Source organism: Euprymna scolopes, chromosome 15, assembly GCF_053919585.1.
Source record: "Euprymna scolopes isolate OS-2025 chromosome 15, ASM5391958v1, whole genome shotgun sequence".
NCBI classification, from domain to species: domain Eukaryota; kingdom Metazoa; phylum Mollusca; class Cephalopoda; order Sepiida; family Sepiolidae; genus Euprymna; species Euprymna scolopes.
The window spans coordinates 89,458,925-89,531,013 of NC_136496.1; the positions used below are offsets into that span (position 1 = coordinate 89,458,925).

Below are 72,089 nucleotides of genomic sequence, written 5' to 3' on the forward strand. Positions count from 1 at the left end.
GAAATAGCTTGTAATACAATTTTGTTTCAGTTACTATTTTCAAAATATAAAAAAAATTAATCTTCACTAGTTCGTTTTTGCATTGTATTGAAAATCCATTAAAAAAACAAAAAAAAGCAGTGAAACTTATCACACTGCACTAAGAATTAATTAAAAGTTCTTGAGAAAAAAAAACAAAAAAAAACGGAAAATTATTGCTGCACAGAGAATCTTGGGTTAGTATATTCAGTTTCAATGATGAACACACAGTTAGGATTGTAAAAAATAAAAAAAAAATGTTCAAAATGCATATTCTGCAATATTCAAGATAATCAAGTAAGTGATTGAAGGAAAAAAAAATTTAAAAACAAAAAATAAATAAATAAACATGTAAAACAATTGTAAAATTCATTAAAAATAACACAAAGCAAATAAAAATATTTTACAAATTTAATCCATTTTTAAAAAAGTAAATAAAAAATAAAACACATTTTGCCAAAAGATTTTTTTATATTTGCATATTTGATTCATGATTGAATTAACATCCGAATGAAACTGCAGCAGATTCCAATAAATACACGCAGATATTATTTAACAAAGTTTTTTATTATTATTTATTCGACCGCATTTCAAATGTCTATAATGACGAAAAGGTCATGTGTACTTTTCTTGTCATAAACTTGCATGTTAGAATAGGTGATTGCTTTTACTTCGGTTCCCTGGAAAGAGAAGAACATTATCGTCAAATTTCTTATATCTACAGAAAATTATTTTATCTTTAATATAAAAGTAACTATCTTTGTGAATTGAATCGGTGAAAATATCGTAGACGTGATCCAGTTTCAAAAAGACAAATGAAGAAAGAATGCTTGTTTATATTAGTGATCTTTTAACCCAACGTATTTCAGGTGAAAACATTATTACATCATATATACATACATATTAATTATTAATATATAAATAATATTAAAATCAATAGAAATTCTAAAAAAAAAATAATCCAGATGTGCTAGATGTATTTTTAACAAAAAAAAAAAATAAAAAAATAAATATCCACAATTACATTCCATTTAAAAATAGGAGACCTTTAAGTTAATTAAGGGAGATAAGTCAGTTTGTTATATAAAATTGATCCCACAACTGTTCCACATTAAAATATACCATAAAACTCAATAATTCAGTAACTTCTATTTTTACTTGTAATTTTTTTTTTTTTTACTGGATCATTTTTTGTAATTTTTGGAAATTTTTTCAACATAACGTGTAAGTATGTAATAATGTTTTCACCTGAAATGCGTTGGTTTAAAAGATCACCAATGTAAATAAGCACCAAAAAATAAAATAGAAAATTAAAAAAAAAAAAAAAATATCAAATTTAAAAATAAAACGAAACTGAAGTTATACACAAAAAAAAAAAATGGCAGCTTATTTTGTGATCTGACTGATTTTAGTTCTTATCCTTTGGTACTCTTGCATAATTTGACCCAAATTTTCGTGAATTCCCGTCAAGTATGGATTAGGCAAGACTATCGATCATCAGTGTCAGCCAAGCGTTGTTCAAATGTTGAAACCCTAACTCGACTTTTTATTTTATTTGTTTAATTTTTTTTTCTGTCATATTTTTAATAATTTTTAAGATAATATTAAAGGGGGGAAGGCTTTTTATTTTCTGATTAGTTATTTATTTTCTTTTTTGTAATTCATTTTCTAGGAGTTTGATTAGCCAATGAGAAAGCACTATCTAAATGGAAGCAGACAACATAAAAAAAAAACTGACAAATATATTTTCAAACTCGCCAAACAGAAAAATGACAGGCAAGGAAATAAACCTATGCATGTTAGAAAAAGAAATGTAAGCACCGGTGCAGACAATCTCATATTGTCAGAAGAAATTGCTGTCCCAAAAAATGAGGTGCAACAATTAAAAGATTGTGTGTTAAGGATGGTTTCTCCTGGAGATGTACAAATGGACAGTGCAGACAATGGATATCCTTGTGCACAGGATGTTTTTTTTTCTTTTTGTGCGAGCCAAGTTGGAGATTCCAACGATAGTAAAAATCATTTATTTATGGGTGTTCAAAATGGCAACCCTAAAAAATATTTCCTCTACCCCATCTCCTTCATCTTTGCCGTAAAACAGTCGACCGAAGTAAAAAAAATCGTAAGGAAATATCCTCAAGAAAGTTCTTCCGCCAGCAATTAACAACCAGAAAAAAAAGAAAAATCTTAAGTTTTCTTTGAAAAAAAAAAAAAAAAATGTTTTTAATTTTTGTGGACCCCCACCCCCCAAAAAAAACTTAACTGAACAAAAAGTGTTGAAAATAAAAAAAGAAAACAAAAAAAAACTTGTACTTACACCTAACAATTATATGGTTAAAATATTTTTTTTGGGAAAAAAAAAAAAAAAAAAAAACTTTCTGCTGATAAATTTTTTATCAAAAAAAAATAAATAAATAAATAAAACTTTCTGCTGATAAATTTTTTATCAAAAAAAAAAATAAATAAATAAATAAAAAAAAATAATTAAATATTAAAATAAAATAAACATATTTTCATTTTTCAAGGTAGGTTTGTTTTTTTTTATTTTTGATTATTTGCATTTTTTTTTTTTTCGGTTTATTTTGTTTTTTCATTAGTCTGTGTCTGTTATGACGTTTAGCTGACACCAATGACTGCCAGTCTCGCCCGATCCATCCTTGCCAAGAATTCACAAGAATTCAGGTCAAATTATACAAGAGTACCTTATCCTTTGATACAATCAAGTGCATCAACAGCATGTCGAGTATTTTCTAGATGAATTAACCCGGGACTATATAGATATGGAAGGCTCTACAGACTGGCTAAAAAAGGGATTCCTTCACTATAATAATAGTATTGTAATGGCTATCAAGATCAAGGCTTGATGACCAATGTTTTTAAGAAAATGAGTGATCTCAGCAATGATAACATTTACAGAGTGCGAGTCACATAGAAGTAAAGAGTGCGAGTCACCTGACATCCAGTCAAAGGTTCTACTTGAGGACAGCGACTATACAATGTAGTATATAAATATTTCCACAAGACGGTCTGTAAAAAAGTTGAATATCAAATGCAGCAGCAAAAGAACATATACCAGAAAGAAGATAATAATGAAACCTTGTTGCAAATTCTTGCATTGCTCCTCCAGTAATATAAGGAAAAGAGTGCTCGCGAATTTGGACACAGTGTATGGTAATGACTAGCTTCTTCCTTAACATCAAAACCTAGTTTGTCAACAGTTACTATTGATACAGCAATGGCCATCATGGTAGACTGTCAGCTGGAACGAGATACCAACATCAAACTCAGGAAAATTCTCAAACAACAAGAACACCACATTCTTTCACCCTGGATCCATTTTCCTCAGGAAAACCAAACTTGTATCTCTCCAAAGCCATAGTTATTACCTGATCCACACGAAAGTGTTCAGATGAAGTATGTGGAATCTGTGCAGATCACAGCGCAGAGGATCATGGAAACAACATCATAATGTCTGTCTGTTTTGTTCACTGTCACTGAATTCAGACTGTGGTGAAGCCAAATGGACCCAGAAGTTGCCCAACAGTGCCCTGACACATCGACCTTTAGTGCTGCAGTTGGGGAAGGAGTTGACAGAAACGCTCCAATCGCTTCAAGTGTTTGATGAGGACATCAACAGTATGAAAAATGATGGATTCATAAGCATGGTTGGGGAGAAGGCAGTGTCGATGAAAATGAATGTATCGTCACACATGATGGATATGAAGGCTGCAAATATGTATTTGGGTCTTGGTGGGGCATACTGTGACCTGTGCGACCACTCCAGAGCTGACTGTCACAATCCAGATGTTGTGCAAGCAGGCTTTTAAATCATGAGAACTGTCACTGATCTACATGCCCTGTTCAAGGAAGTGGTCAATGATGATAGTGTCGTCCTCAAACATCAAAACGACTACGATACACGGAAAGGTTTGACGAACAAGCCAATACCAAACCATGGAGTCATCTTGGTTCAGGTTCTTTATGCACTGCTTTGAACATTCGAACATTACATGAAGATCACAGTTCATCTGAAGGCAAAATGAATGTTTGAATGGATGGAATCTGATGCATCCTAATACGATCAATTTATTGTGGCTGCCAAAAAGGAGATAAAAAAAAAACGGAGGAGGTATTAGGGCTTCTCAGATTGTAAGTAAAGGAGGAACGTCACCAACTGGTAACATCGCCGTTGCATCTTGCATCATGGTGGCAGAGACATTGTCATTCAAATCTTACCTGACTGATATCAAGGTGTCATAACTAGGGCTGTGACAACAGCATATTCTTTTCATTGTTTTGACTTTTGAGTATATATCCGTTAATATCTTATACGTTTTTATACACACTGATGTGGTTCTCGGTTGATCGACTGTGTTGGATATATATTTGAGAGTCAAAACAATGAAAAGAATATTCTGTTGTCACAGCCCTAGTCATGATGCAGATTGGGTAATATCTCAATCATCCTGCAGTTGTTTTCATTGTCGGAGAACATCAAGGTCCAAGAAAGTTTGCACCACTCTTTACCTATTGTATTTAGAAAGTTTCCCTACTCGATCAAAGAAGAAATCACCTCAGCCAGTGGATGTGATGTGAATTAATGTTCCACTGACTTTACACAAACTACTCGCCCACCCTTGGGAACTCATCGAAATGAACAATGGTCATGGGTTGAAGTGATTTGACGAATCTGATTTGGATGCCAACAACAAAATTCTTTGCTCCATATGCTTCAAGTTCGCTCGCAAAACCTCTCAAGCTGACAATTTGGAAGACATGATAAATCAACTGTGGTTAGGTTCAGATGCTAAAGTGAACAACATCCAACTGCAAGTTCACCCATTCTGCAAACATTGCAGCGAGTATGGATTATATGGTCATTCTACACAGTACTGCAAGAAAGCCCACTCAGTTTCTGAGTTTCTGAGCAATGACGATGTTCTGTTTGAGAACCTATGTGGCCGAGGTGATGATATGATATTTTGTATGTTGTCTTAATAATTGAACATGGTTTATTTTATAAAGTCAGATAATAATGTTGATAAGAATTTGGAAATGAAGTTGCCAATTTTCAAGCTTGTGTGTTGGCACAATACTACATTACTTGTTTCTATCTGTCACCTACCTAGATTTTGTTTTGACCTTCGTCCTTAAAATCCAGAAATCTATCATTAATAAGTACATTGAACAAGTCATTTCTTTCTGTTATGTAATACTCTTCCAATGAGCCCTCAACCACTATCAGGGGATTATTTTTACCCGCGATATTGACTTATTTCCAATATTTCACTCTCCCAGCCCACTGTGGAGGGGATGGAGGGTGGGGGTCTATGTGATCATACTTGTCACTGAAATCACCATAATATCATATTTACTCCAGGAGTGGTCCTACTTAAGATTCCCAAATCTATTTTTTTTTTTTTTTTGTCACACTGTTGGTTCAATAAACACTTATTATTAATAGCGAGCTTCTCTTATTTTTGGATTGCCACCTGACCGATTATACAAATCTTTGACGAAGTTCTATCGACTCCAAAGTTTTGTGAAATTTTTTCAATACAGCATGGCTACAAAACGGCATAATCACGTTGAAACACTGGTTCTCGTTAGATCATCAAAGTTAAGTGACACGAGGCCTGGTCAGTATCAGATGGGTCACCATTTGAGAATGCTAGGTGCTGTATATCCCATGACAGGAACATACATGCGACTGGGAAACACTTGTGAATTTCATATTCCCTGTAAACTTCTTCCTTTGGAGGAAGCTGGAATAACTCGGCCAGAATTAGCACAGAATGATTGAATGGGCGATCAGCTGGAATACACGTGGTTATCATAGCATATGATCATAATTTCACCGTTAACCTTTTTAAAATCTTTTCTCTTTCAAAAAACTTGTATTTAAACTTAATTTGTACATATATAATACAGTAAAGTCTTCATTGCATTAATGGAGAAAGAATAATATAAAGAAAATATAAATGAACAAATTTAATTTCTTGTATAAAAATAGGTGTTACTTACTTGTGGATGTTTATCTAAATCAAACTCTTCTCCAAATCTGTAATAAGTAGATTAAATAAATATATAGACATTTGTGCGTATATATAAATATATAGACATTTGTGCATATATATAAATATATAGACATTTGTGCATATATATAAATATATAGACATTTGTGCATATATATAAATATATAGACATTTGTGCATATATATATATATGTGTGCTGGTGTAGAATAGTGATGTTTCAAACTTACGCATTTCAGGTAAAAACATTGTTATGTGTCATGTAGCACTTAGTGATCCAGTAGAAAAATAATTACAAGTAAATATAGAATTTATCAAGTTTATCTATAGAGTTTTATCATTTGTTTTTTTGGGTTTTTTTTTTACAAGGTGGTCACCACTTATCAAGGCCCGGAAGCCACTCAGGGATAAGGGTTATTGTAAGTACAGTACGTTAGTGTGAATATTTAAAGTGTCTACTTAATGGGACGGTTCATCAGGAATTTGTTTACATTAGACTTGAAGACGTCCAAGTTGTAGTCAGGACGGAAGAAGGCAGACGGAACAGAGTTCCATAGGTAGGTAAATTTTATTAAAAAGCATGGAACAATATTCATCATTAAAAAAAAAAAAGAAAAAAAAAAAAGAAAGAAAGAAATGAATTGGTTTGGTTGTTTTAGTTTTATATGGCAGACCAAGTCTTTTCAACAAATACTTACATATGCATATTATATATTCACTATGAAAACATTGGCTTGGGACTAATATTCATTCAATTTCTTTACACAAACACATGTTTACACTATGAACATTTACCAACATGAAAATAACTTTTATATTCTTATTTCTTGTATAAAAATGTTTTATCAAATTTCGTCTTTCTCAAATTTTTATTTATAAAAATGTTTAGGTTTTAGGCAGCATTTGCTGCCTGGTAACTCTATTATGTCAATGTTTTGGGGATTTAGCACATAAGCCAATAAATCAACAAAAAGGGGTCAAAAATTCGAATATATAACAAATTAATGTTACCAAAGGCAAGATAAGTTATTCTTCTACCTACCTGGATTTGAGGAGTTCACAAGATCTAGGGGAGGTAACTGCAATCAATCATTTTGACAATAATTCCAATTCGTCAGGAGCATAATTGTGGCTGTTTTGTTTTTTTTGTTGTTGTTAAAAATACTCACACTTCTGGATCATTATTCACAATGTTTGATAATTACACTAATTTCGACATCACAATAATATTTTCACCTAAAATGTGTTGGTTTAAAGCATCACTATTCTACACAAGCGCCTATATTCATGCTGACATATTTTTTTAAACAAATGTATTTATATTTCAACCCAGGAAATATCAAGACCAATGATACACAAATATATATGTTTACTCTTAGTCCGCAATCCGTAAACAGAAAAATAAAGATGAGATTTTGTTTGTTCTTTTCGTGTGATTACTTGGGCTATGACAAGAGCAAATTCTTTTCATTGCTTTGATTCTCGAGTATATATCCGACACAGTTAGACACAATCAACCGAGGATCACATCACTCTACATAAAAACATATAAGATATCAATGAATATATACCTGAGAATCAAAACAAGGAAAAGAATATGCTGGTGTCATAGCGCTAGTGATTACACATTAATAGGAAATTGATTAAAAAAGATAAAATAAATAAAATACATTATTCCCTTCAGTCAAAAGTAGTGTAACTTTTATTGCTTGGTGTTGAAGCAATTTCATAGAATTACTTCTGTCTTTAATTAGGTTTAGGAAACTTCTGAAAAAGCCTGATAATGAATAGCACACATTACAAGTGTGTATGTGTGTGTATCTATATACACACACACACACCAAAAACGTGTGTGTGTATATAAACACACACATATATATATATATATATATATAAAAAAATATGTATGCATATATATATATATACACCAAAAACATGTATATAAAGATAGATATGTACAAATATATATATCTATACTCCTATAAATTTGCTTTTTTGTGTGTGTACTGATATTCATATTAACAAGGCCGATAGCCATTAGTCGCGTGCTCTCGTGTAATGAATGCGTGAATGTAGGATTGACATGGAATTCTTAAAGATAAACTAAAATGACCAAAATATGGGCTGAAATGACTATAATAAATAAAAAGTAAATGACTTAGAATGACTTTAATGAACTTAAGGATGAATTGAATGATCTTAAGAATGACTTGAATGCTTAAAAAATGACTTGAATGGCTTTGAGACTGACTGGGTATAAAGTGGGTGATCATTTTACATAAAATTAATCCAGAAAAGTGATCCCTCACTTTATATCACAAAGTTACAAACATAAGTACAGCATATAGTAAGAAAAGATACTACACTTTGATCTTGGCCAAAAGGCCAAGAAAAGGGTATTTATTTGCTCCCCCACCTACTAGTATTTATTTATATATATATATATATATATATATATATACTAGCAGTTCAGCTCAGCTTTGCTTGGGCCCTATGTGCACATGTATATATCAAAAAGTCTGCATATGTAGCGTAATGCCTTTCTATGTAATAGGCTTCTTTAACTACGATAGAGAAAAGTTGGTAGAGACAGCAGAGGTCAAATTTTTTTTTTAACTTTGACCTTAATTTTGACCCCTTGACATTTATTGTTTGGGCTCAAATCAAATTAAAATGTTTGACCCATGTCCAAGTAACCTAGATCTAAAATTTCAAGTGTTTAGACCCAAAATTAGCAGAGGAATTTGGTAGAGTCTGCAAAGGTCAATTCTTTCAACTGTGACCTCTTGGCAGCAAAATTTTCGCTCAAAAACTGATTCAAAAGCTTGCTGCATGTTTGAGTACCCTTTATGTAAAATTTCAAATGTTTAGACCAAAAATTGGTTTAATAGTTTGCTAGAGATTGCAAAGGTCAAATCTTTTGAACTTTGACCCCTTAGCAAGCAATTTTTCGATTACACGGATTAAAAAGCTTGCCCATGTCTTATGTCTGTGATCTCGTAGAAACACAGAGGTCAATTTTTTTTAAAACTTTGACCCCAATTATGACCTCATAGCATTTATTGTTTTGGGCTGAAATCAAATTATAAAGTTAGATCCATGTCCAAGTAACCTATATCTAAAATTTCAAGTGTTTAGACCCAAAATTGGTAGAGGAGTTTGGTAGAGTTTTCAAAGGTCAAATCGTTGAACTTTCGAAAATATTGGCGAAAAAAGCGACCCCTCCCAGTAGAAAAGTGCCCAGTTGAGGGTGAAGAAATTAATGTTTTTAGCCAATTTTTCAGTATTTGTTGTCTGAAGGGTTGAGCTTCAAAATGATACTGATCTTGTGAAAATCCGTTGCCTCTGTCGAAAGTTTTAGGCAGTCAAACATACATACATTTATATACTGGTAACTGAAATTTTCCACCCAAACTGATTAAAAAGCTTGCCCTATCTCTAAATACCCTTTATGTAAAATTTCAAATGTTTAGACAAGAAACTGTCTGAGTAATTTGGGAGAGACTGCAGAGGTTAAATTTTTTTAAAACTTTGCCCCCTATTATGACCCCTTAAAATTTGTTTTGGGCTCAAATCAAGTTATTAAGTTAGATCCATGTCCAAGGAACCTATATCTAAAATTTCAATTGTTTATACCCAAAATTGGCAGAGGAGTTTGTTAGAGTTCTCAAAAGGTCAAATCGTTGAACTTTGACCCCTTAACAGCCAAATTTCTGGCCGAAAACTGATTACAAAGATTTTCCCAAATCTCAATAACCTGTATATCAAATTTTGAGTCTGTAGACTGAAAATTGACAGAGTTATTGCGTAGCGAAATGTAAACAGACAGACACTTTCATATATATATATATATATATATATATATATATACACACACACACACACACACACATACATAATATAAAACTTATTAAAAAGAAAACATTTCCTTAAGCCTACCACTAATCCTCATTTCAGATAGCAAAATCCTCATATCCCTTAACCCCCACAAAAAAAAAATTAAGAAACTAGAGTGATTCTATAAAATGACCATTTATTTTCCCTATATCCACAAATACAAAATCGCTTTTCTTAAAAAATAAAAGAATTTAAATATAATTGTGTGATTAAAATATATACGAAAAATCTTTAAGAGAAACAAATGTTGATTAAGTCAGCTTTAGCATAATTATATATTTTATATATAAAAAATAAAAGTGTTGCTTATACAGTATGAGGTACATATGAAAATTATATGCCACATAATAATTCCACGTATATACTTATGTCGCAGGCAAAAAATAAGTATCCTCGCCAAAAATTAAGAAATATTATATTTTAATTAATTAAAAATGAAAATCAGTTTTACCGTATCTTGCTGATCCGCTATTCATTATTACCTGGTTAAATGACAAACTGACGTATCTCCCCCTGCTAGTTCTGCTCATATCAATGGTAAATCGACAGATTACAATAAAACTGATTTTTATTTTAAATTCAAATTCTACTTGATAATTTATCCTAATTTTTGGTGCAAATACATATTTTTGAATGATTTTGGTAAGTATATCAAAGAGATTTCCTTTTAACTTTTTTCGAAACTGATTTTCACCTGTGTAATGCAATTTTCACCAGTGTCACAAACTTTTAAAAATTGAACTTACCCTTGAGCCCGAATAGTAAAGTTTATTTCATCAAATTGTAATATTTTCACTTTCTGTAAATAAAAACAAAACAAAGCAAAAATGAGAAATAATGAAAGCCAAACAGCATATCTTAGATAACAGACTTAAAATATCTACATCTTTAGCAGAGAATGGTCTACTTTCTCACTGTCTTCATCAGAAAATTCTATACAATGCAATAAAACCAATGCATCAGTCAATATTTCCCAGGTCTAAATTAATAAAACAACTTTTAGGAAAAATTCTACTTTATTTATCATAATGGTTGATCACCATAGAAGGAGGCTGATCCCAATACTTCTTTAACAATTTGATACCTTCTTTTTGAAAAACAATCAGTGTTTGTGTAGATTGGTGATCTTTTAAACCAATGCATTACAAGTGAAAACATTACATACTTACATGTTTGATCAAAATTAGTATAAATTTTTAAGATTGCAAAAATGATACACTGGAAAAATAATTACAAATAAAAATATAAAAATAGAATTTCTCAAATTATCGAGTATTATTGAATGTTTTAATATGGAAAAGTTGTGTAACCAATTCTATATGACAAACTGACTTATCTCCCTTGACTTAAATTAAGGGTCTGCCATTTTTAAACAAAATTGTTTTTTTTGTTAAAAATACATCTAGCACATCTTTCATTTTTCATAATTTTTAGAATTTATACTAATTTAGACATGACACGTAAATGCGTAATAATGTTTTCACCTGAAATGCGTTCATTTAAAAGATGACTAATCTATACAAGCACCAAACAATTTGTAATGGCCTCACAATAAGCCTCAGTTACTGATACCACTTCTTCATTTGAGCCAAATCTCTTTCCCCTGGAGGATTCTTTCGGAGTTTGTAAAGAACTAATAGTTACTGGGAAGAGATCTAGATAATAAGGTGAGTACGGAAACAATTTTTTCCGTTGTTGCAATTGACTTGTGACATGGTGGACTGCTTTGATGCAAAACGCGCTTTTTTCTTCTTTATTCGTGGCTCTTACCCCGTGAGGAAATTAATTTAACTCCTCTTCACTACCACCACCATAACAATGACCAACAACAAATCTCAACTCTAATATTGTTTTAGCTGTCAAAAATTCAACTGCCTGTCTTCTTCAATTCATCCTACTTAAAAAAGTTGTTCTAATTTGAAAATGAATGTTTCCTATAAAAAAAAGATCTAACCACAAAAAAGTCTTCCTTTGACTGAAAATTGAACGCGCAACATGCAAACCATTTCAAAATTGGTAATCATTAAATATTCTTCTTTATTGTTACAGTAGATAACATTTAATTCTCATTTATATTTTAAACCACAGAAGGGTTTCATTTTTTAGTGAGAAAGAGAGTTAACAAATTGCAATAATTAATCGGGGATCATGTGGGACCACGTGCACTCCCTCTCGACAACAAACACCAATCCCAATGATGTTTCCGTGGTCAAGTTCTCATTCATCTTCTTTTCTGGCTGTGCCATCATCTCTCACATTGGCAGCTGCTAAGAGAGCATGCACAGGTTCTCAAGTATATAAAAAAATAAACAACACAAAAGAAAGCATAGAAAACACATTCTATAAATGCTAGTTGGGATCTGGGTGCATTTGCGACACCATCACGGAAGTCCTCTAAGGACTCAAGTCCACATCTACATAGTCTTTGTCATTGGTTGCCATTAACTCATTATGGTCTGTTTCAAGTTACAATCTACCTTCAAGTGTGTCCAACTGGAAACATTAGTCAACCATCGCAAACCCAAGATGATCCGTAAATTGTCTAACTGCTGTAAACTGTCGCAAAACTCATTGCCATACCTAAAACTAATAGTAAACTAATTTTAAATATATTGACCCCCCATTGTCCAATCCTTTTGTCCCAAATCATTCCCACGTCTATTCAGCTTCCTTTGTATGCCTCGGTGAACAACTTCCTCTCCATTGTTCTGCTGATAAACTTATTTCCTCTTTTTAATTCCTAACATGGGGGGGGGGGACAATAGTATCACAATGAAAAGCAAAGAAAAACATTATTTTATCAGTGGCCTTCCTTCAAATGCAACAGTAATGTTATATAAGGTTTGTTATTAATAGTTGGTAATCAATAAACGGCATAATCATATTCACACACGGGTCCCCATTAGATCACCGAAGTTAAGCAATGCTGAACCTAGTCATAGTCATACTAAAATGGGTGACCATTTGGGAATTCCAAACATTATTACGCATTTACGTGTCATGTCTAAATTAGTATAAATTCTAAAAATTATGAAAAATGAAAGATGTGCTAGATGTATTTTTAACAAAAAAGCCAATGTGCTCCCCACTTATCTCAGCATTGTTTCCGGTCATCCTGCACTTCTCCTTGCCACGGACTCAAGCAGTGTCAATTCAGAAGAATTGTGCAACCCTTGCCTCATAATTAGAAGAACAGCTGCCCTTACAAGGGGTATCCATTGTACATCCAAAAATGCTGATATTTGCATCTTTGATCACTCTGGATGGCTTTCACCTGCTGTTGTCCACTCAGCTGACTACTGATTTGACTTTGGAGTAAACCGGTGCATCCATGTTTCATCCATTGTCACATAAATGCAAAAACTATTTAGTTGTGTTGAAACAGTTGCAAATGATGCTCTGAATCGTTGACATTGTTTTTGATTGACTGTAGGCAAACGTGGCACCCATTTTGAACATAGCGTTCTCATTGAACGCTTTCTAATATCTACAACTTCTTTGCCATCTCACATTTTCGATTTACGATCAGCCAAAACGAGTGGCATAGTGGATAAAGTAATTGGTAAAATTCAGTTGTAAATTTACACTCTTCTGCAGGTTGAAGGTTCAATCCTCAGTGTGAGCAACACTCTAAATACAACTGCAAATTACTTAGGATTTCTATCCAGTCATGGTTGACTGAATGAGAACATGCTACCCTATGAATAAAAAAGTTTCACTAAAACTTCTGTGCAGATACCCAAGTTAAACAAAAAGATTCCAGAGTTCAACAAGATACACTTGAAGAAGGTCAGAGGTTACATAAACCGAAACGTTGTGAAAATAACACTCAAGATGAGAACGATAATCCAAACAATACAAATAATATGAATAATCAATCCCCACCTCAAAAATGGAGAAACCTTTTGTTTTCATATTTGGGCAAACTGTGTGTTCAGTATCATTCGTGTCTGTATCATGACCATATTCGGTAACATCAGTTTTACATACTGGCATGTGTTAGACATCTTTAAGAAATTGACTTCCAAACTGACTTCTCTGGCCACATCTTTATTTCTCAAGTCTATTTTTATCACTTCCTTACATGTTTTACTTTGCCTTTCCCTGTAAGCTGAATCTGCTACCACAACTATTCTTCATCTAATCCAAGAACTCTCAATTATTCTTTCAATGTAACCATACCATCAAAGTCTCCTGTTCTCCACACATCTCTATATCATCAATATTTAACCTTCCTCTCAGGTTGTCAGAATTAAGCCTGTCTTTAAAACTTACATTACACATCTACGTGTGATTCTCATGATTTATCTCCATGCAACACATGTCCTCAACTCTCATTGGTCAGGTTTCACTTCCATACATCATCACACTACATACACATGCTTCAGACTTTTTTTCCTTGATTGACACTGGACATGCTCTGCTGGTTAGAAATGACCGAAGTTTCCCGGGCTTACTCCATCCATTCCTAACTCTTGCAATCACATTAGCACCTGCTCCACCCTGTGCTTCAATGGTATCACCAAGACAGAACTTTTCAACAACTTCAATAGCTTTGCCATCCAAATATATTTTTTGAGCATAGGCTGAACAAACTTCACTCGTTTGCTCCTAGTTTACACAAACCTCACCAGGCATTATCAAAAAAAGCTTTCTTCATATCCACAAAAGCAAAACCAGGTTCTTATTAAGGTACTGTCTTGTATTTGTTATAGGATAAATCTCTATATATAAAGTAGTAGCGTTTGTGTGTGGGTGTGTGTGTGTGTATACAACTTTCATACAGCCCAACTCGATCATGACCAAACCTGACATGATGATGATCCCCTACCTAGGGATGGTGCACATCATTTTTCAAGGTAAAAGGTCAAGGTCATAGTATACATATATATATATATATATATATATATATATATATACACACACACACTCCTACACCCCAAATCATTAGGCCAATCATGACCAAACCTGGCATGATGATGATCCCCCACCTAGGGATGGTGCACACTATTTTTCAAGGTTACGGTGAAGGTCATAGCCTATGTACATGTACTCTCCGACAGCTCACATCACTGAATTGATCATGACCAAACCTGACATGGGGATGGTGCACACTATTTTTCAAGGTCAAAGTCAAATGTTAAAATAGGGACTTCACTTTACAATCAGGTACTTGCTAAGCATACAGCAAAGTTCTGTGCAAAGTGCAAGTATCTTTGCTAGTATATAATAAAATCAAGCTGCATTTTATCCATTCTTATTTGATTTCTTATTTGTTGCTCAATTATTCTATTAATCATTTTCAGAATCTGATCCATCAACTTTAAACTTTTGTAATTACCAAGTGCTTCCCCTTTATTCTTCTAATAATCCACAATTGAGTGCTTGTTTTTTCATAATGAAATATAGTGCATATGAGCGCGTGGAAAGAATCAGTATGAGCAGCAACAAAGGATGGCTGGCTATGTTACAATAATAGAAACATTTGAAAATCAAAATATTGAATTTCAAGTAAAACCAATGGTATCTACTTAATCGTCATATCGCAGTAATGAACATATCCAAAAATTATGAAAAACAATAAGGTAGAAATCAATTATTAATGAAAACAGTTTTCAAAAACAATTAGCAAAAATAAGAGTTTTGCTAAATTGGCCTAAGACTTTCAAAGTTTTCAGAAAATATTTACCTTCCCTGTTACTATTTGAACTCTCCGGTTTCTTTTTATTTTCTATGAAAACTCAATTTTTGGTTAATTTCATTAATAATTAATTTTCTACCTTACCGTTTTTCAGTTTTTGGATATGTTCATTACTGCAAAATACAATCAAGTAGATATTGGTTTTACTTAAAATTTCAACATTTCAATTTTTGTTATCATGATGAAGAAGTGCCCACAATTGTACTAAGTGTCCAATCTTTCCAGTGAACCTCATTTTATGATCTAATTCATTGTCTTAATGCTTGTTCCACCTGCAGCCTTCCACACTTCTGCAACAATGCCATATCATTCATCATGTTACAGGTTCTTGTATCATTTCTTTCTTAATTCTCATAGCTGAGCCAGATACTGATTCAGCAACTTTTAGATTTTCAGTTCCATGAAACCTCAGTATTCAACAAGTTCTCATAATGGTATTTCCACATATCTCTTTTGTCTTGTTCATTTATTGCTAACACTTCATTGTCATTTTGAATGCACTTCTCTCCAACAATATCCATATTTGTTTTTGTGATCTGTTTACCTATACAAAATACTTCATTCCTGCCGTCACCATTTCGTAGAATATCTAGAAACCTGGCTTTTTTAGCCTCCTTTTTGACATTGTCTACTGCTCTTCTTGCTTGCCTCTTTATGTCCCAAGATAGACATCCTGAGTGGACTTTGAGTTTTCTTTTGACAGCCTCATAACTCTCGCTGTCTTCATTTTGTCCTTTAGTCCTCACATTCCATGAAGGACATTTCTGATAAAGAGGGAAGAATTGCTGTTTTAGGGTCAGAATCTACTCATCTGAAACATTGTTGGCTATTTTTTTTTTACGTTGAAGTAGTATTTTTTTTTTTAGCACTTTATAACAAGTGGTTCCATGTCTTGTCTGGAGTGATTGCTATGAAAAAAAAAAAATCATACTTCTGCTTTTCTTTGGTATTCTTCCATCCAACTAAATGTCTGATCTGTTACTTTCAACAATGTATCATTCAGCGTTTTGCACTGTTGTTCATTACTTTTGCTGTAATGGATATGATAGCCATAAACTCCCTCACGTGGTTAGTGGTCAATAAAACATTAACACAGACAGACACACTCAAATATTTACCTTGGTTTTTCTTTGGTCATTTGCAATTATTCGTAGCAGTTGTGCATTAACTGTTCTAGTTTCATACTTCTAGTAACTATTGTGCGACACTGTTCACTTCAGTGGATGCATACTTCAGATATATATAAACTCTCTCTTCAACAATAAACCAACTTGTTACTAATCTTCATCTCTAATAGTATTCCTTTTATCTCTAATCATTTCTTTGTTCTCGTAATTTCATCAAGTAACTATAATATTAACTTTACCGAATAGGCATGAAATGACGAAAAGAAACTTTAGAATTGAAAGAGACACAACAAAAGACAAGGATATATACAAGACACAATGAAAAAGAAAAGTTTTTAAGGTTCTTATCCAGAATTCAACCTAATTTAAAAAAAAAAAAAATCTGTATGTTATACATGCCAGCCACAGAACGAAAATTTCATATTCCAAAAGTCATGTAAATTGATCAAGTATTTTTTTTTTATATACAGAAAATCATTTTTTTATGAATTTTAGCCATTCATAATTTACAATGCTGATTTTAAAATCTCAGTCATTCAAATTTAGTTGTCTCCTTTTATTAAGCATGGCCGATCATAACAAAGTCTTGCTTCAACATAAAATTTGATTTTCTTAATTCAAAAAATAACAATCAATTTACATAATTTTTGGAATATGACATTCTCATTCCATGACATGCACAGACCTCAAAGATTTTTCTGTATTTTTAAAAAATATTTTTTAATTAGGTTGAATTCTGGACAAGAACTGCTTTTTAAATATGAACTTACCCTGGCTATGAAATAAGGTTCAGCAGAGAAAAGAAAAAGACACTCATCCAAAAAATGGAATAATAAAGACTCTAAATCATGACCTGAAATCGAAAAAAAGAAAAAAAAAAATAGTAACAATTATTGGCAAAAATAATAAGTTGTTTCTTATACTTTAAACGATAAAAAATAATCTGATCAGCATTTTCTTTCTCTAAAACAGATTTTGTCTTTTGAGCCTATAACATTGACAACATTCTATTATAATGCTTGAAAAAGACAGAAATAATGTCACATTTTTTTCAGGGTTGTATTTCTGTGTTTAAAAAAATGGAGACACATGGTTGATTGTTAGGATTGTTAGCATGAACAAGAATTTGATTATTCTCGGGTGCAAATCATCAACCAACAACGATATCCTTTTTTGGTTGTATTATATAACGGTTTGTTACCACCTAAATGCCTCTTTAGAATAATATTGTCACTGTAGGCACACCACAAGGGCTTTTATTTGTCCATTATTTCACTGAATTGATCTGACTTTGATTACACCTGTGTAACCTCTTCCTAAAAATGATCTTTCAATCATCATCTTTTAACTTATCTTCTTTTTGACAATTGATCAAGTGTGTTGCTTCTTCACAGCAAGGTTAATAATTTTTATTTAATTTGATACATTTGATAATTATTTCGTTGTTTCTTACATGTGTCTCCAAATTTCAGTTTCTTCGGAATATTTTAAAGAGATTGTGTGTTGGAGTGGTGAATTTCAATTTCTGTTGAAGAACACTTAAGAACATTTAAATTTTTGACATTTTTTATAATCAAAATCATGCAATAGATCTGGATCAAAATTAGAATAAGAATTCTAGGCATAAGGTTTAGTAGTATATTAATTTTAATCTGTGTCGGGGAGAGGGGGGGGGAATAACGTTATTGAAAATCTATTCTGCTTAGGGAATTCATTTTACCTATCCTGGGATGGATATTCTTCTAGTTTTAATTTTGGAGCAAATAGCATTAAAATAAAAACAGAAATATTTGTGTTATCTTCCTGAATATGAATGTTACTGATGTAATATATATATATATATATATATATATAAAGAAAAATTTTTTAAAGAACTTAAAAATTTTACATTTAAGTTTCTGCACACAATTTTTTTTTTTAATACTTTGTCAAGAGATTGCATGATTATTTATTTACTAGCAAAGTCGCCCGGGGCAAAAATATAACACTACTTCTATCTGTCTGTTCCTCCCCTTCTCATTTTACCCTTCCCCTCTCCAACCCCTTCTTTCTCCTCTACCTAACGCATTCATCTTTAGCTGAACATACACACATACAAATTTCCTTTATATAATAGATTCCTTGATGAATGAGCCAGTATTTTATTTTCAAATTAGTAACACTGAAAAATCAACCTTGATAAAAACTGGCTCAGTTGCCCCCCCCCTCAAAGAATTAATTTTTTTTTTTCTAAATTTTAGATATTATTCATCCAGAGCAACACAGATCAAAAATATACCAACTTTGTGGGTCTTTCTTTCGTATTTTTAAAAAATGTTTTTACTTTTAACTGGATAACACAGACAACTGCCCTTTATATAATAGATCATCATTAAATAATATATTTTTTAAATTCACAATAATGCTAATAACAAAACACAACATAGGATTTCTAGGTATGGTCCATTTTACAGAAAATTGTGTTGAAAGTTCATTAAAAAAATTATTTTAGAATTTAGAGTGGAGGATCAGTTTCAGAAATATTTAACATAAAGTATTCCTTATCTCCGAGCCATTCTAGCTTTTTAGGGCAGCTAACAAATTTTTTTTACTACTAACCTTAAGTCTAAACGGTAAGGTCACAAAACTATAGCTGAAAAAGTACCCCCTCCCTCTAAATAAAAAAAAAATAAAAAAAGTGGACTAAACTCCCATAGCAAATGTTTTTTTTTTAATTTAGTTAACTGTCCTGAAACACTAGACTGACTTGAAATTAGGAATCATTCTATATTAAATCTATAATATAAAGCTGAATGTGTGTGTGTGTGTGGTCACGAATAGGCTCCTATATGGGTGACTATTTTAAAAAACTGATTACATATAATGATAGATGTATCGAGACACAGGAATGGGCATGTTTGATCTGGAAGCACAGTGGTTCATTAAAATTGTGGGGTCTGCGTTCACACCTGGTCCACAAAGTATGGAAATAAAAAATTTAAAAATTAAAAAAAAAAAAAACGTTTATAAGTGTTTTTGATATAGATGTACATAAGAATACTTTGATAAGCATGTTTTAACTTAAATAGGGATGGTATAATAAAATTGTGGTCTCTGCGTTCGCGCCTGGCCTCCATAGAATGGAAATAGGCACAAACTTTATTAAAGACTTTTCATATCTATCTGCGTAAGTATACTTTGATAATTATGTTTCAGTTTGAAGAAATATGGTATAATAAAATTATGGGGTGTTCGTTCGCGCCTGACCTCCATAGAATGGAAATATGTCACAAAGTTTAACAAGTTTTTTAATATAGATCCACAGAATATTGTGATAAGTGTTTCAGTGTGAACAGGTATGGTATAATAAATTATGGGGTTTATCTATTTTATTTTTACTTTCATCATATTTTGCTTTGGTTTTGATACCCCCAAATTCAAAGCTATCTTTTTACAACCCTTCCTTTTCATAACCTATCATACTTTCAGAAATCAGAGTCCATTTTCTGTAGGCTGTTTTTGAACCCAGTCAACGATGGGTACTTTTGCTAGTTTAGATATAAAATTGAAACTCCTCCTTAAATTCTAAAATAATCATTTGTTTTTTTTTGGTTGTTCACATTTAATCACAAAAACAAAAATAGAATATTTTCTTGTGTGAAAATTGGTGTTCAGAAGAGGATGTTAATCTATAATTATACCATAATATGAGTTTTCTTTCATAATTTCAACAAATCAGTGGAGAGAACTTTCATTTGTCCATGGAAATAGTGAAAAGAGGGCTTGTAAACATCAAACAATAAGTTTGTTGTCAAATAAGGCATTTTCTTAGTGACTTTAAAAATAAAAAAGTTATTTTTGACAGAAAATGTAAAAACTACAAAAAGCGGACAACACAGAGCTAGGAAACCAATCACCTTCTCTCTTTTTCTTCTCATTTATGCGCCATAGCAAGAGCTGGTAGCTTAATTTAAAAATGTGTCTTACTCATTTTATTTATTAAATAACTAATTATTGCTAATATCAAAAAATTATTGTAAATACATATAGTAAAAATAGGACAATAAAATTATAAATTAATAACACAACATTAATTTATTATGAACTGCTTAAAAATAATTATACAAATTAGTCATTCAAACTCTCTAAAGCGTTCATCTGTACAATATATACAGTATTTCAAAATGTTTTGGCCGTAATATAGTAGTTATAAAATGAAAAAAAAACTTTTGCACTTATTCATCGAGATAGATAAATGTACTAAATATCCTATAAAGTCAAGTAAATCTTTGAAAGTACTTGTTTAGTTTATGAATTTTTGAGATGGGGATTGATTACCATTATTTAGATTTGTTGAACTACTGGTCTCATCTTGAGTGTTATTTTAACAATGTTTCAATCGATGTAACCTCCAACCTTCTTCTGGTGTGTCTTGTCAAACTTGACAATCTGTATGGAATTTCTACCTAGTTATGGCTGATGGAACAAGATCATGCTACCCCCATGGATTAAATAAAGGGTTTTGTTCAAAATTCCATACAGATTCCAGAGTTCTACAGAAAAGATTCCAGAGTTTGACAAGATATACCTGAAGGCCGGAGGTTACTGTAGCAGAAACAAAAAAGAAAAGGTCTAACGAGACGCAAAGCAAATTTTACTACACGGTTTGTATCAAAAAGTGCAATGAGATGCAGAGCACTGTTCACGGTACGCAGGTCTGAACACGCTTCCAACTCCTCCTAGCGACCGGCTTTTATAGTGTCCAGCATGCCTCACTAGCAGGTGTGTCAGGTGACTATGCGAGAACTGTACAAGATCAAAGGCTTTAAAAGATCATGCACGCCATCTTGGATCTTTTTGATTTTTCTTTCTTCACAACCTGCAAGACAGAGGGACGTTTCCGACGTGAGTGTTGATTATTTATTTATTTGTTTGTATAGCCACACAAACCACAAATGCGTGGCCGCTTGCTTCATCGACTTAAATGTTATGAAAATAACGCTCAAGACAAGAAAAGTAATCTGAAGAATCAAAATAATATGTACATGTTTAGCATCAAAAGATTTTTGATAATACATTAAAGAATAATAATTCAGACAATAATGGGTTAAATCTAATATTTTATACTTAGTTTAATATTTTGAAAAGAGCAATAAACATTTGAGAAGCAGTAAATATAGATTTTAAGATTTTTCTCGTGATATAATCATAAAATAAACAAAAAGGAAAAGAAACTGACCTGAAGCTTCAATTTCTTGCATTTCCAGCATATCTACTTTGTCAATTTCTGTCATGTAGGCAAACATGGCCATGGCACACTGAGGTGAAACAAGAAAGAGAAAAGAAAATTACTAAGAATATATATATGTATATATATATATATTTTTTTTTTTTTTTTTTTTTTTTTTTTTTTTTTTTTTTTTTTACTTCTGTTCACTCCAAACAAGGTATACTACGACTTGGACATAATTTGGAACCATGTTTACAGTGGACTATGTAAGGAAAAAAGTGAGATGTTGGTTTACATTAGATTTAAACTTCTGCATGTCAATACAGTCTGGTAAGCAGGAAACAGGGAGGGAATTTCAAAGTCTACTAATTTGAGGGAAGAAACACGGCAAATATGAGAAATTAATAAGTACTAATAAATACTCAAAGTAATATTGTGCTACTTAGTTCAATGCAAATAATGTAAAATCATATTGTAAGAGAATTATTAATTTACTCTTTCAATTCAGCAACTCTTGGCAGACAATGTTCTTCATTTTTTGCCCTGTTTCTTTCTAATGTTCCCTTTTTTTACATAATGCTCTGATGACTACTTTCTTCGGTGAAAAAAATCACTGCACATCTAAATTACTATAAGTTCTTAAACCTACAATTAACCCAAAGTCAGAGTGGAAAGCTTCCTTCCAAAGACTCTCTTAAAAACATACATAATTGTCTAAAAGAAAAAAAAAATCTCAGAGGATTTATTTCCCATAGAAAAAAAAAAATGGTTGACTGCCCTAAAACGTTAGAATGGCTCTAAAATCTAAGATTATTTTACATTAAATTCTTATATTAAATTTGTATTTTTGTTGATTTTTTTTTGTTTTGTTTTATTTCTGCCAAGTTCTTCAATGTGTTCATATGTAATTAATTACCTAAAAAAAAAAAAAAAAGATGGAAGAATTACATATTTTGAAAAGGCAGATAGGGAAGAGTTAGAAGGTGTTAATCTACAATAATATCAAAGAAGTCTTGCAATATATTTATTTTTAAACAGTCCTAGTATTAGATTTCAGTTTTGTGTATATAAAATGTATTACCATTCAACTTTAAGTTCTCTTTTTTTTTAATGCATACACAGAATTTTTATGGTACTGCAGCAAATTTATGTTCATTTACTGAAAATTACTTGGGAACCATTAATTTCTGTAGATTTCAGTGCCATATTCAGATTCTGTGCACAGAAGTACATTTATATAGCAAATTTCATTGCTTAAGCTTGTGTTTTAACAAAGATACAGTATTTTTACTGAAAAAGTAGTATAAAAAATATGGTAAAACGCATATGGTCTTAAAGAGGGAAAATATCGGTTTTCTAATGAGATAATCATCTTTAGTTAACTATTACGTGTAATTATATTCATGCAGATAATTTACATGATTTATACTTGCATAATATTTGCGTAAAAAGTTTATAGTAAACACAAAATTGTTTCCATATATATTATGTATACGTATATATTTTTGTTTAACAAATTTTGCCTACCAAACTCCTCCTAGAGTTTTTGGTCTACAGACATAAAACTTCATATATAAGGTATTTGAATCCATGTGAAACTTTATATTTGGGTTTTAGCCCAGAAAAAATCGGTGCAAAAGTGTGAACATTAAAAAAAAAGGAAATTTGCCAGGTGATGGTCAAACGCCGACATTACAAATGCATAACATAGTAGCTATTTGTTCATGTTTTAATTTTTAGCCTTGCAGTAAACATGTTTCCATAGCTCAGTCATTGACGACAGAGGCAAAATACGTCATGAGCTGAACGTTTTGGTTTAGAGTTTCGGTGGTGGCGCATGAGTCTTTTTTATACTTTTTAAATCATTACTATATATTGTATCCAATCTATCTATATATCTATAAAAGTGAAAATGTCTGCCTGTCTTTTCTCTATGGTAGTTAAGGAAGATTATTATGCAGAAAGGTATTACTTTACATATTCACACTTTTTAATGTATACATATGCACATAACCTTATGAACAGTACATAGGGCCCAAGCAAAGCTAGGCAGAACTGCTAGTATTAAATAAAGATGCTTTATATATTATTTTCTTTTTTGAACTCCTTAATTTGTGTATTCATTCTTTTTGCAGACTGTCATCCTCATCTTCATAGTTGTTGTTGTTTCACCATGTTTCGACCACCTAATCCTCTAGCCTTCTTCAGGTGGTTAACTGCGACAGGATAAGAATGCTGAATCTTGTAACTATATCCCCAGTAATTACTGCCTTCCATAGTTGTTGTTGCCTTATGGCCAACTAATCCTTTTGCCTGCTTTGGGTAGGATTGAAACTGCTATCTTCAGACTATGCTCACCTGGAACCATAGAGACTCAATGTCTCTATCCACTGTGCCACGGGCTCCGAAGGCCAGAGGATCAGTTGGTCCAAACGTGATAAAATAACAAAAACTATGAAGATGAGGATAGCAAAAAGAATGAATACACAAAGGCGTTTTATTATTTTTTATGCTTTTTTATACTATGAGGGTCATTTCAAAAGTAAACTTTTTTTTTTTTTTTTTTACTCAACAAGTTGAAGAGCTACAAAGACAGAAGTTGTACCATTAAAACAAGCAACTTTTTGCACTCTAGAATTTTATTTCATGTTCCCGCGTATATTATGTAACGGGTAAGTCACATCTCTTTAACATTAGAAAAATACCAAAATGTTAAAGAGATTTATTATCATTCCAATTCCAGAAAAGACCAATGAGCGTTGCTTGCAAAAAATAACACAACATAATTACCAACGATTATTAAAAAAGGTTATGATGTGTTTTTACTAAGCTTCCAGGGCAACACCACTGGTTATTTTCAGTGGTAGATCACTAATAACGACTTGTATGAAAACTTACAGTGAGCAAAATATTAATAATATATAAATATTTAAGTTTTCTATACTACAGAGGAAACATATTGCCATTGAGGGGTAAGCAACTACTTTGTTTAGTTTTAAGTACAAACAGAGAGAGGGAAGTTGGTAATGATTGTTGTAACTCGACGAGTATTTGTTGCAAACATTTTATAAGGAGTGACCATAGATTGAAGCTCAGTCAAGCAGCTACCATAAAATAATGATAGAGCAGAGACAGACTTGCAAGGTTTTTTCTGTAAGAGGAAGTAGGGAGGCGAAAAGGTCCTCACCCATTAAATTTTAAAGACGGTTTTGTACTCTGTCAAGACAGAAAATGGTATTTTTAGGAGCGTTACCCCAGATGTGGCAACAGTACTCCAATCTTAGGATGTATTTGACTTTTGTATAGGTAGAGGATTGCATCAGGAATGAGATACTTTCTGGAATGAGAGAATGATCTCATCATTTTTTCAGCGATATTGGCAATGGATCTGATGTAGGTCTTTCATCGTGGATCAAGTAGCAATACACATGAAATTGAAACAGCTTAAAATATTTCAATATTGGTATCTATAGAAAGAGCTTGATGAGCTAAGAAAGAATCTTTTTTAATTTTTTAAATCTAATTAAAATTAAAGTTATGACTATTTTTGTGCTGCACATGTTTGGATATTTTCCCTCTTTAAGACCATATGCATTTTGTCACATTTTTTACACTACTTTTTCAGTAAAAAATGCTATATCTTTGTTAAAACAGAAGATTAAGCAATGAAATTTACCATATAAGTGTATTTTTGTGCAATATGCTACTGAAAATCTCCAAAAATTAATGGTTTCCAAATAATCTGCAATAAATGCACATAAATATGCTGCAATTCCTTAAAAATGCCATGTATTCATTAAAAGAAAAGAAGTTAAAGAACTCAAGCCTGAATTGTAATGCATTATCTGTACAAATAATTGAAATCGAAATCTAGGACTGTTTAAAAATGAATATATTGCAATATTTCTTTTGTATTATTGTAGATCAATACCTTCCATTAACCTCCACCCCATCTGACCACCTCTCCAAAATATGCGATTTTACCTTTGTAGGCAATTACGTGTGAATATCTTAAAAAACTTTAAGATGAAAAAGTATTATTTTAGAATTTAATGTAAAATGATTCCTCCTTTTGAGCCATTCTAGCATTTTAGGGCAGTCAATCATTTTTTTTCTATTGGAGATAAACCTTGTACGGCTTCTTTTTTTTTCTAAAGACGATTATGTGTGTTTTTAAGAGGGTCTTTGTGCAATTACGAGAGAGTGGGAAGGTTACCACTCTGACTTTGGGTTAACGATACAGCTAAGGAAAATTATGTGTGAACACCCTGAAGACTTAATAGAAACAAAATAAAAACAATTTTAGAATTTAGAGAGGGGTTAGTTTCACATAAATTTAATGTAAAATAATTCACCATTTCGAGACCATTCTAGCGTTTTAGGACAGTTGACTAATTTATTTTTTTATGGGTGATAAATGGTGCACTTTTCTTTAAGGAAGGATTTTGTTTTGTTTGTTTTGTTTTTTTTCAGACACTTATATGTAGCTTACCCAGGAACTTTGGTGAGGAACTTGCTCCTTAGACTTCGCATTATTTTTAGGGCTAAAGAAGGTTTTAAGAGGAGGAGGCTTGCCACTCGTACCTAGGGTTAGAGGTAGGATAAGGGAGTTTTTTTTTTTTAAGAAGGCGTTTGACCCCCATATTTACGGTTAGTGGGTCATAATTATTGACTTTTGAAAAATGTTACGCCTTAGATTTTGGACATTAAATTACTTTTAAATATGAAATTTATTTTTGTTTGTTTGTTGTAATTCTTAAGGGGTGTGAAACTTAAGAATTACGACAGATAGACAAAAATAAATTTCATTTAAAACAAGTGACGTCACTAACAGAAAACGTGATGTTTGGAAAACTTATTAAGTATTTTTGTCCACTTACTTAAATATCAAAAAACATTTTTTGCTAAAGCTAACAAATCGTTCACAAATTAAGATGTTTTTTTTGTTTTTTTTGTTTCTCTACCTGGACTTCAGGCCAAGATCACAGTGTAGTATTCTAATGCTACACTTTGCCTTTTCTGTCCTCTGTCAATGAAGGAGAAATCCTTCATGACTGAGGCAATTTTATGTTTGTTTCTATCCAGATTGACGCTTTTTGGGAAGCTGGATTTTCCTTACATTAACTGACTTTGTGTCTAACTGTCCTCGTGGGGAGGCAAATAGGAACTTAACTAGAAACTGAGCACCTACAAATATTTAAATATTGATTTTGTATTTTTATTTTTTTATATACATAATTGGGTAGATTAGTGTCCATTCAATTATAATCCGCTGAAAAAAAAATTGTAAAAAAAGACGGAAAAAATATATTGAGAGTGTGTGTGAGGGGGGGGGGGTACCACTCGCACACGTGAAGCAAAAAAAATCATTTCACATTTTGTTTTGTTTTTTTTTTTTTTTTTTTTTAAAACAAAACACTGTTTAATTCACCATTAAAAACTAATGCAATGGATAAAAGTGCACACGTTACATCTTTGTGTTTCAACTATATTTTTAAAATTTGACCAAAAATAACGCAGGATTGCTTTAAAATTATATATTCTGATAACCGAATAGCTCTAGTTAAAGCTAATTATGTTCTGATAATATGAGCTCCACCTAAATATGTAAGAACATTTTTTATATTCATATTTTCATTTTTTTAATTCGTTCTGGAATAAAAAACAAAACAAAAAAGTTTGTTTACAGTAAATTAATATCAGTGATAGTAACTGCTGCTGCTTCTACAGATCGTTTTTAGATACTTTTTAAAAATAGAACGATTTTTTCCAGGTATCATGATTTTAAATTGCTTACTACCACAAGAGAAAGCCGGTTACATTTTTATTTTTAATGAATAAATGTAGTAAAAAGACTGATTTATTCAACAGTGGGTGTCCGAAGAAATTTTTTTTCAAATTTTTCCAAACTCGTCATGTTGAAGTCTTTTTTTAACACAACAAAAAGTGAGCTGTCAAAAGAATTTCAGACAACCGAATCTATTAAAAGTGATATCTCTTCTAGTTTATTTCCAAATTTCATGACGAAATTCTTAAAAGAAACGCGGTACGACCATTTTATGATGTTAACATTTTTAGCACTTTATTTGCTTAAAACTCTTAAAATATATAATGTACATTATTATTTATTAAATTTATTTGAAAGTATATTCATTTTACAACAAAACAGTGATATTTTGAGGACTTAAGGTGCTTTGGTTTTTAAAATATGACGATTTTAGCAGAACCTCCTTGAAATCCGTAATTATCCAAAGCGTTTTATTGTCCATGTGTATTGCTAGATCAAGGGTGAAGGTCAATCCCAGAAGTTTGTTGAAGTCGGGTGCTTCCTCAAGATGAGAGCCATTCATTTCAACTGGGACCAAGTGGAGATATGAGATAGAAGTTTGGTTTTGGATGCAGTAAAGGTTAATTAACCGTTTTTTTTACTCCATTGAACCACACGCGTAGAGTGGAGATAATCAGAAAGATTCTGGTGTTTGTTTTCCTTTGAAATATTGCCATAGATGGTAGTATCATCTGCAGAGATGTTGATGAATGATCATAGAATATGATTTCAGAGATCGTTGATAAAAATCAGGAAGAGAGTTGGGCCCTAGGATGGGTCCCTAGAACACACCAACATTAATACTGTGAGCTTCAGATTTCAGCCCATTAATGAATCTATCAGAGAGAAAAGATTTTGGTTGAGAGGACATTTCCAGCTCTTCCATAGCTGAAAATCTTGTCAAGTAGAACTTTATGCCAAACCCTATCAAATGCCTTAGATATGTCAAGAGCTATTGCTCTAGAAATGAAGCCATCATCAATAGATTCACTGATTCTGTGTGATATTACCGTCACCATATCAGAGTTGATCTCTTAGAATGGAAACCATATTACTTGTCGCTGAATAGGTTGTTTTTGCTGAAGTGGTTGACAACTTCTCTATTTATCACAGATTCAAGCAACTTACGCATGACGCACAGGAGGCTGATTGGTCTGTACTGATATGCAGAAAATCGATCTTCTGTATTTTTAAGTACATGGCAGAATATTTTCCAAGGTGATGGGAAGCATCTACCCTTAAGGGAACATTTAAACAACTTTGTTAGTATTGGAGCTAGTTCTGGTTGCAGTTTTTATGTCCTAATACAATCATTCTTGAGAGCTAGACTAAATGTCGTCTATGGGCATCTTTTTGACTTTTGGAATAATAATTAAAAAAAAAAAAAAAATGGAAAACTTACAGAAAAAAAAAAAAACTTCATTAAAAGTCACTTAAACAAACATTAATGATGAAGGTCAAAGATGTGTTGAAGGAGTGTAAGAGTTTATAATATTTTAAACAATTTTTCAAAAATCTATAAGAAAATTTTTTTTGAAAACTTACCTGTTCAAATGATTCAGATAATGTGTCGCCCCCTGTTGGGATTAAGGTTAAGGAATTTTCAAGTAAAAACAAACTTTCTTTTTATCAATCATTTCCTTTGTGTACCCCCCTCCAATCACAACATAACACCGAATGAATAGTATGAACTGACACAATTGTTGTGGGTATGTTCACGAATATTTGGAAGATTTCATTTATCATCAAGGACGGAGGCAATGGACCAATCAGAAAACAAATTTGCCATGATATATATTATTTAATCACTCTTGACATAGCCAGAATTGCCAGTTATTTTTTTTTTTTATTGCTTTACTGAACAGAACTAAGTCACCCATTTGATACTGACCAGGCTCAAGATTGTTTAAATTCAGGGATTTAATGAGAACCGACATGTCGATGTCATTATACTGTATATAACACAGCCAATTCCTTGCAATAGATTTGATCCACAAGCAATAAAACAGTTTTTCATAATTAAATAGTTTTAATCATGAAAAAAAAAAAGGATACAAGAATGAAGCCTGAAAAAGAAAAAGAAAAAAAATTTTAAACAGTATTAGAAATCAAAGAAATTTAGGTGGTTTATTACAAGAATATACTGGTCAGTTGACATGCTTTTTAGGATAGTGGATAATCACCTGGATATGGGGTCTCGATAAAAATGCTGGTCTCTATCAATTCACCAAGTTGCCATCAGCAAGGGCATTTAGCTTATAAAGATTTGGCCATAATAACTTATACAAAAATAAGATACCAGAGATAAGTTTGAAAGTCAATTTTTTAAAACCCATCCAACACAAGCGAGCATGTAAAAAAAATGTTAAACTGATGATGATGAAAAAATTTTTATAAACAGTAATTTCTTTTAATCATTTTGTTATTGTCTTCTTCCTCACAAGCCCCGGTATAGTCCCACATTATTAGAGCCTTCTAATAAACTACCTATACATATATTACACACCATGCTCAAAGCAAACTACATCATTCTCTTATAAAAAAAAAATTGGGGTGCTTATACAGTATGTGTTACAGGTGAAAATCACATTCCACATAAAAAAAACTCTTTTATATAATTATGTATCATGGAAAAAAATAAGTATTCTCACTAAAAGTTAAAAAAAAAATAAAAAATAAAAAAATGATCCACTCTAATTTTAATTGAAGGTAAAAATCAGTTTCCTATTTTGCCGATCCACCATTCATTATTAGTTGGTTAAATAACTGACTTATCTCCTCCTGCTTTATGAGATTTGCACTCTTATCAATTGCTGATGACAAAACTGATTTTATTTTTAACTAGCATTTCAGTCTGGTGTTGCCCGGGTGTTTGGAGGTGTATGTTGAGCAAAAAAAAAAAAAAAAAAAAAAGAAAAAAAAAAGCAGTCAATGTTTTTAAGTTTGACCCCTACTATGACCCCTTAACATTTGTTTTGGGCTCAAATCAAGTTATTAAGTTAGATTCATGTCCAAGGAACCTATATTTAAAATTTCAAGTGTTTAAACCCAAAATTGGGGAAGGAGTTTGGTAGAGTTCTCAAAGGTCAAATCGTTGATCTTTAACCCCTTAACAAACAAATTTCTGGCCGAAAACGGATTATAAAGATTTTCCCAAATCTCAGTACCCTGTATATCAAATTTTGAGTCTGTAAACTGAAAATTGACAGAGTTATTGCGTATGAAAACGTACACAGCCACATTCACTTTTATAGATATATAGATTTAAATCCTACTCAATAATTTTTTCTTAATTTTTGGTGTAGATACTTATTTTTAGCCTGATACACAAGTATATCAGAGTTTTCTTCTTACTTTGTTTTGAAATTGTGACTTTCACACGTGTCTCATACTGCATAAATATGGAATTTGCATTAATTCTAGAAATCAAAGAAAAATTGTTTTTAACACAATATAAAATCAAATTTCAATAAGCTGAGAAATGCATTCTTTTAATATAATGATCACAGGCATGCATGCCTACATTAGTAAATTACTGAAAACACTAAAAAAAATTTTTTTTTAAATCCACAATCCTATTTTGATACTGATAAGCAATAACATGCATTCTTAAGATGCAAGTTCAATCTGGGTATTTAATGATAAAAATGCCATCATATGAGGGTCGTTCAAAAAGTAAAGCCTCCTATTCTTTTTAACTCAAAAAAGTTGAGGTACGAAGACGGGAATAATACCATTAAAACAAGTGCCCTTTTATGCTCCAGAATATATATATATATATATATATATATATATATATATATATATATATATATATATTTTACACATAGTTACCAGCATTCTCAATGTAATTTAGCTAGCAATGAATGATGGCTGTTTATGGGCATTCAGAAGGCGCTTTATCAAACAAGGGTTGTTCCAAAAGTAAAGCCTCCTATTTTTTTTTCACTCAAAAAGTTGAAAGCTATGAAGATGGAAGTGGTACTATTTAAACAAACGACCTTTTGTGCACCAGAATTTTATTTTCTACATAGTCACTACCATTCTGAATGCAATTTTGCCTGGAATTCAATGAAGCATTTCTGTTTCTGACACACATCCAAGACAGAAGTTACTTTCTTAGTTTCACAACGTGAATATTTGCAACAGAGATAAAATTTTCAGATCATGAATGCACAAGTTTAGTCATCATGACAAAGTTATTTGCAATCCCCTTTGATCCATTCAGACGAAATAAAAAATAGGAGGCTTTACTTATAGAATGCCTCTTGTAACATTAAGGCTGTGAACAGTTCAATAACAACTTAGCAAACAGATTCTGATTAAAAGTTGCTTTTTGTTTTTTCTTTAAAGAAACTCCAAAATCAGATTTCTTTCCAGTAAATGAATTCCTCACTTCCACACAAAGTGTAATTTTTTCAATAACTATTTTTGGTGTTTCTATATTATAATACGATAAAAATATTGAATTTCAAATAAAACAAATGGTATCTACGTAGCTGTCATGTCGCACATAGTAACATATCCAAAAATTATAGAAAACGATAAGATAGAAACATAATTATTCATGAAAAACTCTTTCCATAAGAGTAAAAACAGTTTGATAAAGTCATACGATGGGTCGAACATAATGGGTCACACGATGTAAGCAAAACTCAGTTGAAACAATGTGTAGCAGACAGAATTTATTCAAAAAACAAAAATAAACATAACATATTTACATAATTTGTGAATTGTTAAAAAAATAACTTTTTTAACTGTTTGAATTTTTTTTTTTTATAAAATAAATAACTGATTGAATTTTTTTTTTATAAAATAACTGACTGAATTTGTGAGAAATTGAACACTTAATTACCCCCCTTGTTAACTCTCCATTTCCAATTGAAACAAAATTGCTACATTTTACAAATGTCTTTTTTTCATAATTGTTTTCTACTTTATCATTTTCCGTGTTTTTTGGATATGTTACTATTTACGGCATGACAATTACATAGGTACTATTTGTTTTACTTGAAATCTAATATTTTTTCGTTATTATGAATAGAAGTACCCTATTTTTTTTCTAATCCAGTTTGTTTATTGAAATTAAGTTGAAATTATTCACAGCATTCGAAAAATATTCACAACAAACAACTGCACTCTAGTCTATAAAAAAAAATATCTGAGCAGTCACATCAGCATTCTTTGGTAGGGACATCCTAGGCAATTAGTAATAAACTAAGCCCTCCTGAGAGAAAAGGTAAAGCCTGGGAGGGTGAACCTCCTAAGACTGAACAGAGCCAATACCTAGAGAGTGAAATGTTAGAAAATATCAAAATAGATTTTTTTTTTTTAAACTCACTGTACGTCGGCTGGATGATCCAAATCTGCAAATAGAAAAAGACAGCACGATAACAAAAATTCTTTCAACAAATGTTGCTGTTTATTCAGATTGACACTTATGGCAATAAACAAAAATGAAGAAAAACTTTTATTACGTACTTACTTATCACGGAATGAAAATAGTATATTCATATTCTAAAAAAAATCACAAAAATTGATAAAGTTTTTTTTTTTTTTTGAAAAAACAAATTTGCCGTTTTTTTAACGATGAGTGAAGTTCAACGCCATTTTAGTATTCTTCAAATTTTATTTTTGACTTATATAAAAATGACCATTCTAAAAAATGTTTTCATAATTTGCAAATTTTATTTTTCTGAAAATTAAAAAATACACATTATGTTAATAAATTATTGTTTGGTTTTAAATCGTACATTTCAGCTGTCTTTCTGATATTCAGAAACAAAAAAAAAATTTAATGAAAGTCAGTGGTATGGCCTTGATTTTACCATCATCGATACCTTTTTTCCCCCCTTTATGGTCACAGAGTGAAATTTGATTTTCTTGAATAAGAAAACTACTTGTTCAAATTATATAATGTTTTGGAATATTTTATCTATATTTCGTGACTGATACATACATCATACAGACTTTTCTGTATTTTTTTTTTTTTTTTTTTTACTTTAAATTGCCGTCATAAGTGTCAATCAAATTTTAAATGAGTGAAATTAAAGTGGAAAAAAACATTTAAAAAGTAAAAGTTTTTTGTTTTTTTTTACAAGGTGATCAACACTTATCAAGGCCCGGAAGTCACTCAGGGATAAGGGTTATTGTAAGTACAGTAGGTTAGTGTGGATATTTAAAGTGTCTACTTAAGGGGGCGGTTCATCAGGAATTTGTTTACGTTGGACTTGAAGACATCCAAGTTGTAGTCAGGAGGGAAGCAGGCAGATGGAACAGAATTCCACAGGTAGGTAAATTTCATTAAAAAGCATGGAACAATATTCATCATTAAAAAAAAAAAAAAAAAAAAAAAAAAGAAAGAAAGAAATGAATTGGTTTGGTTGTTTTATATTGCATACCAAGTCTTTTCAACAAATACATATGCATATTATATATTCACTATGAAAACATTGGCTTGGGACTAATATTCATTCAATTTCTTTACACAAACACATGTTTACACTATGAACATTTACCAACATGAAAATAACTTACATTCTTATTTCTTGTATAAAAATGTTTTCTTATCAAATTTCGTCTTTCTCAAATTTTTATTTATAAATTGTTTAGGTTTTAGGCAGCATTTGCTGCCTGGTAACTCTTCTATTATTTCAATGTTTTGGGGATTTAGCACATAAGCTAATAAATTAACAAAAAGGGGTAAAAAATTCGAATATATAACAAATAAATGTTACCAAAGGCAAGATAAGTTACTCTTCTACCTACCTGGATAAGTTTTGTGTGTTTTAATGTATTTTAAATCTTTTATCTGGTTCAAAAAACAAGTACTACCGAGTTGGTAAATTACACTGACAACAACATGGCCAACAAGAGCTAAAATGTTTTAGGGTCGTTACTAAAATACATTTTATAATGTAACAAATTATATATATATTATTTATATATATATATATATATATATATATATATATATATATATATATATATATATATAAAGCAGAGTCTCATAAATAGAAGCAAAATAAAAAAAGAGCAAATGAAAACTAGAACCAAAAAGTATATTGATTTAGTCCAAGTTTTATTAAGAAATAAAATGCTGGTTGCCTTAAATAACAATTACAAAAAAAATAGATGCATACAAAAAAAGGATATCTAATTGAGAGACTATTCCAGAATTAAGTTTATCGACTGCAACAACAAGTTAAATTTATCGTCCAAACGATAGCAACAAATTACAGGAAAAAAATGGGAAATATTCTCATTTCTCTGTTTAAAATAAAAGAACAATCTTACTTGACATAAAAACCTGAAAGCAAAAAAACATGCAAACATTTAACAGGTCTTTCAAATGTTCTCTTTTTTCAGAGATGCACACTCAATCTTCTGGTCCTAATGCTTTTTCTTTTAATATAAAAATGTCCTTCTACAAAGGAGAGTTCTTTCTTTAACCACTTTGGGTTAAATTATCTTCCAAGACTTTCTCTTTTTTTATGTTCCTTGAACAAGCAAGTCCTTTTCCTGGAGACCATATGGGGACAGCTGAAAACCTGCTCGTCTTCATCTTATAGGTTAGTGAATTTAAATTCTGTTTCTTACAGAAAAATCCCAACACACACAATCTGTTTTGTTTTTTTTTTTCTGGTTTTCTAGAGCGGGGCTCTATAGACAAACTTACCTTTAGTTGACCTCTGACAACTAAATATTTTCATTTACTAGCCAAACAGAAAAGTTACTAGCCAAACCCACATGATTTTTAGAATATGACATGTTCGTTCTGTGATGAATATGTACTAAAAGATTTTTCTTTTTTAATAAATCTAATTCTAAATATACAACAAATTTTATGTTGATACTTGAAGGTATAAACATTCTGATTTCTTCATATATTTTTTAAACAGCCTTCATTAAAAAAAAAAGTTTTATTGTCCTATTAAGCTTTTATTGTTTAAATAATTTAACTTTGTTCATTTTATTAAAAATGTTTAAGATATTTTCACTCAGTAGTGAGCTTTGGAAAATTGTCAGTGAAAGAAATACAATCGCCAAAAGATAAGTGTTTCATTATTTCTAGTCGCTACTTTGAAAAATCACTTGCAATGTAGAGCCCTGTAGAAACAAATAATTTCCGAGTTAATAAAACCTTTTCGCCTTGTAAATAATGTAATTACGTTGGAATTTTAACAATCTAAAGTGCTCCAAAAAACATCTTTCTCTATAAGAAAACAAACTGGAACTTTTTATTTAGCATCAAAACTTGACGGAGAAACGATGCCAGCGTCCTTCCTCTAAGGTCGGCTACATTTGATCTGAAGAAAACAGAGCCCTCCTACCTCAATTCTGTCCTAAAAGAGACAGTAATGATGAGAATGACGAGTAAAAGGACCCCAGCTCCACCGCCAGCCACACTGAACAGGAAGGAGGCAGACAGGGAAAGAAGTGCAGGCTTCCCACTCCATAAGAGCAAAAAGGACTGAACCCCTACCCTGCACTCCACATCACTTGATGGCTGATAGGGTAAAAAATAAAACTCCGAAAGGACACAATGACACAATGTCTTTGGAGTGCAGTAATCGCATAAATCATGAAATCAAAACAAAATGAGAAATCCACCCAAAAAATGTCATGGTGACACATTGGGTAAATACCTATCAGTATTTTGTTTGTTTTCAAATTTTGAGTGATTTTCTTTTGTTGGCTTATCTGCTAATTACCCAAATAAATTTTATATCCAATTCATATAAACTGTCGATGTGGTATTTGATTATACACAAAAACACCCCAAGATAGAATCTACCAAGACCAAGGACAAAAAAGTTTGTTTTGTGTAGACGTAATTTTACTTAATTCACTGGATGTTTTGATATCCATGCAATCATGTTGTTCTTTTTAAAATCTATTCATAAAATAGTGCCTGTAATTTCAATGCGGTTACAGTTTTTTGAGATTACACCATATAGAAAAATATCACGTGTTCTAGATTTTCCAAAGCCAGAAATTATGTGGAAAATTATTTCCACCATTTTGTTTCTTCTCTTTCTTTCTCTCATTTCTTCTTTGTTCCCCCTCTCTTTGGTTTGTTCTTCCTCCTCCTCTTCTACGTCACATGATCTCATTCTGCTCGCTGATTGAGCGAGCCTCTCTTTGCACGCTAAGTCTGCCATGAGGTGCAATTTTGAGTAGAAATATTCAGTTGCTGCTCACATGTCATGGAAGAAGAAAGTTACTGATCAGACGTCGAGAGTTAAATGTGTCAAGGTTAACGACAGGTATAATCAAGGTCCTGGGCAAAGGAAAGAAACCAAATGACTTTGTAAACAGTTTCTCTGTCTTGACGAGACATTAAAATAGGTGAAAGGAATGAGTTGCTGATTACTCCAGAACATAAAAAGACATTTATGATGAGTTATCTGATTTTTGGAATGTGTCCCAGGCGAATTCGAGATGAAGGAAAATTGAGAGGACCAGCTTTTTAGTGTTAACTGGACTTTAAAACAGTTTTTCTTTTATTATTTCATTTTCACCCCAAACAAGGCACAGTGCCACTTTGATGCAGGGGGCTACTATCAGGGCCATAGGTGACAGAGATATTATGTACAGAGTTGAGTAGCAAGATGTCTGTTCACATTACACTTGAACTTCTGCATGTCAGTACAGTTGGGAAAGCAGAAACCTGGAAGGTAGTTCATAATTCTAGCAGTTCTGGGGAAGAAACTATTAGAGTAGAAGGCTTTCTTACATCTAGGGATCTCTACTGTATAGGGGTGGGATTTTGCTGCTTGTTTGTCGTGGTATTTATGTCGAGGGGGTACAAGGGCCTGTAGTTTGTTGGAGCATCCACCATTAAAATACTTGTAAAACATGCAAAAGGATGCAACATTTCGTTGATGGGACAGAGGTTGAAGCTTAGATGACAGTTCAGGTGACTCTCTTTTGAACCCTGTCCAGAAGCGAGAGACTAGTAGCAAATGCACCAACCCAAATGTGACAACAATACTCCATACATGGGCGAATGGTGGCCTTATAAACAGTTGAAATATGCAACGAATTTGAAGAAATTAATGATCTCAAGATAAAAAGGAAACTCGGGATATGTTGTGGATGGTTTCTAGTTACCTGAAACCACAATATCAGATTTCTGCTCAGAAATATGAACTTTATATCACCTTTCCTCTATAAGAAAAAATTACCAAAAGATTATTCGTCTGATGATCGCTCTTATGAAAATACTCCCAAAGAACTATAACTGATGAAGCTAACGGATCTAATTGAGAATGGATACATTTAAAATGGTTATATCTCATAGAATCAGCGAATCTCTCGACAAAGGCATCCTTTCTAGGGCAATTGCTTTTAACATATCAAAGGCCTTCGATAAGGTATGGCATAAAGGCCTACTTCACAAGATTTCCAGCTACGGTATAATTGGAAATGTTTTCTTAATCATTAAATTATTTCTCTCTGATAGACTCATAAGAGTAGTGGTTGATGGACAAAAATCAGAGGCCTGCAGTATTAATGCTGGAGTCCCTCAGGGGTCCATCCTGGGCCCAACTCTCTTCATCAATGATCTCCCAAAACACATACTTAAATCATTCGTTGACATCTATGCTAATGACATGACCATCTATGGCAACACATCAAAGGCTGTAAATGACAAAGTTCTCTCTGAGTCTCTCTCCTCTGATCTTGAGCACGTGGTACAGTGAGAGAAGAAGTGGCTGGTTATCTTTAATGCATCTAAAACCAAGCTCCTATTTTTACATCATCAACGCTCTGATCCCCATCTGACATCAATTGAAATGGATGGCTCTCATCTAGGAGAGGCCCCATGTTTTGATAGCTTCTGAGTTTGACCTTTACTCCTGATCTGAAATGGAACACATACATCAAGTCTGTTGCCAAGGTCGCTGGAAAAATGGTGCGATTCACAAACTAAGCGATTCATAACCTACTCTTATGCAATCCACTACTACCATGCAACTACTACTGCCTGCCTGCTCGTTGAGACTACCCTTCTTCAACCAGTGGCCTCCAGCTCACTCCTGTAGCCTTCCAGCCCTTAGTGTCTCCAGCAGCCTTCCAGTGCCTGCTGCAGCTCCCTACAGCCTTCCTGTATCTGCCCCACCTTCCAGCGCCAGTCGCACCTTCCTGCAGTCTTCCAGTGCCTGCCGCAGCTTCCTACAGCTTTCCAGCATCAGCCGCACCTTCTTACAGTCTTCCAGTGCCAGCCGCACCCTCCTGCAGCCTTCCAAGTTCTGCCTCATCTTCCTACAGCCTTCCAACCTTCAAGCGCCTACCGCAGCTTCGTCCACCCTTCCAGCACTTACTGCACCTTCCTGCAGCCTTCAAGCACTACATGCAGCCCTTAGCAGCTTCCTAGTGCTGGTCGATGAATCGCAATCTCCAGATTTTTGATTTTGACCATTTTTACTTATTTCCTTTTTTTCGTAAATAAAAAGGCGATTTGTCGTCTTTAAACTTACTTCAGTTTTTTGTCATTCTTCTTTTTGCTTTGCTGTTCTCTAATTTGCCTCTGATTTAATCACCGGTTGCTCCCCTCTGCAACAAATTTTTGATAGCCAGCTGATTACAGATTTTTTCCTATCAGGACTTTCTCCTCAATAAAAATCATTTTTTTTTCAAGTCGTTCCCCCCCTCCCTCTTTTCTTTTCTCCCATGAATGTTTCTTCCTCCTTATCTAAGTTGCAGGTAACAAGCTGAAAAAAAATTACCTTCCGGGAGACCCAGCAAATAATATTTTCTTTGGGTTTGTTTTACTATACACAGATTCAAAAAAGTTGTCAAAAAACAACAAACAAATAAATAAATGTTATCAAAGGCAAGTTACTTTTCTACCTAACTGTTTTTTAGTGTTTTTATTTAATGTAAAATGTTTAATCAATTTGAAAAAAAAAAAAAACACATGCAGTATTTATCGGTACATTTGAAAAAGACATGACAACAAGCTCGCTGTTGGATATGTGAAGTTTGGAAAAATTAGTTAAAACTAAAAAATTTTTACAAAATACTGTTAGAAACTAACTCAATATATGTTACCGTGACATGAGCTGACATATATTCGGTGGGTTTCTAACAGTATTTTGTATAATTTTTTAGTTTGAACTCATTTTCCCAAACTTAACATATTCAACAAGCTACCAGCCATTTGTCTTTTTTCAAATGTACCGATAAACACTGCATATTTTTCGAACCGATTAAACATTTTACATTAAATAACACTAAAAACTTATCCAGTGAGGTAAAAAGGTAATTTATCTTGTCTTTGATAACATTTGGTACATTTTTACAACGTACTCCAGCATATTATAAACACCCCCAACCCCCCCATGTTAAGAACGGCTTTTGAAATAAACACACCCCACTCTTTGTCTGTGCCTAAACCTAAACGTAGATTCCATGAACAAAGCTTCTTTCTTAGAACTGCACACCTGTGGAATTGTCTTCCGTTTTCCTGCTTTCCGGCTGACTACAATATGGTTGTGTTCAAGTCTAAAGTAAATAAGTTCTTGATGAGCCGTTCCATATAAGTTATCAAATTTACCAAATTTTCATTACTAATGATTACTATATTGACCAATTTCTACTGTACACTCTTTAACCCTTATCCTTGAGTGGCCTCTGGGCCTTGATAATGTGGTGATGCCTTTGTAAAAAAAAAAAAAAAAAAAAAACCCTCAAAAGTCGTTCCTAACATGGTGAGGTTAAGGGGGGTATTCCGAAGGCCGTTCTTAATATAGGGTGGTTGGGGGTGTTTATACTACACTTGGGCCAGTCGTAAAAAAATTTAAAAAAAAAAAAAAAAAAAATTTGTTTTGGTAAATTTTCAGTTTACCGACCCCTCCGCATTTCCTTTAAATTTTTCGACTTTTAAAGGTTTTCAAGTATGCTGAAAACGAATATCGGATTTATTTTTTGCGCAAACAATTAGTTATCCCTTTATGAAGAAATTCCGTATCCAACATAATCACTATCAATTTACTGGCGGCCATCTTGTTTTCCAATACCCAAAAAAAACGCCAGAAAAGGTCAACTTTGCCACACATCACTTAAGACATTAAATTATAACCCGTTTATGCAGGGCCTTTTCTAGTCTCACACAAAAACATGCGTTCACATCTCAAGCTATATTACTTGTCACATACATACGCGCACACAAACATACGCGCCCACATCCATACACGTACATATATTCACATTCACGTGTATACTCACACACGCGTACACGCACACATGGATAACGTCACTTCCCCTTTCAAAGGAAATCCACACATGCGCAAAAGACCACAGGAAACGACTATAAAAGCAAGAGACAAGCTGTTTCCAGCCTTTTCAGACCAGCCTCCTAGCTAGACGGTTTACGGACCGACAGCGTGCCTCACGCCACTTGCTACTATGCGGGACAAAAAGCTAACAGACCGTACGTACACTTTATATGCTTTCTCTCTCCATGAACTGGATTGACATTCTCACTCTATAACTTGTCCCTGAGAATACCTTTGCGTAGCTGACTGCTAACTGATGTCAACCCTCTATCCTTTGTCTTTGTCTACACGCTGAACTATCATTCTCATTTCTACTATATTACTCACTTCTTTCCCACGCACGAACAAACGATCGTGAGATGAACCCACATTTCCTTTTCTTTCTACACCACCAGTCTCGCAACAAATGATGGTTACACCCGAACGCGGACATGAACACGTGTTATATCAAAAACATTCATTCTTTCAACAATAAATAAACGACATGTTTATTCTATTCCAGCATTTGAGTTCTTTGTTTCCTTCATTCAATTCGTTTCATTATTTTTCTTTTGTAACGGGATTAGGATTTATATATCCTAGTCCTCTACAGGTCCACCTTTCCCGTGAAATGCCAAAAACGGTTTATGTCAAAAATCGAAAATGAAAGTTTTTTTGTTTTTTTGGGTCAATGTCGATAATACACCAACACACAACTTAACCTTAAAATGACCATTTTTATAGGTTTTCAGGTATGTTATAAACGAATATCACATTTAAAATTGGGGAAGGGAGAAGATTCAATTATAGAACTTGTATAGGTTTTAACAGGTGCTTCTGCGGTTGATGTATTATCGACATTGACCTTTTTTCTTTTTATCATAAAAATAATTGTTTAATCATGAAAATGCGTGATTTCTTTTGAAAAGGTGAACTGGGTGAGAAAAAACAAGAAAAGAGGAAATAAAAAAATAGTTAATGCTTTGACTTATCTCCATAAAGCTTGGTCGCTTCAATTAAAAATTTATGTAGAAGTAAAAAGAAAAGATTTGTCTGTTTCACTTCGAATGAACAGATATCGTGACAGGTATTGTTGCATGTATTCTGCCTGAATGCCAGGCCTCTTGACCCACAATATTTTGTGTATGTATTGTAGGGTCTTGATCATCTTGATGGTCCACAAATGTTTTGGAATGGTTTACCATTCTATGTGTGTAAAGTTGGCCGAGATTATGATAAGCTTTCCAACAATCACTGTAAATAATGGAACCTGGCAAAACAAATTTTGTAACTAACGGGACTAAAGTTTCTTCATTTCTCCGTTCGTCTGGTCCTGTCAGAGCGAGGACGAAACTATGTTTCGAAACTCTCTCTATCCCTCCAAAAAGCCAAATCTGGCTCAGTTTTCTTCCTCTGTTATATTTTCTGCAAACAATCAACGTTTCGTCAATTTCCACCTCAATGCCTTCGCCGCCGCCTATCGCGTTTTGGTGCTGCAGCTGCACTTGGTGCAGTGCTGCTGCAGTGCTCTGCAGTGCTGCACCCAATGTTCGCACACCTCACTACAGAACGACCGCCAGTCAACCGCGGAACGGCTAGAAATTTGTAAATTCTCCATCACTGTTTTGTGATCCCACAGGTGGCTAAGAAAATGGTTAATAAATAATATTATCTTCCAGCATTCCATCCTGGTTTGCTCCAGGAATGTTCCTTTCGCGTCAATAACACTGTCGAGAAGCGAGAAAATATCCAGAGGGGTGGGGTGGTGTTTGAAGCCGAAAAGTAGCCGAAAAATGTATTGGGGACCATATTTTGGCTTTTCTGGCTCCGTTTGGCTCTTTTTTGGAGTTTTTTTTTTTTCCTAAATTGGAAAATCGAAAACAAAATGGCCGCCAGTGGAAACGATAGTGATTACGTTGGATACTGAATGTCTTCAAATATGGATAACTAGCTGTTTGCGCAAAAAATGAATGCGATATTCGTTCTCAACGTACCCGAAAACTTATAAAAGTCGACAAATTAAAGGTGAATGCCGAGGGGTCGGTAAACTAAAAAAAATACCTGTTTTTTGACAACTTTTTCGAATCTATGTGTATAGTAAAAGAAACTCTTTTCTTCAATTAGAGACTGCGCAAATACATTAATACCATCGTTTTCAACAGTTGTACGCCCTTCCCTCCCACCAACTTTCTTACGAATTTACGGACACCTGCGAAAATATGAGTGATCGGGCCGATCCCGGTAAAGGTAAGAATAACATTTATCGATATACATCGCACCAAGATTTGGTATTTGAAGTAAAAAAAAAAAAAAAATTTAAAAGAAAACAGAAAACTTTCATGTAAAAAAACCCAAAAAAACATTAAGATATTAATTCTCATTTTTATCGATATAATTGAATTATAAAAAAGTTTTTGTTACTGCGAATAAACACTAATAAATCGATGCAAACTAAACTCAGTACAAATCAGTTGTTTTCTTTACATTGACAACTCGTTTGATTTAATACGGCATTTCTAATCGATAAAAAGAATATTCCAAATACTCACATTCATATTTAACTGGTGGTAAAGTTGTATCGAACGGTTGTGATTTACCATTATTATTCGCGTTCTCCGTAATGTTAAAAGCGGAATCCATGTTGGATGTTCTCGGTGACAAACTCGTGAGACGCGAGATTGTTTTAAGCGTCAGATGTAAAACGACTTCTGATTGGTCGGTGCGTTGGTTACGCATTTTCTTCAGCATCAACAAAGATGGCCGACCAAACATGGCCTCAATCAATACAAAACAACTTCCCCAACCTTTCTCTTCGACATATTTTACTTCTGCAAGTAAGCAAACCGTTTTTTTTTTATCCAGCTGATGTATTTGTTTATATACCGGGCAAGAAGTTAGAAACGGCTTTAAATAGAGTGCATCGTTTTGTTTTTTATATAACTTTATAGATTACACATAGATTCGAAAAAGTTGTCAAAAAAACAAATATATAACAAATAAATGTTATCAAAGGCAAGATAAGTTACTTTCCTACCAAACTGGATATAATTTTCGTGTTTATATTCAATGTAACCTATTTATTCAGTTTGAAAAGCATACAGTGTTTACAGATGTATTGGAAAATTCAAAATGGCGCCTGACTCTCTCTCTCTCTTTAACACGGTAAATTCAGGAAAAGGTGTTATAAATAATAAACTAGGCAAAATACTGTTAGAAATTCGCTCAATATATGTTACCGTGACATAAGTTGACATATATTTGGTGGTTTTTTAATAGTATTTTGTCTAGTTTATTATTTATAACACATTTTCCCAAACTTACCGTGTTAAAGAGAGAGTCGGCCACCATTTTGAATTTTCCAATATATCGGTAAACACTGCATGTTTTTCGAGCTGAATAAACATGTTACATTGAATAAAAACACAAAAAATATATCCAGTTTGGTAGAAAAGTAACTTATCTTGCCTTTGATAACATTTATTTGTTATATATTTGTTTTTTGACAACTTTTTCGAATCTATGTGTATAGTAATACAAACCCACTTTATGAAGTTATTTATTAATTAAAAACTTTTTTGGTACTTGTTAGCATTGTTTGCTTTTTTAAACCAACGCATTTCAGGTAAAAACATTAAGTGCTTTTTCGTTATTAAAGCAGAATTCGAAAAATCGAAATACTGAATTTTGTTGGAAAAAAAAATCATATAACTGAGAGTAGCTAACCTGAAGTGAGGTTGTGAAAAAAATACAATCTTCTTCGCAGGTCTTGTAACCACAGTAACATAAAAAGAAAGGAATGAAGTAATTTATTTTCGAAATTTTACAAAAGTAAAAAATAGAAAAATTTGGCACAAGGCCGAACATGGGGGGAGGGGAAAGGACGGTTCTTGCTTTCTAATGCTAACTAATCTAACCTAACTAGTTCCTACTTTCACTCTACATCCACCACAATACCACATTTATAAATCCTTTGTCAGTCACCATAAGAACATCATACCATGATAACCTAATTAAAACCCATAAGAAAAGGGGGGGTTGGGAAAGTAAAAATTTTATGTACAAAATAAGGATGAAATATTTACAATGTTAGTAACAAAAGAGCCCCCCCCATTGCTAAACTGTGGCAGATGCGCCGATTCACCAGTCGAAAGGGTGATGCAGGTCCGAATGCTTTATTTTAAACACCTCTTACGAAAACTTCGAAAGGGAACCCGCATCTCTGGCGAATCAAGCAATCTGTCACCTAATTGGGGAGGGGAATGGGGCTTTAAAAAAAAAAGAAAAAAGTGGGACAAACTTAAAACAGGGCCTAATGATCGCTATCACACACTAACTAGGTTATGAACACAGAAGCTTAAAAAATGGTCCTACTCTTGCCTAAATCGTGACCTACTCTGGACTAAAAACGAGTCAGAGCTGACGTTTGTTTCTGCTTCCCAAAATTCTTTTTCTTAAGGAACATCCAAGAACCAATGAAGACTTGCTTCTCTCACCCGACACACACGCACAACTGACACCCACCTTCCAACAAAGTCTAACGAAGAGAGTCTAACTCTCTCGGCCTTGATACGACCCTTCAAATGATAGCGGAAGAGTCGTATAAGGTCGATGGGAGCGAAGTCTTCAGATTCGTAGACCACTCTCATGCGTGTGTTCCAGATAACACCTCTCATCACTACTAGCAAGGTCAAACACAATTCTTTTCTAAGCCTATCCGCTGTCGGAGCCCAATTGCTACAGACATTGATAGGAACCAAAGTTAATGACGATATGTTCAGCATGCGAACCATGAGACCTGTAACAAACTCAATCAGCAGCACCACGATGCGACAATATACGAAGGCATGACATAAAGTCTCGACTTCATCGCCGCACCGTTTACAAATAGGCGAATCCGCCAAGCCAGCTGAGTGAAGTCTCTTACCGACCCAGAGAGCATCCCGGATTACCAGCCAGGTCAAAGATGCCTCATTGTTAGTGAGGCATCCCGACCCAGGCGTCCAAAGCCAGATTGAGCGGACCTGCCTCTTCGTCAAAGGAGCCTCTCACCGATAACATCCCTTACGGATCTCCTCACTAAAACCCGATAATGCCTTTCGGGACAACAGCAGACTGTTGGAGAGGCTTTTCTTAATTCTTAAGAGGAACTTCAGCACACGCCGGCACTCACGGTAGAAGGGGCATTCACCTCGGGGCAACCTGTGTGCCTCCCCCTCAGAGTCGTGTCCTCCATCCAGAGGCCACCGTTTTCCCTATCTTGTGTGCACATTCGATCTAGGTAGTAGAGCCATAGTGTGTGGAGCCGAATCTTCATGTTTGGCATACCTAGACCGCCTTTAGAAGGATGTAGATAGGAGACATCGCGACAGACCATAGGGGCCCTTCCAAGCCATAAAAAGTTGAAAAGAGCCCTCTGCAAATATAGCAGTGTATCTGATGGGATTGGAAGCACTGATAGATGATAAATAAAGATTGGATAGATGTGGGTATTACACACCTCCGCTCTCCCCTTTAATGAAAGGTTTTCTACTGATCCACAGCGCAGAACCTCCGACTAATTTTTCTCCAGCTGGAGGTCAGGACCAAACAGAAGCCGAGTATCTTGCAAGGCCTGTCGCTCCAACTAAAGGGCCACTGAAGGGGCATACTCCTCCAGGCACCGATGCGCAAACCCAAAGACATGTTGCAGTTAATTTTAGCCCCTGTTACTGTTTCATACAATCTGATTTCTACACCGACGACACTAATCTCAGCATTGCTCATTACAGTTACGTCGTCGGCATAGGCGGAGTATTTTACCTGGGCATCCACACCTGGCAAAGCGATTTCGTGTAGGACCAGATTCACCCTTAGCCTGCGCAAAAATGGCTCGATCGCAAGCACATATAGCATGGGTGATAACGGGCACTCTTGACGAATTGAACGTGACAAACGGAAGGGTCTCGACCTCTTACCATTCACTTCTACCATCACCGCGGGGTTAGCATAGAAAAGATGAACCCACGAACGAAATTGTGGGTCAAAACTGGTCGCCGACAAAACAGCCTCCAAGTACCGATGGTCAACCCTATCGAAGGCTTTGGACTGATCTAAATTGATCAGCACGGCCTCAGTGTCAACTTTTTCTATCATCAGGCGTATCGTGTGCAAGTTATCCTGGATCGTCCTGCCCTTCACAACACCTGTTTGCTCGGGGCTAATAAGACGGGCCAGGACAAGCTGCAGACGATTTGCGAGGATCTTGGCCAAAATCTTTAACTCAGCGTTAAGCATCGTTAAGGGCCTGAAATTACCTAACCCATCTCCACCATCTTTGCTTTTATGAACAAGTTTTATCACACCCATGGTAAAGTACTTGGGGATTGAGCCGTTCCAAAACCATGAGTTAAATAAAACCGTCAGCAAAGGGACAAAAATGTGCGACAACCTTAAATACACTTCGTAGGGCAGACCATCGATTCCTGGTGACTTATTAAGGCCAAACCACTTTAAGGCTTCAATGACTTCATCCTCCGTTATGCCAGCTTCGCACCTAGCCGCTTCAGTCGTTAAAAGACGAGAAAAGTCAGCCAAATAGGTGTCGAACTGTTCTAATGACAGACCGGGTTCCATGGAAAAAAGCTCCTGGAAATGAGATCTAAACGCCTCCAGCACACCCTGGTATGTGGTCACGGTACGCCCGTTCGGCAATGTGACACGAGCAATGTGCCTATCAGCCGCTTGTCTAAGCTCCTCTGCACGCAGTTCAGCAGTCATGTTTGTTGCTTCCTGGGGCATTCTTTTTAACCTAGCCCTAATCACTAAAGCTTGGTGCTCCTTTTCAGTAAGGGAGGCAAGCTGAACCTTAATTATATTAACGCTAGCACTATCCCCCTCCTCCACCGCCTGATCTAATCTAGACTCTAGTGTCGCTTTAGCTGCCCTAGAATCTAGGTTGAGTCTTTTGCTAAAGTTGGCAGCAAAAGACCTAATGGCTTCCTTAATTTTTACCCACCTGGCTCAGCAAGGGTTATAAATTATGATGAAAGAAAGAGATGGATATACAAGCTATTAAGTGTTATATTCCTTGTCCCTACCTCCACAAAGACTTTTCACACTGTCTTGCTAAAAGAATCATTAAAACTAGCAGAAAGCATTGTTGACCTTGATTAGCCTCAAAGAAACCCTAACCCCCACCTCTACCAATGTAAATGCCTGTAAAAAATAGTTATTTAATTTCTTTTGGTGAGGGAAGAAACTTATGCCTATTTTAAACTAGAGGAATGGAAGGTTAATCTGTACTTCTTGAAAATGCCATTTTTACCTATTTATTCATTTTTGCCATTTTTACCGGTGCCATTTTTACCTAAATTTGGCGGGCACACCCGAGTAACTTTGTGGTAATCACAGGTCAATAAATGCAGAAGCACTAAAGAAAATAAACAGGATAACTCGAATCATAACAAGTGAGGCAACTATTTTCCGAAAAACTGAAAATCTTAGCCCAATTTAGCAAAACTCAGTTTTTGCAAATTATCTTCGAAAACTTTTTTGAGATTAATAATTACATTTCTTACTTTACCATTTTTCGTAATTTTTGTATATGTTAATATGTTCATTATTTTTCATAATTTTTGGATATGTTCACTATTGCGACGTGACAATTAAGTAGATATCATTGGTTTTACTTTAAATTCAAAATTTGGAATTTTGCTCTAATAATGATAGAAGTATCAAACATTATTAGATATTTACGTACCATGATAAAATTAGTATAAATTCAAAAAAAATATTAAAAATTAATCTAGATGTACTAGATCTATTTTTAGCAAAAAAAAAAAAAAATCTCCAATTGTGTGTTGAATTGCGTTTAAGCATAGCCTTCGTAAGATATATCGGCGAATCATTAAATCTAAGGGAGATAACATAACAAAAATAAGCATATTTTCTAAGATATAATTTGGGACGCTGAACCAATCAGTAGAACAATGAAAGAATGTTAAATGAAAAAAAAAAAAAAAATGATTACACGATTACTGTAGCCGAGATCCGGAAATTGTTGAAGCAGATTACGAAAAGGAAACAAGTTAGCGAAGTTACTCAACGAACATAAATATGACAATGTTAAGTAACAAAATAAACTTATTAATTAACGTATGCAAAACAAAAGTAAACTATTACACTGTGTAAACGGTGTTAATTTATCCACAACAAAAATTAAATAAACTTGTTAATTAACGAAAATAACAAAACATTTTTTGTATCTATATAAGAGCCAGGTACATCCAAGGATGGAATACTGTTGCCACATCTGGGCAGGAGCTGCTAGAAAGGACTTGGCCTGCCTTGATAGAGTTCAAAATAGACTTCGTAGCCTCCTAGGAGATGTCCTTTTCTCTTCCTTGCAACCTCTATCTCACAGAAGAGATGTTGCGAGTTTGTCTCTGATGTATCGTTATTTTCATGGAAAGTGTTCGACTGAGCTTCAATCTATGGTCCCCCCTCGCCAAACTTTCACAAGAAACACTCGTCTAGCTGTAAACACTATCAATAATTCCCCCCACTCTTTATCTGTGCCTAAACCTAAACGTAGATTCCATGAACAAAGCTTTTTTATTAGAACTGCACGCCTGTGGAATTGTCTTCCGTTTTCCTGCTTTCCGGCTGACTACAATATGGTTGTCTTCAAGTCTAACGTAAATAAGTTCTTGATGAGCCGTTCCATATAAGTTATCAAATTTAACAAATTTACATTACTAATGATTATTATATTGTCCAATTTCTACTGTACACTCTTTAACCCTTATCCTTGAGTTGCCTCTTTGACCTTGATAATGAGTTGATACCTATGAAAAAAAAAAAAAAGAAAAAGTCCAATGTGAACAAGTTCTAATTGAATCGTCCCCCTAAGTAATCCAAGTTTCAAAATTCCCACTGTTTACTATGCTAAAATCACAATGACTAATGTATACCTATTAACCCTTATCCTTGAGTGGCCTCTGGGCCTTGATAAGTGGTGACACCCTTGTAAAAAAAAAAAAAAAAAAAAAAAGGAGATTTTGAAGTATTTAAACCGCCATTTTAATTTTTTTAAACAAAAAAGAAGAAATTTGTTTTTCTTTATTTTAGGTAATCAGTCAGCGTCAGGATGATTAAAACTTTTTTGAAGATTTTGAAGTGTTTAAACTGTCAATTTCTGGCTATGATTCAAGTATAATTAATTAATTTAAAAAAATTTTTTTTTTTTACTATTCTGTAGTTTCATTTTGCAAGGTATGATTTTGGTCGCATAATAATTAACGCACACAAAACAACAAAAATAGAACACGTTTTTGAAAGTGATTTTGACGTATTTAAACCGTAAATTTAATTTTTTTTTAAACGAAAATAAAAAATTTGCTTTTCTTTATTTTAGGTAATTAGTCATTTCTGTCTATGATTATCGTTTATTTTTTTTTTTATGTACTTTTTTTAAAAAAAAAGGGGGGGGGAGAAAAAATAACAACGTTCAAAGCACAAGATAAAGTGTTCGTGTTTTTTTTGGGGGGGGGTGTTCTCTTTTAAATAAGGGAAGCATTTTTCATTGGCTAATTGGACAGCAACTTCTTGTAGGTACAGTATTTGGGTAATCATATTTTTTTTTCTCTTTTTTTTTTCATTTAAAGTTCTTTCATTATTCTACTGATTATTTCAGCGTCCCAAATTATATTTTGCAAAATATGCTGGTTAAATGATCCGTTGACATAAGCGCCGATATATCATTATATTATGGAGGCCATACTTTAAGTCAAAGGTTATCTCCCCTGTGTGTCATATTGAATTTGTCACACAACTTTACCACATTGAAACATACGATAAGATTCGATAATTGAATAAATTCTATTTTTACTAGTAATTATTTTCCTACTGAATCATTTTTCTTAATTTTTAGAATTTATATTAATGTTGCCATGCTACGTAAGTACATAATGTTTTCCCCTAAAATGCGTTGGTTTTAAAAAAAGATTACTAATGTCAACAAACACCCATTTTTATTTTATTTTTATTTTATTTTTATTTATTTTTTTTTTACTATAAACAACAAAATGAAAAAGATGTCAAAAAACAATTATGAAAAATAAATGTAAAATATTTCAGGCACTTATGCAATGATTGAAGTTACTCCTCTTGTTCGCAGCCTGTTTTGAAGATGGAATTGTGATTATAGTTGCTTGTTCACTTAGCCACAAAATTTTATTTTCTTATTCAAAAATAAAACTACTTGATCAATTTATGTGATTTTTGGTATACAATATTTTCTTTCCATCGTGGGTTCACATGTAATACAGATTTTTAATATAGAAGGAACTTTAGACAAGCACCATTTGTTTTTCTTGTTCTGTAAACAACCCTAAATGGGGGAAACTATTGACTCTGATTTGTTCTCATTGTATGTTTCTAGGCACATATCCGCGGCTTGATTGTGCGCTCACAAATGAAACGTGTAAAAGAAGAATTTGTGATGATATTCAATAAAGTACAACAAAAGGATGATCTTTTCGTTTCCTGGAAGAACCAGTTCCTGTGTTTACCGACAGTTACAACTGCTAAAGAGGAAGAATCAAAATGTCTCCGCTTGAAGTCAATCAAAAAGTCGGACGATACAAGGGAGACAACTCTAGTCGAAAGTAATAAAGCTTTAACAACTAAAGGAAACCATGAGGATGTTTGTAGCTTGCGGGATGAAAATCGTTTGTCTGCAATCTCTCCACATCATTCAATGAAGGCAGCAGATGAGGAAGATAATGATTTCGATTTTCAATTTGTTGATGGGGAAAATGATGCCAAAAAATTACTTCCGAATCGTGAAAGTCCATCATTACCGTTGTTGTCAAATGCATGTTTTGAAAACCTCCATATTGTGGAGCGGGATTCTGAGCCGGTGAAAGCTGTTATCAGTTTTGATGAATGTCAACGAAATAATCCCAAGACTACCTTAAATAAACAAGAACATATCCAGGCAGTATCTCCCCTCGGAAACGGTGTAGTGAACATCTCCAAAAGCAAAGATGCTTTGTGCTGTTCTCCAGACTCAAATGGTGATAGCAAGAACATTCATAGCACTCCATCATCCGTATGTTTAAAACCAACCGAGAAGGATGATAGTGAATCTCAGACATTGGATTCCACTTTTACTGATGTCACCTCAGTTTGGGGCGGCAGCATGCGATCTTTATCTCCATCAGGTAGGTAAAAAACAGGAATTCATTATTTAGTGATGAAAAGAACAAAAAGTATATCCAATCTATATGTTCGTATATATGTTATTACTCTCCATCCCTATTTTCAAAGATGGTAGTATCAATTCAGCAAACATGGCAGGTTGTTAATTTAATGTAGTTAAGATGATCAATTCTTACTTTACCCATTTTAAAATGAATTGTTTGCAAATCAAAGTATGTTACTATTTTCTTGCCTCTCGGTGAGGGTGAGTAGAATTAGACACAAGGTTAGTTTTTAATGTAGGAAAAAGCATCTCTCAAAAAGCAGGCACTCTGGATTGTAACAAAAATAAAAGTCCAGGATGACTTTTTCATTAACCAAGAATAAAAAACACAAAGCACAGTATCAAAACAGATACTACATTTTGCTCCTAATGTACATTGTCTCATTGACTAAAAGAATACAGTCTTTCTATCTATCTACTATTATATAAAAGGAACTTTTTCTCTGTGTGTTCGTTCCGTATAGACTCAAAAATGGCTGGGCTGATTTTTATGAAATGTCACACGAAGGTGCTTTATGTGCCTGGCAGTGTTTTTAAATGAGTTTTGTATTTGAATGCCTTCGATAAGCATTGATAATCGAAATAATCTAATGAAAGAAAGAACGGGCGATTTTGAATAACGTTAAAAATCTTACGCAGCCTAATATCACAAGTGCATTTGAGAATTTTTATTACCTCACAAGCCAAAAGGCCCGACATATAAAATCAACAGTATGTTCTTTGATATGACAAGGGTGTGTTCAAAATGAATGTTTCTGTTTAGAGCACAATTGAAGCATGATACTTGACTTTTGCATTTTAAAACTTTAATTCAAGCCATTATATATAAAAATAATTTTATAAAATCAGTAGGTTCTCTACAGTGCAATGTAAACTACAATGTATTGTGAACTAAGTCACTGTGGAGAGGCATGTGAAGCTTCCTCCTGGTGCATTACGATGGATTCCTAACTAGAGTAGGCAATCAATCGATTTGATTGCAAAAATGGGTGATTTTCCCCGATTTAAATGACCATAAAAATATGTGAGTGTGAAACATTCGTTGATCATCATTCAATTCCGAGCAACGTCGGGTCTCTCTGCTATTTTAAATAAAAACATTTCAAAAAGTGGCATTGTTTTATTAATTTAAAGAATATTTAGCTGACAATTATTTTTATAAGAAGAAGAAAGAGAATATTTATTGTTTTAAGAAGAATTAAATTGCTACTATTAACAATTATATAAAGAGATACATTCATTTTATTTCTTTAAAGCATATTTAGCTGAAAATGACAATTATCTACTACTATTATATCAAAGGAACTTTGTGAGTGTGTATGTGAGAGAGGGACAAAGAGAGTTCATTCCCTATAGACTCAAAAACGGCTGGGCCAATGATTATGCAATTTCACACAAATGTACTTTATGTATCTGGCAGTGTTCTGAAATAGATTTTATATCAGAACGTTTTTGAAATCCGATTAAAGAAGGAACGGGCGATTTTGACAGAAGGTAACGTAATACAAGTTCAGTGTATGTCACAGCTTTTTTGCTTGAAAATTGGGCCAAAGCTAGAATTCCGTGAAGAAAATGAGAATTGGTGCTGTTATTGTAAATTGACTTGGTTTCTCTTTTCTTTCCTCCAGTTAATTCTGTGTGCGAGACTCCCAGCCCAGAGACGGTGGTTAGCCTTCAATTACAGCGACAGAACATAGCTCTGGAATTGGTTTGGCTGCAACAAGCAATTGCGAGCAGAAAAAATGTAAGTCCCTTGCATTGTTACTGAACTTGGAGGTTTGTTTTCAAATTTGTGGTTTCACCAAGAAATACTTTTTATTCTTGGTTGAGGGACACAATTGAACCATAATACTGGACTTTTTGACTTAATAACTTTAATTCTAGCCAGAAATTGCTTTCAAATTGGCATCTTAAAGGTTTCAAAATCAAATTCGTATTTGTCATTATTGTGTCCTACATTTTTACTTCAACTATTTTGTATAAAAAACTTGTTGATGGCAATACTGATTCCTTTATATCCATAATAAATTCAAAAGTGGTTTTGAAGCCTTTAAATTGATTATTTTATTTTTATTTTTTGAAATTCTTTGAGATGAAGCTTCATAATTTGTATATTCATTTTTTTGCAGACTGTTCTCCTCATCTTCATAGTTATTGTTTCACCATGTTTTGGCCAACTCATCTTTCCAAAAAAACCAAAAACAACAACAATGCAGATAAGAATAACAGTCCACAAAAGAATAGAATACCCCTTTAAATTGACTAGAATTAAATTTTTTCAGAGGAGCTTAAACAGTATAAACACATTCCAAGTAAAAAAATTTTCATTATAATTATGTATTAAGTAAAAATAATTGTTCTCGCCCAAAATTAGGAAAAACGAATGCGTAGAATTTTAATAACAAATAAAAATCAGTTTCCATATTTTACTGATTCGCGATTGATAAGAGCAGAAATACTAGTAATGCAAGGGGAGATAAATCAATCTGTCATTTAATGACTGGTGGATCGGCAAAATATGAAAATTGATTTTTATTTTTAATTGAAATTCGACGCGATAATTTTTCCTAAGTTTTGGTGAGGATACTTATTTTTGCGCAATATGTAAGTTAAGCATATCAAAGAATTTTTATTTAAAATACAATTTTCGTTAGTGTCCCATACTGTATAAGTGCCATCTTTTTTTGTTTGTTTTTTGCAATTTTATCTGCAACTAGCAGACCACCCAGCATTGCCCGGTCATAAGATAACCTTAAATATGATATTTTAATTAATGCAGATTACATACTTATTATTATAGAGACAATTCTCTATCAATTATTAAATTAAACCTAATATATAGTAGTGAGATCAAAATTTAAAAAAATATATATATGACTTGGGTGCTAGCAGCTAAAATCAAAACTAAAGCATATAACTCTCCAACCTTATTTCTTACCATCTGAGCCACCCCCATACATATATGCACCTGTCATTCCTTTTTTAAAACATGGGATCACCTGTTTGTTGAAAACAAGATACAAGCAAGCAAGGTCAACAGAGTTTTATAATTAATAATAAATGTTTCTTTCTTATATCTGTTAAAACGTTAAAGTTCCTACCATACCATACAGTTCTAATTCTCTCTGGGCAGTAACAACAACTATTATTACTACTATCTGTGAGGAAGAGATCATTCTGGACTGAGGCAATTTATATTTATCTCCAATCCTGACGGCCTTTTATTTATTTTTATTTTTTTTTATTTTTGAAAGCTGAATTTCCGTAAGGAGGCAAATAATCTGAATTGCAGTTGCATTTGTAAATAACAAATTTAGATGGAATCAGTTAAAGATTTCTGTTTCTACTACTAATGGCAACTCCCACTCTACCACCTCCACAGGAGGAATATACGGCCCTACAGGTTAGTAAATTGGTGAAAATGGATGTGTAGTTGAAGTGAGGTGCGGGTTGAGAAATTAGTGGAGGGATAACTGTGGCCTCGAGATTGAGAAGTTCATCTGAATTTCAGCTTTTTGTTATTGATCATGCACATCCCTGAAATAAAAACATGTAATTGGTTGAAAAAAAAAAGGATTAGGCAGAGTACACATTACTAAGGGAGTAGATTTTATGATGTCCGTACTTGAGTTCGAATATCACATAAGTTTTAAAGGATTTTATTTTGTTTTTTTGTTTGAACTGGCTATAGTCTTTATAAATTTAAACCAATTATAATATAACATAAAACATTACATATATGTATTTATTAACTAAATTAGTTTGTTTTTGTTTTTTTGCTTGTTTGTTTTTTGCTTTTCTTTTGTTTATAATCCCCCCCTCTCCCCCCCAAAAAAAGGAGACATTATGTCTGTTTGGCATTAGTTCAAAGAGAATTACTTCTTTCTTAAAACAGGATTTTCGAATGTTTTTCGCCAATAAAAACAATATGTAATAGTTATTTACTCTCTTATGCAAGTATTAAATAGAATATTTTTTACACAAAGTTTAACAAATATTTTTCTTCATACTATGAAGTAGTAGAGGCTAGGTAAAGATGGGAATTGATATACCCATCTACTGTACCAACATCACTCCAGAAGCGAATCTAAACTACTATAGATTAAAAATGTAATCTTCTATTTTTCTAATGTTAGAAACAATATTTTTTAAGGGAATTTAAATTTATAGAAGGCAATACAATGCAGATGTGTAACAAATAGACAGAAACTGAAGCAAATTAAATTAATGCTGGAATAAGCTGTGCAAATTGAACTTTATTAATACAATATATATGTTTTTTTTTTTTTTAATAAAAAACAATTGTTTTTTATATTTTACATGTATTGTGTTCTGACTTGTGTCAGCATAGTCAGATTGAAGATCTATACTGTTATACTTCAGGAAATCCTCCCTTCATCAAACATGTGTTTGACTTTCAAACGTGCATACTATAAATTTAAACTTCCTTTATATATATATATATATATATATATATATATATATATATATATATATATATATATATAAGCTAGACAATGCTTCAAGCAAACTACATTAAACTCTGAAGTTCTGAAAAGAAAATCGTAATTTACTTTTCACATTGATATTTCTTTTGACAACTATATTGGCATTATAAAAATGTCAATACACACACAGAAATAGAAACTTGTGAGTTAAAAAAAAAGCAACTGTTAAGCAAACTGAAGAAGAAAAATAATAATCAGTTTGATGCATAATTTACCAAACTTTTGATGGTGCAATGAAAAAAAAGATTTTTAAGCTTTAATTACACCATTATTCATTTAACACTAATAAACAAATAACGGTACCCCCCCCCTCCACACACGATTCCAAAAAAGGAATAAACCTTAAACTTTGGCATTTATATTTGATCTCAGTATACCGAATTCTAACGTCATTCTAATAACTGAAATTGAATGTAATCTATGGATGCACATAAGTATCAAAATGTTTCTAGCTGTTGATCTTATGTAAAGTGTGCGTAATTTTTTAAGTTAATGCTGTTTACTATAAGTTAAATGATTAGCTGTGAACCTTTTTGAAATAATTTGTAAGTTAATGTTAGAAAATGTGATGGATTTTTACTGTAACCCATAGTGTTAGCAATCGTTGAAGCATAAATTATGTATCTTGCTAAATAAATTGCCCCAGTGTATTGTGTAGCAGTTGCAGTAGATGTGAATACGAGGGTAAAAACTCTGTCATTCTTTAAAAAAAAATAAATAAATAAAATATTTCAATCCAGACATGGAAAATGATTAATGGGATTGTATTTATTTATTTTTTATTTTTTACATAAGAAACCAATTTAAGATTGAAATAAACCGGTTTTTATTAATGTTTTTTTTTTCTTTTCAGTCAATTTAGAAAAAAATGTTTTTCATATATAAATATTCTTGAAATCTATAAAAAAAAAAAAATAGAAGCAAAATGACATATCTATGATATTAAAAATTCCTTTTTTTTTCCCTTCTTTTTTTTTTTTTTGCAGTATCTCCGTTTAAAACATCAGATGGATTCTTCATGAGACAAAGTGAACTTATGTCGGCTTTTAAAAAATCCTTTTTAATAAGCAGAATCCTGCTCATTCATTTTATTAACTTGCCAACAAAGCTAATCAAGGTGACAATTATGTTTGACTTCCAATTTACGTTGTCTACGAAGGCTTTACGTTGTTGCTTGAAAGAAAAGGGGAGACAACTCTTTAATGATTAGCTCAAAAAAGTGATTTCAGCTAAATTGAGTTTGAATTCACTTTCTCTCATTTTCACTGTTCATAATCGTAATCGTGTAATTACATTTCCAGATGATAAGGAAACCAGTTTCACCGATCTTCAAACTCCATTTCCATCTTTGTAACCATAATGATGAGGTTCCCAAGTGATTGATTCAAACATATTTATATAAGATTTAAAAAAAATATTGTATATATTGTTTCTGAATTTTGGAGATGAAGATTGATTATTCATATTATTTGGGTTCTTCAGACTACTGTTTTCATCTTGAGTATTTTTTTTATTTATTTTTTTTTTACAACATTTTGGTTGATGTAACCTCCAACCTTCTTCAGGTGTATCTTGTCGAACTTAGGAATCTTTCTTTGTTTTGAACTCTGAAATCTGCACGGAGTTTCAAACGGAGCCGTTAATTTAATCCATACTCTTTTTTCGTCAGTCATGACTGGATAGAAATCCTAAGTAATTCGCAATTGTATTTTGTAGTGTCACCCGCATAGAGGATTTAAACTTCAACCTCCAGAGGAGTGTAACTTACAACTGAATTTACCCAGTACTTTATCCACTGCACCATGGGTTCTTGTGGACAATTCTAGTATGAATTTTAAAATCATTTCCGAGTTTGACAAAATACTGAAGAAGGTCAGAGGTTACATTGGCCAAAACATTGTGAAAATGACACTCAAGATGATAACAGTAGTTGAAAGAATCCAAATAATACAGATTGTATAGATATACACTCCTGATGCAAAATTTAAGACCACTTGAAAATTGAAAAGATGCTTTCAATAAGTTTCAAGACTTTTTTCATACGGGCACTTTTATTGATAGTGCACACATGAAACTCTAGTCCCCTTCGAAGTAATCTCCTCCGATTGCAATACACTTGTGTACCATTCCACCAACTTCTGGAAGACACCATGGAAGTCCTCTTGTGTCAATGACTCTCATCACAGCCTCTATCATCTCCTCAATTGTCTCATAACGACAGCCATTAAGGTTTTTATTGAGCTTAGAGAATAACCAAAAAAATATTTTTATTTTATTTATTTTTTTTTTTTTTACACAAAAGGTCATCAGAAGAGGCAGCAAGAAGTTTAACATTCAATAATTGGACACGCTTTATACAGTTTTACTTTGCTTTGCTTTTTCTTGAAACTGTTCTCCAAAAACCTTTTTTTTTTTTTTTTTTTTTTTTTTTTTATCATTTTCTGAATAAAAATAAAACCTCACCACAATATTTTCACACTTCTTTAGTTTTTTTTTTAATTTTTCTTGAATATTTTTACTTTTTCTATAAGAGCCAGATTAAAAAGTTTGAGACAGATTTGGCTTGCAGGCTGTAGTTTGGAAACCCTTGGTCTCAAATATAGAGACTTAATAATCAACAAGAATATAAAAAGATTCTCGGGGGGGGGGTGCATAAGAAAAGTCACTTTATTCAGTAAAACAAATAAAAATACAAAAATTTCTTTACTTTATAAAAATTCAAACTAAACATCCACAAAGGGAAAAGATGAGGATGAATATGTAAGAGGGAAGAGGGAGAACAGAATCTGGAATCAATAATAATTACAATTAAATTAAAAATACATCTAGCACTTCTTCTACTGGATCAGTTTTTTCGTAATTTTTGGAATTTATACTAATTGTGACATGTAAGTATGTAATAATGGTTTCACTTGAAATGTATTGATTTAAAAGATCAATCTACACAAACATCCAGATTTTTCACTTTTTTTGTGTAAATATTAGGTTGGAATGTAATGAGCTGCAGAATAGTTTTTTGGTTTTTTTTCGCTAATATATCAAAGTTTTTTTTCTTCCAACTATTTGTTATCAAGAGAGGCAGCAGACGGCTTAACATCCAATATAACGCTGCTTTTTTTCAAGAGAAATAATAGTTGTCTCCCTTGTTTCTTGTCACGTATGTGATGTGTTTAATGAAAAATATTTACATTTTTTTTTTTTCTGCTGCAAATGTCCTTTCTTAAATAGATTCAAAATGATGATAAAAATATTTGGAGGACATTGTTTTTCAAAGTTGGGATTTAAAAAAAAAAAAAAAAAAAGGTACTTGTACAGTTTAATCAAGACATTAAAAAATGAAAATATCAAAAAAGGTTATATTATATATATCCGTTTTGAACTGAAGATCTCCGAAGAAAAAAAAATTTCACTTAATTTGATCTAGTAGTTTTTTTGTTTTTTGTGGGGTTTTTTACAGCGGAAAAACACGTTTTTATGAGAGTGCATTGAAGGCAGACATCTTGGATTTTTAAAAATTTTTGTTTGGAGTTTAGAAACGCCACGGGGAGATAACTCAATTTAAAGCGCCGACACTCCCTCCCCATCTTTAATAACTAGCTTTTCTTCCTAAAAATCGAACCTTTTGCTCGGTATCATAACAAATTGTTTTTTTGCTGTAAAACAAAAACTACTTGATGAAATTAAGTGATTTTTTTTTTTCGGAGAACTTCATTCCATAACAAATACGTACAATTTAAACTTTTTTTTTTTTTTTTTCGATATTTTCATTTTTCAATGTCTTGATTAAACTGTACAAGCAACAAAAAAAAACTTAGTTCAATTGGTTTCACCTAATCTTACTTCTCATCTAATAGTTATCTTGAGTTTTTAAAGTCAGGGCCTAATCGTCTTCAATCTAAGAAATCAAACTTCGCTTCTGACAAGGCAATTTTCATGTGTTATTGTTGTACCATGTTATTGGCAATATAATAATGTACCTCGATATAATTTATTTGTTTTTTGTTTTTTTTATTACTCAGTTCGACTAGACAACTAACATGTAAAACTAATTTATGGAAAAATAAAAATCATCCAACTCATTTTATTTGAAAATTATCAGAGTTATCTCCCTTAGAGCTAAAATTTTATTTCGCTTTTGTATAAGCTTTAAAACAAAAAAGATAGAAAGAAAAAAAACTGTGCAAACAAATTTTAAAAAGTAAAATGACTTCACTGCATCTGAGCAATGTTAAATAGGCAACAGCTATGGTTAAATTGATAGTGAACACACAAACTAACAAAAGAAAAAATAACTAACTATAAAGGGCAAAGTCGGGAATATAATTACTCATGAAAATAAAAAAATAACTAAAACAAAATTATTTATGATGTAGGTCATCATAAACATCTGAAAATTCTTCAGCTTCCTCTAAGAAGCATGCTTAATTGAATTTCAAGCAACCATTGTTAATTCATTTATTTTATTTGTAGAGTGTCGGGCTTATGATAAACAATTGTTTTGGTACTCACATATATAGTATGTATAGGTTCCCTATAGTTTAGAGCTGTTGGTGAAGGAAATACTGATTTCAACTTAGAATAATAATCTTGCATAAAAATAATTAACTACTTTTTCAATTCTGAGAATCATAAATAAAACAAAATAGATATGTGTGTGTGTATATATATATATATATATATATATATATATATATACATACATACATATATAGTGTACGTAGAAAATATTTAAATTAATTAATTACAAATAATACGTTCCAAAAATGTGGGGGTGACTAGAATATAAACAAAGGGCAGATAACCTCTCCCTGTAAAGCATTCAGGGAGTGAAAAAAAAAAAAAAAAAAACACCACAATATCGCTTATAAAAATAAATAAATAAACGATCTCATGTATATACAATCAAATATTTATACTAGTCATAAAATATGCTTAAATATTATTTTTTAATTCATGCCGATTTCATATTTATTATTAGAGCTAATTCTCTATCGATTATTATATTGTACCTCATATATAAAAGTGATTTCAAAAGTAAAAATGATTTATGTGCCATCAGTTAGAATCGAAACCAAAACATAATTGGAATTCTTATTGAGATGAGTAATTTGTATTTTTTATCCATTTATTTATTGCAAACTATTATCCTCATCTTCTAGCTCTTGTTTTGCAATGTTTCGGCCAACTATTCCTCTATGGAAGGCAGTAATATCCTGTAATGGTTAACGACCTGACAAGGGCCAGAGGAATAGTTGGCCGGAACGTCATGAAACAACTAGAAGATGAAGATAATAGTCCGCAATAAATAATTGGATAACTCAAAACATGAAGCACTCCAGCTCCATTAGCGTATGACCTAAATCCATACAGATACAAAACTGCAAAAAATAACATAGTTTAACCTATAACATTGCATGCATGTGCAAAAAAAAAAGAAAAAAAACCTGTATAATCGACTTATGCCAGCCAATGTGTTTATACATAACTTATCACTTTGCACCCTTTATTAAAAGACAGGATCTCTTCATTGCGGAAGATGCAAAAAAAAAAAAAAAAAAAGAAAAAAAAAGTATTTTCTTAATTTCACCTGATGTCGCTGTCGTGTTGAATGTGAAACTCCAACTAAAATACACTTTCTTGGTCTTCATGCTAGAATCAAAGTGTAGTATCTGTTCAAAAATGGTACAATAATATTGCGGGGTTTGTGTTCATGTTGGATGTCCACAGACGTGGTAAAGGGCTGTAAAGATAGACCCGAATGTAATCAAACTTGAAATTAATAATCAGAGGATTCCATAGTCAACATCACACCAGTCACCCACCCATAAATACAAATTGAAATTTGATCATCAAAAACTAGAAACATTGTTCATAATAAATAATCAATTGTACAAATACAAAATATAAGTGATTTTAAAATAGGGAATTAATGTAGCACTTCATCACAGAGATAAATATCTAAAAAAAAATTAAAAATAAAAATAAAAAAATAAACGCTAGAAAAATTTTTTTCTCATCTATAAAAGTGAGAATGTGTGTGAGGATACTTCCCAACCTATATACTCAACACATTTTTAATCTACAGACTTGAAATTTGGCATATAGGGTATTCAGATATGCGAAAAAATTTTTAATCAGTTTTCATCTGAATAAAAGGCTGCTAAGGGGTAAAAGTTAGCAAATTGGTTCACGGACGCCATCAGATTTTTTATCTATTTGTCAACTATTTCATGACTGCACATGCGAGGTCGAGAAACATGGCAGCTTATTTATGTTACGAATAAGATTTTTTGAAAACACTTTGTAACTGTCGTGTCGAGCTGGTGTAATGGTTATTGCACTTGACTCAATGTTTTTTGGTTTTGATCTCAGCTTGAGTTTTGTTTTAATTAAAAGAAGTGAACTGTTTAGAAAAAAAAATACTCGCATGCACTTGTCTCAGTTTCTGTTTGAATTAAAATATATTTACGTATATTTTATGACCAGGCAGCCTGCTAGTATATATGTGTGTGTGTGTGTTTCCTTTCTAGGAGGTTAGACACAAGGTCCAGAGTAGGTTTGATGAAAGCATTTCTGTGGAACAAACTAGATTCAAACTTGATACACTGATGTTTTATTAACCACTGTCATACACATTCCATATATATATATATATATATATATAACTATTTCATTTACTTACATAAATTAATGTACGAAAGTATAAATTTATGCATAAACTTTAAGTATTTACTTCAATAGTGCTCAATACGTAAGTAGAGCTAGTTAGTAAGTTATAAAATATATATGGCAATTAAGCTACACAGAATATTCCGCGTTTCATCCACGCTAGAATTCTTCAGGCATAAGCGTGGATGAAACGCAGAATATTCTGTGTAGCTTAATCGCCATATATTTTATAACTTACTATATATATATATATATATATATATATATATATATATATATATATATATAGAGAGAGAGAGAGAGATTATTCATAAAAGTCGATTCCAATGCAGGGAACTGGAATTGATCCCAGGTCATCGTTGTCATGTTTCAAAAAGCCAAGTTGAAAATCTGCATCTGAAGTAGATTTTTCCTGAAAAATATCATCCAGACTCGGATATCAAGTATCATTGAGAAAAGGTAAGATTTGAAATTTAAAAAAATAATAAAATAAAAAAGAATCCCTTGAATTTTACTTTTGTATCAGTTTTTTTTTTTTCATCTTTCAATCCATTGATATCTGAGATTACTTTGCATTTAAATTGACTCCTACAAATTATTATGAATGTAAAATAAAATTTCTTATATTTTTAGTGTTTAATAAATATGTTAGAGTGCATACCCATGCACTAAATACTTCGCACAAGTATTTCATGCTCTTGAAATGGTCAAACAAGATTGATTTTATGTTTTTCGGATTTAATCTCTTAGCCATTTATTTATGAAAATAAATCACATGAATTTCATCAAAAATTGCCTTATTCAAAATGAAGACAGCTAAAACGTTTGTTTTTTTTTTTTGTTTTTTTGTTTAATTAACTTTTTAAATACCTAAACGTTGCCACCATTTTTGGTTATTTTATTTAATGATTTTTTTTCCTTCATCTTTGTTGGTATAAAGTTCAGAGTATAAAATAAGCAATATACATTTTTAAGAAAAAAAAAACACATCTATGAAAATGTTGGATTTGTTTTCCTATCAAATAGATTTGAATCTTAAAATAAGGAATAACCAAAACAAAACTGCATCTTAACATCAAACTTTTTCCTAATTTTTTTTTTATTTTTTCACTTTGATTATTAAAAGATGTTTATAGTAAAAAAATCCAATATTAAAAAAATATATTTTTAATACAATCTAATTTTTTTTAAATGCATTTTTCAAATTATACAATGCGGTCTCTCCACAACATCTTTTTAAATGTTTTTTTAAGCAAAATATATAAACACTTTTATAGATAAAACTAAATTTTTTAAAAATAAATCTCCAATAAATCCCAAACACGTTTTGCAAATAATTTTTTTTTTTTCAATAAAAAAATCTGTATACAACAAAACTTCCTGTAAATAACAATGTATCTTCAGGTTATTAGTAAAACCTTTTGTAAATAAAACCTTTTCTTTTTAATCCGCTTTGTCCATTTTTTTTTTTTTTTTTTTTTTTTTTCATTTTCATCCCAAACAAGGCACAATGCCACTATCGGCGACAGTAGTTGCAGGGATACTATGTAGGGAGTCGAGCAGCAAGATGTCTATTCACATTACACTTGAACTTTTGCATATCAAAAAGTTCCAGAGTCTAGCAGTTCTGGGGAAGAAACTATTAGAGTAGAATGCTTTCTTACATCTAGAGATCTCTACTGTGTAAGGGTGGAACTTGTCGGGTTTGTCGAGGGTATTTACATCAAGGGGGTACAAGGGCTTGTAGTTCGTCAGAGCATTCACCATTAAAATACTTGTTTCAACTGAATGTAAAAGAAATCAGTGTTCCGGCAAAATGTATTTTTTTTTTTTTTTAATTGTTGATCAATTCTAGAGTGCTTCAAGGACATTTGATCCAGATTTTCTTGGTTTTAAATCTTTTTCTTGGGTTTAAATATTCTAGTTTGAGAGTTTTAGCTGAACATACATACAGAAGAATACCCTATCTGACATTGTCCTGAAATGTAAAAAACGCTTGTGCACTACTGTTCACCTTCCTAAAAACCCCCCACATAGCTATTTTTATTTATAATTTTCAAGCCATAAGCAAAATGATGTAAAATATAGTCGATGGTGTTTATGGATGTCCGATGTCAGTGTAGACCCTACCGGATATCATTACACGAAAATTTAATATGGTCATTGGATTTCACTTTGAATTATACTTTGGTAAAGTTTGTGTAACCAAAACTTGGGATATTATTTAAAAAGACAATATGGTGGTTAATAATATCGAAAAAGTGAAGAGAACAAATATTTGTGACATAAAATCTGCTAATACATCCACTGGCCATCAGACATAACCCCTGTGAACATGTTCCATGCAAGGATCGATTTTTGCCAACTAATCAATGACATTAACACACACACACACTTTTTATTTGTTTTTTTCATAAGCATTGATATTTTGGTCAGTTAATAGAGACCTCTTCAGGTGATACAGCTTATACGAAAGCTAAGTCTGTAACCTAAGAGGTCTCTACTTACTACTAACTAGCTGACTGAAACATGCTCATGAATGTGTAGAGATATGTAAAAACATAAAAAGTATACCTTGCTCTACTTCAGCATTGAGCACTCTTGTATTAATCTCATTAAAACTTCATTGGTTACTTTGCCTCTTGAAACTATTAACCTTTAATTTAATTATAAATAATATTTAATAAAAAATACATCCCATAAAAAACAAGGGGTGACTCATTCATATACACAGGCGACAAAAAGAAAGTCCGCACTTGTAATTTTTTTCAAAAACTGCAAATTTAAGCTAAATTTAATGTAACTGTTTAAACAAAATATTCCTCATTTGATTCGCCTTTTATTCTTCTATAATTTTACCTGTTCATATTTGACTTTTAATTGAAATATTCTAGTGTTCACGTCAATTTTAGAAAAAACTTCAAATTAAGGAGGCAAAAAGAAAGGCCGCACAATGGAAAATTGTTATTTAAATGTAACTTTAGGACATTAATGCAACACAAATACAACAGGAACACAATGTACTAGTTAATATTTAGTAGCATAGTCCTCCTGCAATTTGACAGCCTGCAACCTTTTGGGAATTCCTTGAATTGGACTGCAGCAATACTCTGGGTAAAGGGCATCCCACTTTTCTTTAATTTTTGTCCAAAGTTCTTCCAAATTTGAAATTTTATCATTGTGTAGCTGTGGATTGATGTAATGCCATACGTTTTCGATAGGATTGAGGTCTGAAGATTGTGCAGGCCAATCCAAACACGGAATATCATGCTCTTCCAGGAACCTCTTGACATTGCTAGTTGTGTGAATGGGAGCATTATCCTGCATGAAGATGGGATTATCATCCAAATTCTGACCAACGTAGGGTAGAAAATGCTGTCAACATATTAATGTACTTGGTCGAATTAATTCGATCTTGCAAGTGAACTATAGGTCCTGGGCCATTGGTACTAATAATGCTTCACACCAAAACTGAACCTCCACCATCTTGCAGCGTTGAAACTGAGCACACAGGATTAAATTCTTTGTCTTTCCTCCGACAGACATACTGCCTACCATCACTGCCTAGTCTACTGAACTTGCTTTCATTGCTAAAAAGCATTTTTGACCAATATGAAGAATCATGATCTTCATTGCATCTGACGAAGTCCAGACGGCGCTTTCTGTTCTTTACAGAAATCATTGGCTTGCATCTTGCAACATATCATCACAAATTAAATTCCTTTAATCTGTTCTTGACAGTAGAAAGAGAGCACTTTTTAACAAGATTGCACTGTTGTTGGATTTGGGGAGCCATTTCAAATCTGTTTCTTAGGCTGCGGATCTTGATAGCATTGTCTTCCCTGTTAGAAATAACTCCAGTACGATCAGATTTAGGTGCATCACGAACACTGCCTGTGTTTTGGTGCTTTTGCACAGTCTTTCGTACTGTTTTCTCATCACATTTCAATCTGCGGCCAATTTCTCGATTGGATAAACCAGAAAGGTGAAGATTATTGAGCTCCTGATATTTACTAAGAGAAAGTCATGACATATGGACTGAATGTTACGTTGTATAACCTGGAACAACAACAATTATGATTAGAGATGCTTTGTTGCCTGTTGGTGGATATTTTAAACTGATTTAGGGGCGATAATTTAAGCTGGTTTTAAGTGAATCTGCGGATTTCTGTTTGCCTCCTCAATTTGAAGTTATTTTTTTAAATTGACACGAACACTAGAATATTTCAATTAAAAGTCAAATATGAACAGGTAAACTTATAGAAGAATAAAACGCAAATCAAATGAAGGATAGTTTGTCTAAACAGTTACATTAAATTTAGCTTAAATTTGCAGTGCAGACTTTCTTTTTGCCGGCACTGTATATATATATATGAATAATAAAAAAAAGTGCTTATAGCTCTTTAAAAACCACTAACGTAGCAGAAAAAATAAAAATAACAGCCTTTCGAAGTTATTAATATCGCTAAAAAAATCTTTTTTATATATAAATATAATCATGCAATTTTTGTAGAGGGCTTTGTTTTCAATTTCATCCCTAGACAGACATCACACATATGATCCCCCATAAGTAGCTAAATATTTCCTTTGTACCATCATTAATGCTTAAGCAATTATTTCATATGTCATTCAAAACCATGTTTCTATAACATTATTGTTTTGTTTGTTGTATAGCATTTATGGTAAACAGATCAAGGGAATATTAAATTCATAGGCTGTCCCCAGTCGCCTGTAATAACATTATTGAACTTAACCTTTATCCTGCCGACCATAGAGGTCCTGGATATGACCTTAAACTATATCCAATGGTGAGGCCCCAGCTTGCGTTTTTAGATTGCAGTTGCACATTTCTTCCATGTTACATCTATTATGTCGATTTGTTTTATGGCATATCAACCCTTTTCAGGTTATTTAATGCCGAATCGAGTCATTTTGGAAAAGTTTTTATGCTTCAAGTTGTTTATATCTTCAAATATTTATTCATGGTGTTTCGTTGTTTTGTAAAGAAAAATTGTTTTTGACTTTGCAAATATGTTCAGGCAATCTCATCTGGTAGTACTAGGTTATTATGTTGAAATAAATTTATAGTTACTTATGGCAGAACCTACATAGAGAGGATTATGAACTGAAAATATTTTATTGCAGACAAACAGGAATATTTTTAAATTACAATAGAAAAATGTGAGCATGAAAAGTAATATTAAGAATTGATTATATAATGTTATAAATTGAATTAAAAAAAAATTCTTAAATTTTGCAATATTTTAAGTTATAAATTATTATATTTTTTACTGGAATATCTTGTTCTTTTCTTTTCCAGTTTTAACAACTAGTCCTTTACTTTTCCATGCGTAAGCTAACTGTATTACTTTTCATGCTCACATTTTTCTATTGTAATCCATGATTTTTCCAGGCTTCCAATAAATTCTCTTGTTCTTTGTTTAATTTCAGTCTTATTTTTGCCCCTATAAACACATATGTAATAACAATGTACAGCACTCGTCTGCTTTCAATAAAATCCCCCCAATTATCTCCCTTTCATGCTTTCACTGTTTCACTTGTTACTTCTCTTTTCGAATTAGTAGCAACAGTAGTCGTAGCGACGTGGTTGCTATGGAAGTGTTGGTCATTTCCTTACATATTTTTACAATTTTGAACATCAGAAAATTCATCATAACCTGTTTTACTGAACAAAAATTGAAAAATATTTTTTCACAATACAGCTGCTGAGAGGGTGATCTATAAACTATAATAATTGTTTGAAATTTGGTCAAAAAATGAGTGAGCGATGAAGCTTTAAAGCAGTTCTAAATGACTAAAACTGCCACTTAATATATTAAAAAAACAGTAGTGTCTGAAGGATTAAAAAAAACATTTTTTTTTTAAATTTAATTTATTATTAAAAAAAAATTTTTCTTTTTTTTTTTTTTCACCAAATCAATATTTAAAACAATCGATATAATTTTGATTCTCCTAAACTCGATCGACCAAACAGCCACCACCCAAAAAAATTCTCAAAGAAAAATAACTTTTCTATATTATTTCATGTTTTTGCTCTTATAAGTTGCATTCAAAAAGGTTTGGCTACTTTGGTCTGTCTCTCTGTACTGTATATCAGCCCTTTCTTTTAAGCCATTTAATCCCGAAACAAAATCTATAGTAAATGGTTGTATTACACTTCAGTGAACACGTTGCCATTTTTTTTTACCCATAGCTGAGGTTCAAATTGTGGTTTCATACGTGTCTTAACAATAATCATTAAAAATTAATCAAGCAAACAAAAAAAATTATTCAAATAAATAAAAAAAAAAACTGAAAGCTTAAGCAATCGATATACACAACACATCATAAAAATTCTTTCTTTTTAATAGAAAATTTTTTCTTTTTTTTTTATACACAAAAATTTTTTCATTTTTTTTTTATTTATAAAAACTAACAAGAGAGTCCATTTTAACAATACATATTTGCATATAAGTATGTATATATACGTATAAAAATACAGTTGGTGTAAAGTTGTTTTTTTTTTTTTTTCAATCACACCAGTTGAGTTGAGGAGGGGGCGGTGCTACAAGTTTACAAACAGTTGTTTTATAGGTCGAAAGAGATGAAGATGAAATATTGTTTAACAATTTCCGCATTGTGTGGCAATGAATTTTCTTTTGATTTCGAGACAAGTCACTCAACAACAACAATAACAAGAAAAAAGAAAAGTCTTGTGAAAAAATAATCAGTACCAAAAATTTTTAATTTTTTTGATTTGGAGAGAGAGGGAGGGGGGCTCTTGGCTGTCAGACTCTGCTAAAGTTTTCTGGTATAAAAAAAAATAAAAAGGAAGTTCTGTGTAATCCTTACCATAAACAGAGATTCTGTGTTTTGTGTCTGTGCATATGCAAAGATTTGGATATTATTTTTAAAAAAAACAAAAAAAAAAAAAAACGTGTGTTAAATAACACCAGTCATTTCAAACAACACCAAATATTTGAATAGAAAAAACGTCTGAAACATTAAAAAAAAAAAAAATCCGGCAATAATTCCACTGACCATCATACATGACCTCTGTAAATACGTTCCATGTAAGAATCGATTTTGCAAGGGAATCAATGTGACTGACAAATTGTTTTTATACATATATAAGTGTAAGGATTAAAATTAAATTTTGTATATTAAAATATACATAAAAATAAATTAAAGTTAAGAATTTATTGTTTGAAATAAGGAATATATGGAAAAGAATTATATTTATTTCCTAAATATAATTCTTTTCCAACAATAAATTCTTAACTTGAATTTATTTTTATGTATATTTTTAATCTAAAGAAAAAAAAAAAAAAACTTTAATTCTTAAATTTATATTTTCTTTTATTTTTTATATATTGAGCTTTACCTTTTTCGCTAGGATCGTCTGGAAAATATCTCAGTAATATTTAATAAGGCAATAATTCATTTGATTATCTAATCTGTGATTTAACTCATTTATATATATATATTTTTAGACTAAAATGATTAGAAAAATTGAAAATCTAAAAGAGGTAAAATCAAGCAATGAATTCCGTTATGTTCAACAATCCTTAGTTTATATATTTTGTGTTACACAAGATCAGATAAAATGAACATGGTACCGTCGCTTTCAAGCTAGGTGCACTCTTAAAAACAGAACAATCTAACAAACAGTCATCAGCCATGTTTGAAATTGTGGAAGTCACACAAAAAATAAAAATTAAGTAACTTCTAACGTATTTATTGTCTTCGGACATTTGAGGATTCAATACATAATGTGAATTTCATGCATCATCAGTTCATTTTGTTTATATATATTTATTTTATATATGAAAATTATACGGTAATTAAACTCCACAGAATTTTTTACATTCGTCAGAATATTGGAAGAAATGCATCAATTTCTGTATAGCTTAATTGTCATATATTTCCATAATTTATTACCTAGCTCTACTCATGTATTGAGCACTGTTAAAGTAAATACTAAAAATAGATACATAAAATAATTATTTATATACACATTATGTATAGATTCATTTTATATCACTTGAAAATAATTTTTTTTTTTCCATTCATTGTATTAAAATTCAATGATTTGATGCATTTCACATTTTTAGCTAATGGTCATGTACGAGGTGAGAAATTAAACGAATGATTTTTATGTTTCTGAATTTTTTTAGATGAGATTTAATTATTCGTATTATTTGGACTACTGTTCTCATCTTGAGTCTTATTTTCCACAAGGACCCATGGTGTGACAGATAAAATACTGTAACCTCCAACCTTTTTCGGGTGTATCTTCTAAAACTCACAGTCCACAAGGACCTATGACATAGTGGATAAAGTACTTGGTAAAATTCAGTTGCAAGTTATACTCTTCTGGGTATTGATGGTTCAATCCTCAGTGCGGAAGACACTCAAAATACAATTGCGAATTACTTAGGACTTCTACCCAGTCATGGCTGACGGAACATGAACAAGGCTGCCTCATATTAGTTGGTTGGTTGTTTATGTTTTACGGCATATCAACCTTTTTCAGGTTATTTAATGCCGAATCTAGTTATTTCGAGGAACGATTTTTAATGGAGTATAT

The 72,089-nt window shown here is 32.3% G+C and overlaps 2 protein-coding genes and 1 pseudogene across 4 annotated transcripts; 1 reads left to right on the forward strand and 2 right to left on the reverse strand.

Moving 5' to 3' along the window:
• Window positions 1–415: 415 nt before the first annotated feature.
• Window positions 416–43,765, reverse strand: LOC145293978 (protein archease-like). Of its 2 annotated transcripts, XM_080140862.1 has the most exons (8): window positions 43,627–43,764; window positions 33,154–33,178; window positions 29,358–29,878; window positions 21,995–22,073; window positions 17,547–17,629; window positions 10,695–10,747; window positions 6,043–6,079; window positions 416–698 (listed from the first exon to the last, which is right to left on the reverse strand). In XM_080140862.1, exons 4-8 carry the CDS (start codon window positions 22,065–22,067, stop codon window positions 609–611), a joined length of 336 nt encoding a protein of 111 aa, XP_079996988.1. In that variant the 5' UTR covers window positions 22,068–22,073; window positions 29,358–29,878; window positions 33,154–33,178; window positions 43,627–43,764; the 3' UTR covers window positions 416–608. The 2 variants fall into 2 exon arrangements, with proteins under 2 accessions (XP_079996988.1, XP_079996989.1); XM_080140863.1 differs by lacking the exon at window positions 29,358–29,878 and having other exon boundaries at window positions 43,627–43,765.
• On the reverse strand, window positions 8,312–8,449 carry LOC145294369 (U2 spliceosomal RNA; annotated as a pseudogene).
• LOC145293976 (uncharacterized) lies at window positions 42,634–59,300 on the forward strand. Of its 2 annotated transcripts, none has more exons than XM_080140861.1 (4): window positions 42,634–43,324; window positions 51,498–52,281; window positions 53,951–54,066; window positions 57,817–59,300. In XM_080140861.1, exons 2-4 carry the CDS (start codon window positions 51,531–51,533, stop codon window positions 57,850–57,852), a joined length of 903 nt encoding a protein of 300 aa, XP_079996987.1. In that variant the 5' UTR covers window positions 42,634–43,324; window positions 51,498–51,530; the 3' UTR covers window positions 57,853–59,300. The 2 variants fall into 2 exon arrangements, with proteins under 2 accessions (XP_079996987.1, XP_079996985.1); XM_080140859.1 differs by lacking the exon at window positions 42,634–43,324 and adding an exon at window positions 43,756–43,911.
• Window positions 59,301–72,089: the final 12,789 nt, after the last annotated feature.

Bases quoted from the DNA above. Each gene is read 5' to 3' on its own strand.
- LOC145293978 (XM_080140863.1), bottom strand. From the start codon at position 22,067: ATGGCCATGTTTGCCTACATGACAGAAATTGACAAAGTAGATATGCTG. The intron at 17,630-21,994 runs GTCAGTTTCTTT...TTTCGATTTCAG, and splicing joins GCAAGAAATTGAAGCTTCAG to GTCATGATTTAGAGTCTTTA. The intron at 699-6,042 runs GTAAGTAACACC...TTCTCTTTCCAG, and splicing joins ATTTAGATAAACATCCACAA to GGAACCGAAGTAAAAGCAAT.
- LOC145293976 (XM_080140859.1), top strand. From the start codon at position 43,834: ATGGCCGACCAAACATGGCCTCAATCAATACAAAACAACTTCCCCAAC. The intron at 43,912-51,497 runs GTAAGCAAACCG...GTATGTTTCTAG, and splicing joins GACATATTTTACTTCTGCAA to GCACATATCCGCGGCTTGAT. The intron at 52,282-53,950 runs GTAGGTAAAAAA...TCTTTCCTCCAG, and splicing joins GCGATCTTTATCTCCATCAG to TTAATTCTGTGTGCGAGACT.